This window comes from Cygnus olor, chromosome 5, assembly GCF_009769625.2.
Source record: "Cygnus olor isolate bCygOlo1 chromosome 5, bCygOlo1.pri.v2, whole genome shotgun sequence".
NCBI classification, from domain to species: domain Eukaryota; kingdom Metazoa; phylum Chordata; class Aves; order Anseriformes; family Anatidae; genus Cygnus; species Cygnus olor.
This window is the reverse complement of record NC_049173.1, coordinates 43485131-43557219: the sequence shown is the minus strand read 5'-3', so window position 1 is coordinate 43557219 and position 72089 is coordinate 43485131. Positions and strand designations below refer to the sequence as shown.

Sequence of the window (72089 nt, the reverse complement as noted above, 5' to 3'; positions counted from 1 at the left end):
GGGTACAAAAGCCAAAGGATGTGTATGCATGGGTAAAATAAGAACTAAAAAAATCTAGACAATTTAAATCATAGAAAATTCATCAGAAAATGCTCTGCTATAAAAGAATCATAACTCAAATTAAGCCTAATTCCCTACTGCTACTTTGTAAATCTTTTTTCATTTCACTTTACTTGGATGTAAAACTATTTAAGAAAGTAACTTACCACTTCACTGTTGTGCAATGTAACACTGTTTCTACAAAAATCACCATTTCAGTAACTTGTTCCGGCAGAAATCCAATGAACTAAACATCTTGAGTTACTCATTTTTACCCCTTCACCACTATGATGAGTATTTATTGAACCTTGCTTAAAAGTTCTTTCTCATTCCTGCAGGGCACTTGGAAGCTTATCAAATCCAGGCTATTTTGAGCTGTGAGTGGGTGGGAGGTAGTAAAATGAGGATTGGATTCTCATGTTTGATGGATTATTGTGATGGTAAGGAAGATCCAGCTAATCACAACATAATCACTGGCCTGAACAGATGTGAAAAGGCAAGTGCAGTTTGATCAGTTAAAATACTAGCAGTGGCAATATAGAAGTGGCAATATAGAAGCAGCATTGCCATTTATAGAAAGAGAGTTGTTTAAATACAAGAAAGAGACACCAGCAGGATTAAAGAGATGGAGCAAGTGCTGGGCAGTAAAGAATAAGAGAAAATGATAGATCATACTTATCAATAAGAAAACTGAGCAGTGAATTTTAGTGTTAATAATTTCACTGAGTGAAGGGAAATCTGAGAAAGCAATGGCAGAATCAGTGATTAGAAGCTCAAGTCAGAGAAATTCAATTCAGAAAGGAGAAGATATATTTAACAGTGAGGATGATTCATGCAAATTGTTGCAGGGAGTCGTCTAATTACAAAAGTAATTGCCTCAACGCAAATGTACCTTTATTGGGCTGTGAGGTACAAAAGAACAGATCAAGTGACCCGTTGGTCTTTTTTTGACCTTAAACACTACCAATATATTACAAAATATTATAGACAACTTTGCTGTTCATTTTGAGTCACTTATCTGATAAGTCATGGGAGGCTTTTAAAACAAGGAATAAATACTTGTTTTTGTTATGTTTCTAAAACTTTCTAGAAGGAATGAAAAAATTCTGCCTATATGTACAATGGTTCATCTTTAGGGCTCAGAACTGGTGCTCTGCCAAGACCAAAGGAACAGCCCCTACTGCATGCTGCTGCTCCAGATTCTGTAAATTCAGGACAACAGCTGTGGTTTTGCTTACCTTTATGTGAAGTATGAGGAAAAAAATACATATATAAAGTACAATAAAATAATACAGATGCTGATTTAATACTAATGATACTAGTACATGCAATTAAACTAATGGAGGCTATTACGAAAATCAGTTAGAAGTGTGTCTGATCAGTCAGAAGTGCAAGTGTGACATAGAAAGTATGTCCCCACAGGAGGCATACGAGATTTTTTAGATGAACCTGTGGATAAGATAGTAATTGCAAACAGGATACCTGTTTATTGCTTGAAAGATAACAGGATTATTTTTTCAAGATCTGAAATTAAGAGCTAAGTCTAGTATAAAAGTTCACATCGTAGAAAAGAAGAAGGCTGAAGTAGGCAGTGTTTTTTGGGGGAAGGGATGCTGTTGTAGAGGCAAGCCAAGAAAGAAGGAAACTGTCTTTCCTTAACAGTTGTAGGCAGAATTTGTATCAGAGCCATGATACTAAGGCTGAATCACTAGAGGATGTGTTTAAAACAGCTTGGTCTATTCAAGTTTTAGAAGAGCTGATGAACTGCAGTTTTAGTTGGGAGAGAAAAAGGAAAAAAAAAAAAAAGAAAAGTAGAACTATAGCAAGGCTAGGGCAAGAAGACCATATGCTGACTTTCTGAGTAGCCATTTATGTGATAGTAAAGGTAAGAAGCTTTTGCCACTTATTTTTTTGCTATACTTTCACTACATGTGGAGAGAAGGCAGGATGGTATTAAACTGACATCCTGCCCCCACTGCCAGAATGTCTTGTTATGGCTTCAAAACCTAGATTCACACAGCAGAAGGCACTGTCTGCTTTACTCACTTGCACACTAGTAAGGGCTCTCGTACAGCCTGTGGGAAACCTGGACTCAAATCCCTTTTTTGCTGTTGGAAGACTAGAAAATATAAGTCTTTTTCATTTCGTTGGTAAGAAGAAACTCAATTGCCAGACTGTAGGGTATTTTGAAATTGAGAAGTTCTCAGTCTCTTCTGTTCTTTTTCATTTCACATGTCATACTTAAATGTTCTTCGAGTTAGAGCAGAAATAGCTATCTAGTGTCTTGAACAACTGCCTGAAAGATGGAGAACCTCAGTTTTGGGCTGTTTGACTTAATGATAGATGCATGCAGAGTCCTGTGTCAACTTGCTCACACTCTTCAGTATGTAAGCCATGGTGCTGTTCTCACCAGGGCTGTTGCTCAAATCAGCACCACTAATGTTCCCAAAGGGAGACCTTGTTGAGGACACACAAGGGTGAAACCTCTTGACGGGACTGAAACTGCAGCTCTGGCAAAGGACAATTGCTGGCAAAGGTATTTTTTTGTTGGTCACACTTTGGACTTTGGTTTGCAGGAGCCAGCTGTGCTCACTAGCTTTCTAGCTCCTGCATGTCTCTCTTGTTGTCTATTCTTTCACTACCATGATCAAACTCTATACTTGACAGGATTTTCTGTGTGTGTATGTTTTAAATTCCAGCTTGTTTTGATCTTGCCTATGTTATCCTGTTTTCCTCAGAATAACCTAGCTTTGTTTCTGACTGTGTTTTCTATTTGCAGTACAAGTCTGCAGAAAACCAGCAGGCTCTAAAACTCCCATGACTATTTTTGATATACAGATTCCCCATGTTGATGGAAAGATCCAGGGGTAATTGCAAAGATGATACCTCCATATTATTGAGGTCTGTTTCACATGTTTTTCTTTGAAGTCACTATCAATTCCTAGGATGTAAAGAAGTTTATTACAAGAATTCTGGACAGTCTATGCCATTCTAATAAACTATTCCCATTTCATCTTTCTTTTTTTGTGCAGATATCAAACTGCAGATCTTTGTCAGAAATGAGTTATCTCAGCAGGGTGCAGAACAATAATTATTCTTGCCAGGACTGCGGTGATAGACATTACTCATAACGACTCAAATTAATCATAAGGCATATGATTGATGATGAGTACATCAAATTGTGTGGTGTGGACACATGAGGACTGTGGATATTGTTAAACATGTCTTTGATCCAAAATCAGAGGTGATTTTTTTGAGAGAGCTCAAATCATCTGGCTATTTTATTTAGTCATTAGTATGAAACCACATAGCAAATAAAGACAATCAAAGGCACTTCAGTTGCCACTGGCAACTTTAAAGTCTCTGAAAGAGAGGCTATAAACATTAACACTTCTCCATAGAATATTGTCACTGAAACATGCCAGGCATGCCAACATAATACTGTATGCTTAAGACCTACATATGCCTAAAGCCCATATGTGGGCCATAAGGTTTTCTGGGATTAAATTAGGTGGTGACTCAAGTCAAAGACAAATTAAACAAACAAACAAACAAACAAAAAACATAATGGAACACCCTTTAGTATTATTCTGATCAGGTAGAAGAAGGATATAACTTATCCACTTTTGGGGATTTTGTTTCCTTAGTCACATGCCATTAAATGATAATGATGGGTCAGATTGATGCCTAGATTTATCTGTCCTTACTGAAGTACTACGTGTACATATGGCCTCCACAGAATTTGAGTTCGCCACAGGATAGAGAATATAGTCTTTTCAGTTAGAACTCTTTTCCTTTTCATGTCCTCTGCACACATGAGCAGGGTGTGAATGTAATCTTGGCTTTCACCCCTCAACATGGCAGCTAGCTGAGCTGAGCTGGCAGGGGTGGTAAATAGTCTATACTATAGAGCATTTGCAGGTTACTTTCTGGAGCAAGTAGGCAGCTGAGACTGAGAAAGGGATTGGAAGTCTCTGAGTCACAATTTCTTCCCTGGGTTGCTCTGGAGGTGCTGTAACTACTTGCTGTCCCAGACATGGGCAATTGAACACAGGATCAATTTGGCCCTCAATAAAGAAGAAATCATGAGTCTGAGAAAAATTGTTCCATTTCATGAACCAATTTTCTCATAAGAAGACACAGCACATCCACAGAATTTCTGCAAACAGCATAGAAGACAGATGTATATTATCTGTGATGAGAGGAAATGGCTGAATTGCTTATTGGGAAAAAATTAGTTTCCTTGATGATTCATTATTTCAGAAAATGCCTGTTAAGTTAATAGGCAGTCTTTATGATTATTATCGTTTATTATTTCTATTACACTGGCACTCAGGGGCTGCCATCAAAAACAGGGGTCTCACTGTGCTAAGCACTATGTACAAATAAAATCTTCTGATGGTCTCTGCCCCAAGAAGCTTGCTGTATCAAATGCTGAGATTGGGCATATACTTTACTTCAAGTCTCTGGGTAAGTGTTTTAAAATCTCTTCAAGTGGTGCTAAACAATAAGGTGCTTACTACAATCAAACTGTTGATATATATATATTTTTTTCCCTGAAGGAATTTTTTATAGCAGAGAAAATATCTTGAAATGGTAGAACCACTCAAAAGAGCCCAAATTTATGTTTGTTTTTAGCAAAGTGTAACATAAGAAAAGGCATGATGAACTCTTATGAAGAAGCCTGGACGAGTAATAAAAGCACTGACTGTTGTGGATTTGATTAGTTCCAAATCTTCAAAAGAGGTTTAAATGGATAGATTCTAACATATTTGTTTTAGGCTGACAACACATATACAGTCAGTATACATACAAATAAGATACCATTTGTGAAGCAGTAAGTTCCTGTATGATAGATGTTTTAGCACTATCACATTGAAAACTCAGCATTAATTGAAGCTATCCATTACTGGAACCAGCAGGAAAAAATTTATGAACCATTAGATCTAGGAAAGAAAGAGAATATAAGTTCTTAAAAAGCTGGCATTTTAATAGATATTGAATAATAAGCAAATCATTAGGTACTGTGTCATGATGCCTTTACAGCTTTGCCTGTATTTTTAGCAGTATCTATATCTCTATAACTCCCACCTCCATATCTTGTCCATTATTTTTTCTTACTTAATTTGGCAACTCAAATTGATGATAATTTCGGAGTCACTATATCTTCTTAAAGTAATTCATATCACATTCACCTAGCAGTATGAGCTGCCTACACCTTGTATTTCAATGGAAGTTTTCAAAGAGAACATTTTGTTAGGAATGTGTTCACCACTTAATTTAGTGTGCTCAGAAATTATCTTGATAGTCTATAAAAATAACAGTACACTAGTTTCAAAACAGTCCATTGGCAGAAATGGAATGACACTTATTTGCCTCAGGCCTGAATTAGAAAATTTCTTTTGATATTAGTCTAATTCATATACATTTTATATTTCTCAAAAATGTAGACTTCAAAGTCACAGAGGCAGAAATTACTCAGTATTTTTGCCTGGAATGCAAAAGTGTGAGTTTTTAAAGCAAGGGTTAAGAGCTACTCTTACATCTTGTTTATATTCCTGTGTAGTACACTACCAAGCTTCTTCTGTGTCATTTCCTAAGTGCAAATGAGGAAGTGCTCCAAAGGTTAGTGATTTAGACTTTTCCTTTCTAGATTTCATTGAATTTTTCATTAACATTCCAGTTTTGGAGTATCATTTTCTCTTGACCTTGATGCCAGTGCTCCTTCCAGTCAATTGCATACCATAACATTTTTTAATTTACTTTTCTTACTAAAATGTAGTTTATTTACAAACTTAATTGCCCTGTGCTGTAAAATTCATTGCAATACAACGTAGCATGCATTACCAGTCTGTCTAAAGCAATGCAAGAGATTTCAGGTAAAGTTGAGAATAAAAATTCACAACATTTTAAGCATTTCATCCCAATGTCTTAAATGCCTGAACTTCATCTCCAGTGTATCTTTTTATAACCAGAGCAATTAAAATGCTCATGAACCTATTCAGAAACTAAGAATTATTTTTGGTCCATAGTGTTCCTGCAGTATGCACTAACTGCACATGTTAAAACATCAAGGTATAGTCAGTGCCTTTATTCTTTGATGTCTGAGGGGCAACCGTATTGTTCTGACATGCCTTTCAGAAAATTATTTTCCAGGATTTTTCCAGCAGAGGGATTCTCCATACCCCCAAGTATTACTGACTGTCTATCTATCTGTACTTCTCAATTAATTTTGAAGAATGTCATTGTGTACTCTGAGTCTGGGAAGTGAAGTAATCAGGTAATATTCAGAATCACTGGACCATGTAATCTGATTATGAATGTTTACCTTGTGATTCTGCTGTAGAGGAGAATCAAAGCAGTGGGAAGGACACACAGAGAACAATTCCAATATGAGCTCTCAGAAGTTTATCTTCCTGAAATGAATATTCCTAACTGCAAACCACATTCACAGTAACAGATTAAAATAGTAACCAATACCCTTTTGTACTTTACAATAAAGCTTTTCTCTTAACTTAATACAGCAGGTAATAATTCCTGTATCCTTACTTGATATTGTCTGCTCAAGCTTTCTCAAACTAATCCTATCACTAGATTTGAGGCTACCATGGGGAGGAATCAAAGGATTTTGGAAGCAATTTATTGGTTAAATCTTTTGGGCAGCTGTGTGCTGGTAATGCTATGAGTTCTTTGAATCACTAAAGTTGCCTGATGCTGTACAGCAGTAGCAAAAAAAAAAAAAAATAAAGTTAGGTTAATAGATGCCTTGTTTGTGCTCACAGTGGCTCTGTAGGAGAGAAAGACCAGGGACAGTTTGGAAAAGAAGAAAAAAAGTTTTAGAGTCAGTGAGAAACAGAAAACAACCTAAGGATCTCAGAAAAGCCATGGGAAAGGTAAAGATTGGGTTGAGATGAATAGTCTAAGAAAGGTATGGAAGTTTGGTGAAATGAAGCATCTTCAGAGATATGAGCTCCTAAAGTTCTTCTGAAGATTAATGTGAAGGCATGACTGTGGGGAGGTCATTACAGGTCCTAAAAATTTCTTGAAATAAGTAGATCTTTTAATGAAAGCTTGTGTGCATATGAATAATACCAAGAACACTAGACTGAGGAAAGAACTATTAGGGTTTATAGGCTACAAGTTCCCATATCTACTGATATCAGTAATGATTCAGCCCCCCTCTTACACATACACAATTTATGAGGTTCTATTTTTGTCCACAGAATCTGACAGTGTTCGTATAGGGTAGCTATGATTCAAGAGACTACGCATCTCCCCATCAGCAAGCGAAGGCAAAGTGGGTGGGAGAGAGGAAGGAAGGGAAAGGGGGAGAGCCATCATTCATTCCTGAATTAACTGAGTAGCACACAGGGCAAAAAAGCAAAGAAGGAACTGTGGTTCTGTGACGTGAGTGCAATCCCAGCAACTCCTGGGACTGTTCCTGGTGTGCTGCATGATGCACTAAGATTTGTCAAATTTGGCAGTATGACCCTACCTCACTCCTATCTGAAAACGTACAAAATCTATGCTAGGGATATGTACTACTACGCTAAGATCCTGATTGCAGTTTCTGGGTAGTTACATGGTCCAGCCAGGGAAGCTGGGTGTTACCTGAAATTACACATATAGTGGAAAGAGGTATTCATAATTGTGCAGCACCTGTTGTGACCTGTACATAACTGGTTCAAGTTACACTAAAAACCCTCCTGAGAAACACCCTGTAACCTAGACAATCTGGATCAAACCTACATGCCTGGCAGGTCTAATAAATTTCATCTTTCTCTCGTTATTGCAAAAAAGTCTTACAGCCATTTCTTTCCATTAAAGTCCTGATGACTGACAAACACTCTGTTTGCTCCAAGATTGTCTCTTCCTCCTCAGGAAGAGATAGTGCAGCTGAATACAGCTCAGCCTTCATTTGTTTGGAATCACTTCATGCTTTTCTTCTCTGCTGGCTGATTTCTTAATGCCTGCAAATATGATTCTCTCATGGAGTCCTCATTAATAATAATTTTTCATTTCTTTATTTTCTGCAGGCACATGCCAGCTCAGGAGGGATGGTTTCCATTGGGAAGTAACCTTTGCTCTTCAGTAGTCTTAAGGTGCTGACTTCTTTTCTTCATCAATTCTTACTTTCAGTTTCCATTTCTTCTATAAGCTGTATCTATTATTGTTCAGTATAATACAGTAGAATATGCTTAATCTGATATTTGATTAAGGGATGCTATTGTAAATTATTTCCTGTTATGAATTTTTGAAAGTGTGAATGCAGAACCACAAAGATTACCAAAAAATCAAGGGAATTCTCTTACAGAATAGGTGTTACAAAATGTTCTGGACAAGGCTGATTTTTGAGTTAATGATATTTGTAGTATTACGCAGCTGCATCAGTAAAAGGGATTCATCAGAGAGGCTGGATCACCCAGGGAAGATGGGGGTGTTTGGATATGTAACCAAAATTTTAAATAGAAATTCCAAAGGAAACAAACAAACAAAAAAGATATGTCTATCTAGCATTAGGGAAAAGAGAAATAGGTGACTGGAAAAGCAAAATTCCCAGCATTTTAAAGGTGTGACTAAATATGAGAATGTCTGATTCTCACTAATCATGCAGGAATAAAATAACATCAAAAAACCCACATGCTGTTACCAGAAATGTTAAGATGCTGTTAACGTTGTATAAACAGCTGACTGATCCATATTGATCCTCTCATAAAAAGCACAAATGTTATAATTTTATGTTACTATATCTCCTACTACTATCTCTGTAGTTAGTTACGTGCTTAGGTTTTGTCACCACATTTGCTCATTGGGAGATACTGGGTTTTTATTCATCTCTCTCTTTCTTAAAGATTGGGTGCTATTCAAAAGGGCTGACTGATTTTAAATTCACAATTGAATTTTTACTTTCTTTGATGGTATAAGGTTTTGTTAAATTCTGTGTGATTTTTCTGTATCACATTCTTGAGCTTTTTTATATTTAGTTAGGTATCCTTAACCTCCCAGAGATGCCATCTCTATGTTTTAGATTGGCAAAAGATAGTATCTTCTGCTTTACATCTCTGTACATTGATACTTTCTCATTCAGCTCCTTACATTCAAATAACACTGCTAACATTTCCTTTGGTGAATGTATTTTTAGAATTACCTTTTTATGACCCCAATGTTATTAATTTGGACTTGTACATAAAAGGTAACTTGCACAGAGAATTCTGATTTGAAAGTGAGGGCTGCAATTGTATTTTAAATCATATAATTATAATTCATGGTAATCATACAAGTTATGTAAGAGCATGAATACAAACTTCATTGCTTACTGTTATGGGTTACTAATTGGAGTTGTTTGGGGAAAGATTACTAGACATAGTGTACACAGCTATAGGGAGACTTATTTTCTCTTCCGAGAAAACCTGACAGCATGCCTACCACTGACCTTGGAAGCAGGTTATTTTCTTGTCATTGAGGTCCCTTGGCCTTCTGATGACTTTTTTACTTCTCAGATTTGGCCACTGGTTGTGTGGGACACCTTTTAAAAGTATGCTTCTTTGCATTTTCTGTCTCCTTAATCCTTACCTGGGCTTGGTGTTGTATTGAATATTTTTAATCTAACAAGATATCAGGCACCTTGTTCAATAGTTGAAGTCTATCAGGCCATAATAGCTTTAACCAGATACTTCTGATTTCCTCAAGTCCAGTCTATTCCCACCACTAAGTCAGTTACCTCAAAATTCAATTTACTTTGGTATTTAAAAGTGTCAAATTAACTGGTGCATATTTTATTTGCCTTAGAAGACAAAACCTAGCATCCCTTTGAGTGATTTATTTTAATTAATAATGTTTAGTTTTCTAATATTATTACAGAATTGGATGCAAAGAAGTTCAACAACTGTCCATCCCTTTTACCAAAATACTGTGATGAAACAAGTTGTTTCCACTGCCTCTGAGTAAAATGTCCAGTTCTACTGGTATGAACCCTGATATAATCCCTCTCTTCTGCTCATCTGCCTTTCTGGATTTTCCTTTCCTATAGATATCTTAAGAATCTACAGCAAGACCAACTGCAAATAGATTTTTTCCATCCAAGTGACTCAATCCTTGTCATACAGCTTGCCTTTTGGTGTATCATTTGCCATACAGAACAGTTATATCCTATACTTAGTAGGTTCAAACTCTGACACAGAGACCTCTTCATTTTAGCAGTAGCAAGCTGGGGGGTCAAATTGCATTTCTGTGCATGAGTAAGAGGCAATTTCCTTATCCTCTGCCTGTTACAGAATTTCTGATCACCTGGAAAGAACCTTGAGTTCCCGAACACTTGAACAAACAAGCCAAGATGAATGTTTGGTTTAGGAACATTTAAAGGGAGTCTCACTCATTCTGGTGACAATTTCATGTTTGTCACATTGTGATTCCAAACATCCAGTGCTGATGGTAGAACTTGCACACTTACCCTCTTCATCTTACTGACTATGCTAAGAAATTCTGCATGAAACAAAGCAATACCCCAAATGACCACTGAACTTGTAAATCACAGAATCACAGAATGGTTGAGGTTGGAAGGGACCTCTGGGGGTTATCTGGTCCCAACCCGCTTACTAAAGCAGGGGCATGTAGAACAGTTTGCCCAAGACCATGCTTTTGAAGATCTCCAAGGACAGAAACTCCAGAACCTCTCTGGGCAAACTATTTCAGTGCTTCATCACCTACACAGTAAAGAAGTGCTTCCCAGTGTTCAGGTGGAACCTCTTGTGTTCCAGTTTGTGCCCATTGCCTTTGCCCTGGCACTAGACACCACTGAAAAGAGCCTTGAAGGGGTGATACCAGTACTGACTGATAAACGTAACAAGAGTTTAGGGATGGAAAAGCCAATAAACTGTTTGAAATTGACTAAATGTAAAAAAAAACAAACAAAACCAAACAAAACAAAACCGGTTTAAATATGTTAACTTGGATAAAGATTACATTTGCTTAATACAACAGAATTTCAAATGATAACCCCCGTCATGGTGGAAGATGCAAGGCACAGAGTGACATTTGAAGAAAAAGCACTAGGTACAAGGAGTAACACAGCATTGACTCCAGATGCTTAAGGAACCAAAGCCTGGCTGTTCTCATTAATTTTACACATGCATCTGACAGATGCATATTTGCTCCACTTAACACCAGAACTCTGTAACAGCTGACAAAGTTTGTTTCTTCCATTTATTTTCAATGCTGAATTTCACCTCTTCCAGGCAAATGGTATCTCTTCCCTAGCTCTGCCATCTTTTGTCTACACATATTCTGCAATCTAATTTCCAGCTTTTCTTCTTTTCATATTTGCAGGGGACACATTTGAGAAACATTGACCCAAATAAGACCACCTGCACTCAAATTCTAAAATTTTGCACATTTGCTGTAGAAAGAAAAATAGCAAAAATGTACATTATTTCCAGTGAGACAAATTAACCAATTTCATAGAGAAAGGAAAAAGAACTGAGGAGAATTGCAAAGAGTGTAAAGTGAGAAGTCAATACTCTTTCATATATACTAGTTGTGGACAGAGACCTGCAAGCCTTTGAAAACAGTCCTTACTAAGCCATGTGAGTGACATCAACAAACAGGGAGCTGTTGCTTGTAGCAAAGATGGCATGTTTTTGTCTTAATTTTCTCAACTCTGCAGAGACAGACACACGAGCAGAGAAAGGAGAGAGATCTGGCAGATTTACTAGTAGTTTAGCAAATATTTAAATCGGAATTCTTTCCATTCATGAACACTAAAAAAAAAAAAAAGAAAAGAAAAAAGAAAAAAAAAAGTGGCACCTCCAAAAATAATTTGGACTTCTGGAATGAGCCCAAACCAGCTTTTTGGTAAACAGTTGATACTGACTTCAACATCTAGAACAACACACTTTGTACTTTTCAGACCATGGTCTAACATCTAATATCCTACTTTTTCTCTCAGTCTGGAATAAAGACACTGAATCAAGGGGACTCTGGGCTTACTGAAACTCTAGCTGAGCCTCTTGCCAAATCGAAATTTCATCTGACATTCTTAAACAAAGGGATAAACTGCAGGGCACCATTGGTCCTGTCAAATCTAAGAATAAAAGAGCATGTACTTAGCTTTTCCAGCATTTAACTTTATTTTTTTTTAAAGGATTTAATGGTTTTGAAAGCATACCTAGCCTTAGCCTTTAGAGTATGTTGCTTTCTTCTTATAGATTATTCCTGTTACTGTTGCTTTCAACTTTATTTGTCATATATCTAAACAACAATGATGACAAACAGAAGATGCATTTGTGCAAGAACTAGTTTTAAAATCAGATTGAAAAAAAAAAAGATAAAAAGTGTAGTGACAGAGAACTTTTAGTTAAAATTTGTTCAGATTTTGTGCATCACAACTTTCTTAATTTCTCTAACTTTTTATTTTCTCAAAGGCACACACCATCTTTTCATTACAGCTAAAAATTTGAGATATCTGATAAGTTGATATTACAGACTCATAATATAGGCCTTTAAAAGCAGTTTAGTTCTGGTCTTTTTGCTTAAGTCCTGGAAATGCATGCTTTTCTTGTGCTGATATTGATCTCATCCCTATCATTTTTGTGTTGACAATGTTTACAGCTGTATTACTGATGATTTACAACAGTGTTACAAAGAGGAGAATTAGGTCTCTCTAGTTTTAGAGAAATTTATCATCTCTCCATAGAACAAAACCCTCATGCACAGTGTAGCACATAATTTTAATTAACTTAATGAAATGGGCTAGATCCTCATTAGCTGTTGTAGCTCCTGTGGAGTCAATAAAAGTAGATTGCAACTTGATGTCAATTGGTCTGGCTCCATGTACAGCAATAGACCTATCCTTATTTATACCAGCTGAGAATTTAGTCCAGTGTTCTGGCACAAATAAATACTATCATTTGGTAACTAGTTTTATTTTTAGGTTGTTGTTCAATCTCTTGTAGGTTGCTCAGAACTTTCTACCTATTTAATCTATCTGCTTTGCTTGCTGTGAGTCTGTTCCTCAAAAAATGTCTAAGGCAGGGCAGCAGCCCACACATAAGCACAAGCGAGACAGAAGGAGAAGGAGTGAAAACAAGGAGTCGGTGGAGCAGTGCCAGGTTTCACTAGTTGAGGATCTGCTCAGAAACGTTTTCCGTGCTTCTTTCAGTCTTGCTAATGCTGGTGTGTAGCTTGAGTCTTCAGTTTGAGTCCTTTGGGAAATACACTAGCAATAAGAATAGAAAAGCAATTTAGGTGGCATCTTTGATCATCATTGCTGTCAATCAAGACAGGGCTTGGCATTAACATATGCTCTTCAGAGGAAAAACTAATCTTCTCCATTTGATAACATATTAAAGTCGTTAATATTACAAAAATGAGACTGAAAACCTGAACTTTTCCGTTGGAAGCCTGCGGAAGAGTGGATAAAAATTTTATTTAGTGTTCTTTTTTTTTGGTTGTTGTTGGAAAACTATGATTCACTAAAACAAGATACAACTGATAGGAAAACCTTTTTAAAATATACTTTTTTATTTTCATCTTCCAGGAATAAGTTTAATGTTAGTGAAATACTCTATTTTATTTTTATTTTTTTAAATTAAAATCTCATTTCCAATTTCAAGAACTGTTTTATTTATACATGTAAGCTAAATATAGTAAAAGGAGAAAACAAACTGAAATAGAAATAAACAAATACTGTGATAGACATGCTGAGTTTTTTTTTTCCAGTTTGTTGTTTTTTTAGATGTTTTCAGGGTTTTGAGTTTTATTTTATTTTATTTTTTTCATCTTGAGTCAGGTTGAAAATTTTTGAATAAATTTCATCTTTCTTCCAAAAATAAGGGAAATATTTGATATCCAGTTTCTAATCAGTTCCTTTATATATTTTTTTTACACTTTAAAAGACTCTAGTACCTATAATTCAATTGCTTAGCTTAACAGAGATTGCAGACATCAGAATGTAAAAATAACTTATTTTATAAATGTTTCAGCATTTTATTTTGTAATTCTGAGTGATCTATCTGCATTAAGCTCTAAGCATTCTTACAAAATGTGATTTCTTTCTGACCATACCTGTGCTGAACAGTGCCGTATGTTATGACATATATGACTCAGTCGAACCATATACAACATTTATATTTTATCGCTTCACTAATAAGAAAACTTAAGGGAAGCCAGTATTGGATTTAGCTGAGATTTTCTTTTAGATACGACTACAGAAACCTTGTTTCATGAAAAAAAATGTTGAAGGCAATCAGAATCTCTATTCAGTATGTATTTTGCAACACAGATGCTTAGTTTATCTGCAGAATAGGATTTCATTTTATTTTGAATTAAATATAGCACAGATGTAATGAAAAATGTGACTGTTTTGTTATTGCTTTCATTAGTTTCAGATATGGATGAAAATTATTGAAAAAGATTATATTTCAAGAGTACCATTTCTCCTGAAAACTTTTAAGAAAAGAAGAAAAAAACCCTATGACTACAGAATCAGTGAAAATGAAAGAATTTGAAATTCTGTACTGAAAAAGAGACATTTAGCACAAAACAAAATGTTATCATCATTTTGCCCAATTCCAGTGTAATTGGTAATTGTGAGTAGATTCCTTTTAGGTTAGCAAACAAAAGCATAAACGATCCAATCTCTAGAAGTTTTCTTAATAGCTTAAGATTAGAAAAAAAAACATTTTTAGTTATAGTCAATAATCATCAGAAAAAAATTATTGACAGTGTACCACAATCTGCAGTCTTGAAAGCAAGATGGTACATTTGTTTTGAAGGTATGCTTTAGGTAGAGATAAATGAAAGAAACATACTGGACTCTACTCTGGATGACATCCAATAGGGCAGCCAAAGCAATCTCTTCTGCGTTCAGATTCTGAGAAACTGCAAGTCACACTTGATTCCCCCCTGAACGATAATTCTTGTATATCACAGTTAGAGACTCTTGTGTTATATTATTTCCACGGCAGAATAAAACTGAAAGTGTTGCATGACACGTACTAAACAGAATGTGTTAAGATGTCTGTCTTAGTTACCCAGAAAAAAATCTGGAGTAACTCAAGATTTTGGCTCATTGATTTTAGACTTTACACTTAGCAAAATGTAAAGGCAAGTGTAACTGAAGAAGTATCAAAGTCACTTGGAGTTAATCTGTTTTAGGTAAACTGATACAATGTTGTTAAATCATGTTTATAAAAGAACACAAAGGGCTCAAGAGAATTGGTAGAGAGAGCCTAAAAACATGCTTTTTTTTTTTTTTTTTTTTTTTAATGAGTCAGAAGAAGAGCTGTCCTTTCTAAATATTCTGTTGCTTCCAACTGCCTAGCTTAGTGCCTACTGACGTGATGCAGAGATTTGGCAGAGCATAAATATTTTTTAAAGCTTACTCATTAACACCTTGGGCCTATCCATCAGCATGATTGACATCAAAAGACAAAGCAAATTTTTTTTTTTTTATAGGACACAACATGTACGAAAGGCTTTCTGTGGGCTAATGCAGCACACCTGACAGATGTGTGAGTCATTTGACACAATGGGTGATATTCATGAACACTCTATCACCTCACAATCAACTCAGTATAGCATTCCTCTATATTTTCTAAATTCCTCTTTCTTCAAAATAAGGAGAATTTAGGAATAACTACACAGGATTCATAGCAAAATCATTTACGTGCTCCATCTCTGAGATGCTACTAATAATGTTGTTCATGACATTATCTGAAATGTTATTAGGAAAATAATAAGGACTTCCTGAACTGTGTCTAAGATATATGCTTCATGTGTTACATGCCATGCACTTTATATTATTACACCAAATGAATCCATAAAGATTAATTGTCGTCAGTGAGTTACGTAGCAGTTCAATAAAGATAACTTGTCACCTTTTGCTAGTCTGCTCAATATTGTCTCTAATGGGTAATAGGCTTCATTACATCCTGCTGTATTTCATGGAGACTCAGCAGACAATATGCAAAAGTGAGAGAGCCAGAATGGGTTTTAAAGTAATATTACCTTTATGAGGGAAGAGAAACAAAGAAACACCCAAAAGAAAATATCCCCTGATTGGAAAAAAACACGCCCCCCAAAACAAACAAACAAACAAACAAACAAAAACAAAAAACACAACAACAACAAATAACAATCTATGAGAAATAGGCACTAAGAATGTGGAATCTTTTAAAAAAATCAGTTTTCTTTTAAGTGATCTGAAAGTCCTTTGATAAATATTTCAGAGGGCTCCTCAGCCTATGTAGAGTAGCAAATGTGTCTGTATTCTGTGGCTTGACCTGCGAGCTCAGACTACAAGCCAGCCTGATTCACACTCATATTCATTGTATTTACTAAGCCCTGCTTCCCATCTTCCATCATGTGCTTTCTGGATTTTTTCCACAGTGTTTGAATCTTGTATTGAATCTTATTTTGATCCAAACAGTGGCATGTTCTCTCTTACTCTGTAGCTCTGAGATAACTTTTTGCGTTGGTTACAAACCCATTTCTTTCTAATGACCTAAGCATTTGGAATGAGTAGCCAGTTTATTTTGAAAGACTAAGCTCTCTTCTGCTGTGGCTAATGAAATCCTGTCTGGACAATCAATATATGGCTGCCCAGAGCACTCATTTATACTTGCAGCAATTGAGGAATGAGAATGAAGAGCTTATCTGAAGGAGTGAAGACTAGAGGACACTACAAATTATTTAGCTATCAGTCTTGCAAAACACTGTACAGGTGACTGGTGCCTGCTGTATTCTCAGGCTCTTGAAGTGGAATTGGTATATTGATGAATGCTTTAATCAATTTGCAAAACCAGAAAGTATCCATGAAGGTGATATGACCCCCAAAGTCCAAGGAAGATATGGAAATTAGGAATGATTTCTGTTATCACATAATAGTAGTCACATTAAAAACATGTGAGTAGAATGCCATAACAATGGTGCTTTATTTAGCACAAACAGTTTCCAAGCAAAGTCAAAAGTTCAGAACAATACCAAAATAGAAAGAAATTTAAAATTGCTAAAACGGTGGAGAAGGTGGCAGACCACATCTATGGTTACAATATCTGAATCCTGATTTGTCCTCTTGTTCTCCTTTCCCCTTCTAAGTCTCTGAGCAGGTGCAGTTTAATCCAGGAAAGAATGAGGGGTGGCTGCCTAGATCTTTAAAACTTCTGAGCTGTTGAATTCCCAGTTCAATCACCTTTAATATCTGCAGGCTGTAATAGCTTTCCAGAAAAGCTTGAGAAAAAAATGATACGAAGTCTTAATACTTTATTTTGTAGCTGGGAAGCTTCAACACGATGAGAGGAAAGTGAACTTTGTCCATGGGGGACAGTCACTGCACAGCGGTTCCTGCTATCACCTCCAGTGGAATCAGCACGTGCTCATTGTTTCTGCAAAAAAAAAAAAAAAAAAAAAAAAGGCTTTGAATTTCAGTCTTTTGCTAGCATTTCAAAAATGTCATTACCCAGTTCCATGGCATCTCTTTCCCTTCTCCATTCCTTCCGTGTGAGGAGGTTTCTCTTCCCACAGACACAGTGCCAGTGGGAGTTCCACACTTGGGTGGAACAGTTGTAGCCTGATTTTTTTTTTTTTACCTTATTTGCTGGATGGCTGGTTTCCTGTCTAGATGTCAGGGGGAAATAACACAGTCCATATAATATTTTTGTTTCTTGGTGTTTCTTGGTGTTTCTTGGTGTTTCATAAACATATGGGCAGGAGTTTTTAGAAGCCTGAAAACAATCCAAGCAAATTAGAGGATTTTCTCATTTCTATAGATAGTATACCAAAATCTCAGCAGAACTAATCTGAACGCTTAGTGTCCCTACTACATGAAAACTCTGCAAAAGGATGTTAATGGGACCTTTGCAACTCCCACTGACATTTCAGTGCTTGGTGTAGTACTAGAGTGGATTCAGTTGCATAGGTCATGTTCTCATTGTGTCTGTTGCCAGGATCCAGTTTTTGACTGCTTGCATAAATGGTGTTCATCCTCTTCAAAAATGCTCAAAGACAGACTTTCCAGGGCATTTCAAAAAAGAACAGCCCTAAAAATCTGAATTAGTTCAGGTAACATTTTTATCTCATCCATATTTCCTTCCAACAAGATGCTACTCACCACAGGGCTTTGTCCTGTATGCTGGGAAAGACAATGGCAGTGGTATTAGGAACATGGTATTTCTCAGTTTCCTTCAAATACCGTCCACTATTCTTTAGTTAAAAGCCTTACAAAGATGTGGGATACCCTTTTTTTTTTTTTAGAGATTGATGTGTGGGAAAGAACAGAGTAAGAAGGATCAGCTGCAAGAGGGTTTGATTCAGTTAGAGGTGGAGAAGCTAGAGGTTGGACTTTTAGCAGTGAAACCAGGCCTTTAAAGCCTTGTGTTGTTTTTGGCAGACATCCTCCTCCTCCCCATCTTATTTACACTCTCTGTTCACGTCAGCTTCTCTTTGCAGCCTGTTATTTGCAGAGCAGAGCTTCTTTGCACTTCCTTCTGCCAGCCTCCAGCTGATCATGAGCTACAGAACAGTCACCCAGAAACCTGTCACCACTGGAAGGGTGCACCAGAATGGGGGATATGGAGTTGGATTGCAAACCCTGTGCGACAGGCTGTGGAAGAGGCTGAGTCAGCCCCTTGCTCAAAAGGCCATTATAGCATTCAGTTGCTGATCTACTTGCCATGTGTGATTGCACATTGCTGTTAAAATGGCATATTGGCCCTAATCCTGAAAAGCTTTCAGACATGTATGCATTCAGTGAGATAAAGGACTATAGGGAGATGTCTACATTTCTAACAAGGACATCATACTGTTTTTTTTTTTTTTTTTTTTTTTTTTTAAAGGTGGGTGCAGTGATCTGTAAGCATTTTGTGACACACGAGTGTGGGCTAAAACATAAATGTACATATATGTGATCTGCACATATATACAGTATATCTCTGTATCTGAGTGACATTACCACATGGATAATAAGGCCTACAAATAGCATAGTCAACAAATTTAGATTGCTATTTTTGTGTTTTTCATTCGTGAACTGCCAAGAAGTAGATTGCTATATCCTCAAATTTATCTTTGAAAATCGTCTACAAATAACATGTCTGTGAAACTTGTTTGACAGGGCGCCTTACGTGATCACCTCTCTATCGATCCACTGAGGCTGTGAGTTTGTTCTAGTCTTTAAACTAGCAAGACTGATTCTTTAGCTCAGACTGTAGCAGCTTATGCTCTCAACTCAAAAAAAAATAATAAAAAAATCCAGAGTTCACTCAGCATTGTGGCCACTGTGCAAAATTCTTACAAACCTAAGAATTTTTATTCTGCAACTGCCTGAGAGTTTGATATCAATTTTCAAAGAATATTACACTTTTCCCACTGCTTAATATATAGCAAAGTATAAGGAGAAAGATTGGGAACACAAGGTTCATCAGAGCTCGACGAGCATGCTAATCATACTGTGCTCCTCTTACAGACTTTGCTGTCAATATGAAGCAAGTATGTCAGTGATAGACTTGCTCAACCACAGTACCCAAACTACATAAATATAAATAAATTACATATACTTGCCTTTTTACTGTGCATGAATGTATACATTTATATTTATATACACATATATAGATTTACTGGCAACAACAACATTTTTATTTTACTAGATTATCAGTTCTTTACTTGAACTAATCCAAGGCACAAATACTAATGTTTTCTTGCCTGGTCTCTCCCTCTCTCCCTCAGTTCAAAATATTTCAGTGAAAAAGAGGGAATTCCAAGGTAAAGATTTCCAAGAAAAGTCATTTTTTTTTTTTTTTTTCAGTTGATGAGTCTCATAATTTGGGGCAAAACAGTGTTTCCTGAAAGAGAGGGACCAAAGGGGTTGTTACCTCATTAATTTTACCTTAACAGCAGCTGATGCAGTATGTGCATTACAGTCCACATTTTCTTTATTGCAACACAGCTGGTACACTCTGGACTGCTTGTCTTCCCACACTGAGTCGAGTTTGTCCATCTCATTAACAGTTGTGTACAGCTCAATGCTTGTCGTAGAGGAAATTCAACAAAACTTTCTGAGGTAGTAGGTACTCCTGGTGCTCAGGGCTTAGTCACTTCAAACATGCCAGGGTTCATTGCCTAGGGAATATGAAGGGAAGTTCTGAATCAAATCTCTCTCTCTTTTTTTTTTTTTTTTTTTCTCTCCCCCCTCCCATCCTTGAATGCTTTACCAAAGCCTCCAATTCCTTATATTTTATCGTTTCTTCAAAGACAGCCAACCTTTTTTCCTTCTGACTGATCTTGAATGAGTGTGGCTATTGGGCAGCAAAAGAACTGCTCTGGCAAGTCACTAAAGAGGGTTTTTGTGCAGGGCATTAGCAGGCTGGGTACCTCCTGAGGAGCTGAAAACCTACTGGCCTGCCAACTGCACTGTCAGTTCAGATCAGCAGGTATCATGATTTTTTTTCTATTTTTTGGTTAAGTGAAAGTTTAACAATGTTTCTTGAAGAAAATAATGCTATGAGAACACTAAAAGCAAGATGATTTGATATTTTCACCAGCAGTGTGGCTGGTGATACAGAGAATGAATTAGGGCTAGTGCCCCATCACACCTTATCTGTATCTTTGCAACCTCATGCTTTAATCAAATTGTTCTTGCACCCTCTTCTTCATCAAAACCTGTATTCTTTGAAGTGAGATTGAGTCTGAAGCACTCTACAGCAAAAGGGCTATATGTGTAGAAGTTGCATTGGACTCTACAAGCCTATGTTTTGTCCTGACTCAATCAGTCTATTCTGTTTGCACATGAGTGGGCAGTACTGGAAACCAGATTCACTGGAAATCACAAAACAAAAAGAAGCCTGAGATTACAAAATCAGTAGACTGTACCTTGAAGATCACGTGATGTGTCTAAAAATCCTCCAGTATGCATTGAAAGGGGCCCTACCGTGTTATCCCTGAAAGTGTGTAAGGGCAGGCTAGATGGGGCTTTGGGCAACCTGGTCTGGTAGGAGGTGTCCTGCCTATGGCAGGGGGGTTGGAACTGGGTGGTCTTTAACGTCTCTTCCAACCCAAACCATCCTATGAGCCCCTTTTCTTTAATACAGGAAAGATATACACAAAAACATTTTTAGGAAGATGTTGGATGTGAACAGGCAGTGTTGGATAATGAGAATATCTCATCGTCAAAAATAAAGGAAACTTTTCTGACATCTCAGACCAGTGTTTTTTAGCTCCCCATATATTGGTTTTACATACATAAAGCTAAAAATCTTGCATTTTCTTAGATCAGAAAAGCAATATATATTCATAAAATTACAACATACTTTAAAAAAAAATGGAAAATGGAAAGGAAAATATTCAGAGATGGAGAAAAAAATTATATATATATTATATATTATGGACATATATATAGTATATATACTATATATATATTCTATATCATGTAGTCTTGACGTTTCAAGTTTCACGAAGAGGTTTTGCAGGACAACTGAACGAACTGAACAGGGCCCCGAAGGCTCATGTTCAGATCTAAAATGCGTTCCTCCCCGGGGGCTGTGCTTCTTGCACCTCCGCTCCCCGCGGCAGTCGGGGGTAGCTGCCCACGGCCGCCCACCCGCGCGAGGCACCGCCTGCAGTCTGCCGGGAGGCCACGAGATGGCGGTGCGCCCCCTCTTACCGCACCGCGCTCCGGCCCCCCGACCAGGCCCCGGCGAGGCCTCGCTGCCCCCCAGCCCTCCCGCACTTCCAAAATTCAGGCGGAACTCAAGCGGAAACACGATTAAACAAAAATACAGTTTCCTTCTGTTGGAGTGTGATGTTTGTCACTGTGTAGCTGGAACAAAAGGCGGGCAGTGCCAACAGGTATTCGGTGCTCGCGAGGGCAGGGAGGGAGCAGGGCCGCGGACCCGCCGCGTTCGGCTGGGGGTCCCCGGCTGCAGCCCCCCGGGAGCCGGGGGCCGGGAGCGCGGCGGTGCCCGGCCGGGGGCGCTGCCTAGGCGGCGGGAGCTGCCAGCGGTAAGGCCCCGCGGGAGGGCTGCTGCTCCCGACGCCCTTCCCTCTAGGTCTCCGAGTACCAAAACGCTCTCCAGAAGTCAGACAGCATCGTTTCAGCCTTTTGGTCCCTTTCGGGACAAGCACAAACTGCAAGCCTTTCAGTCGTAAAGGTTTTACCCAACTTTAGTCGTGCTAAAATCTGAAAATGATTTTTTTTTTTTTTTTGTCAGAGGATGACTATTTGAGTGAGTCTGGCAGTGAGTGGACAAAGTTCTCACAAGCTGCCTCGTCAGGCCTGATGATTCAGCCTGGTGCAACAGCAAACTTGTGATTTGTCTCTGAGTGCTTTGCCATATTGTATTCTACGAACACATGGAAATTAATCCTTAGTGACAACAGCTTGGTAATCATCAACGGGGATGAATGTTCAGAGTTCAATTCCTAACAGCGTTCTTGTATCAAGAAATTTCACCTTCTAGCATCATTTCCTCACCCAGTGCCCTTGAATTGATCTTTTATACTCATCCGTTTCAGCATCGATATTGTTCAGGGTAAAGGCTGTCTGGTAATTAATACATACGCACAATATTTACACAGTGCCTGGCACGCTTACATGCTTTTACGTCATAAAACATTCAGTAACAGTTATAAGTATGACCAATGAGCAAAACCAAAGTAAAACCATTAGTTTTATGTGTTTGTCTTAACGGTGGCCTTTGACTAGTTGTGTTCTTTGAATGTGAAACTCAAGGAACGTGAATATAGTAAAGGATTTCAAATGGCCCTTTCAGTTCTGTTTTATATGGCCTGTGTCTACAAGCAAGCTGTTTACACAAACTCCGGAAATTGGGTAAGTGCTTATATAATGCTTCAGGATCTGGTTTCAAAAAGAGAAATGTCTCATTGGGTGCGTAATATACTGCTGTAAATGGAAGTCATACCAAGGGTGAATGTTGGGAAAAATAACTGTTATGAAAACCCCTTCCATGCCCCCATTTTCCCAGAAGTTCTTGGCTTTTTTAGAAAATGTGAATTTCCAAATGGGATTAAGGTAGTCCTCGTTGGAGGAGCTTGGAAAATAAAAGCACTGCCTGTTATTGCATGAGTGTTTCTAGTAGAATAAGTGAAATACGGCTGAGACATTTTGTTCTTTTCTACTTAAACAGGCCGTATGAATTTTGAGAAATAACACTTGGTATTTCACTCCCATGTATTATCTTTGATGTTCTTTTTCTCAGGGGGTCTAGAGATATTAGGAATTATCTACCCAGCCAATTCATTTCCTTTAGAGCCAAATCATTTATTCTGAATAAACACTCTTGTCCTGGATGTATATGTATACTCCTACATATCCACACACGTAATTTTTACAATCGAGCTAGTAAAAGAGGCTAAAGAATATATGCAAACAGCTGAGAGTGGGAGGCATTGATTATTAAATGAAGCAGTTGAGTCCAGAGTACAAGTAATTGTGTAGAAACATCCATTTTTATAAGAGTTGGATGACACACTGAGCTTGGCTTGTGAAAAACATTTTAAAGTCATTTATTTTCTCTCTTTAAAAGATAAACACTTTTGTTCAAGGTTCTGCTTATAATAGGAGGTCTGTTCTACCCTGGGTCCACCACTGATGAATGTTGGTTGTTGTTGAGCTGGCAGCAGAGTAGAGAAATCTTGATAGAAGTGGGTTTGCTTCGGAGATTTACAGAAGTCTTTTTTTTTTTTTTTCCTTTCTTTTAATGAGTGCATGTGCATGATGGCATTGAGAACAGGGAACAATTTTAGAGGGTAATAATCTCTGTAATTGCTGGAACAAGATTTCCTGAGTTCAGCCACTACAAATTCCAAAGACTGAGTCTAAGCCTCTTCCCTACGTGTATGCTCTGAGTTGTGGGATGGAGACAGAGTGATTCCTTGCATGTTCCCTGAGCTACAGAGCAGAGTAATGGGGACAGGCAGTAATTTGCAGTACTGGCAAGAGCCCTATTCTCTGCTGTCCCAGAGATGAGATAATCAACAACTGTCAGATCCCCATCAGGCTTCTGCTGAAGCTGTATATGTCTGCTTAAGTTATGATGTGTATAAGAAAAAGCAGCTTTTTGTTCAGGTCCCAATTATGTTTAGTCTCTATCATTGCTGATCAGATTCCCATTCCCTCTTTGTTCCCCTTGGGCTTCTTTTGGGTAACAAGGGGCACTGCCAGTGAACAGGGCACCTGGTCTGCAGTGTGTGCTCCAGCGCGTAGTCTCCCATCATGCCTTCAGACTTGCAGCAGGTGCATGAGCTGGAGGGCCTTTCCTCTTCTGATATTTCAATAGGATCAGCCCCGGTCTCCAGTTTCCTTCACAGCAAGCAGCCTTCAGTTTTCTTTGCAACAGCAGGTAATTAACTATCTTGCCACTCACCCTGTTGGAGCATGTTGCTGTGTTCCAGCACTGGAAGTCTTAACCAAAAGATAAAAAAACATAGTCATCTATGAGGAAGATTTAATCTGCTAATGATATTACTTTAGTTCTCAGTAGTGAAGATCAAGCCGTTTTGTATTACAACGGAAATTTTATTTATTTATAATCATTACTTTTCTGTGGTTTAATATGAAAATCATTGCCTCAGGAAAAAAACAAAAACAAAAACAACTTTTTTTTTGTTGACTACTAATTTTAAGCAGCACTTCAATGTCTGACAAGGGGAGTGCTTGATGTTAATTATTTTTTGATGTGAGCATAATCATGTACAAAATTTGCTTTCATGCACAGTCTTCCATGTAAGTTTATGTTTTTGAAATCTGAACCTTAGCAGGGAACAAAATAAACACTTACAGTCTTCAGAGTTATTATAATCTGATTGTCATAGAACAAAATACCTTGTCATCTTCCACTACATGGCTCTTCCATATAGCTGTTGATTTGCATCATTTATTCTGTTATACTTCATTGATTATGTTACTTCAAAATTGTTGGTTATTCAGCCTTACAGCCATTCCAACAAGAAAAGGTAAATATAGGATAAACTGTATTTTAGATTCTTACAAACAAAGCCCTCAAAGCTGGAATTCTAAATTCAAACGTGGTGACATTGATGACCTCTGGGATGAAATAGAACTGGATTCTGGATCAAGAAAGAGGAGTAAATTTGGACTAAAGGAAGAGTTTGTATCCATGCTAAGCTGCCACTTAAAACGTCTAGATCTGGGGGAATTTTAACAAATTGAATTTGCTCCCTCCACTGGAATAGTTTTGGCACACATATGTTATGAAAGACAGTGTCTAGATATTGATATACAGCTTTCTTACATACAAATGCTTTTAAACTCTATATAATTGTTCTATTTTTAGTAATAGCTTTCAGAAAGTTATCAGAAATGCTTTAGGAGAAAAGTTTTATGCCAGTGACCTTAAAATTGTTTTCCAGGTAGCTAGTTGTGTTTTCAAGTCATTTGTGCCATGAGTATCTCTTTAGAGATAAGATGTGTTATATAGGAAAAATAAACTTTGTAAGAAAAGAAAGTAACTGATTTACAAAAGCTGTAGACATCCCATTCTTTTGTAAATACAGTGCAGGTCATAATGCTTAGCTTTACTACATTGTTATTCTTTGTGTGTTTTCTCATTTCAAACGTATCAAGAGGATGAATAAGACAGGAGAAGCAAGAGAGGTATCCGCATGTGTGTCATTCAGCCAATATGTGTATACACACACACACCTATATGTATATATCAAGTAAATGCTTATAATTTCAAAATGATGAAATACTACAGAGAAATTATAACCCTATAAGTCATTTACAGCTATTGCAATTCTGGTTAATACGTTCCCAAATGTTTTTTTTTTTTTTTTTTTTTTTCCTGGCACAGATGGTAACATCATAACTTCAGATCTCATTCCCAGCCATTGCTGGCTGTTCTTGGGTGTGGGAAGAGGTGATGATTAGCTAAGACAAAACTAGCTGTTCACAACATCTTGTTGGAACTTTGTTGTTATTGGTGATAAAAATGGCTTTGGAATAAACTGAAGACTTTCATAGGAAAATGCCTGTTTCTGTCATTTTTTTTTTAAAGTCAGCTGTATGTGCAATTATATAATTGATGTTTCCAGTGCTATATATTTCTTTTGTTTACATGCTTTTACACATTAAGGATATGAGAATGTTTCAAATAGGGAAGACAGCAGGCATTACCATGAGAATTTGTAAACATAACAACGTTCTTTGAGAACATAAAGTGTCTACATTTGTGAAGTTCTTAGATACTATTGTGCCATTTCAGCCTTTCCGTACAGTTTTTTATTTTTTCTATGACACTTTCAATGGATTTTAGTCCACAGAAAGCACATTTGTATCATTTTCCATTCTGTTACTGAAAGGACTATAGTGTTTCAGGCCATTTACAATGTATTCCTGTGCTTAATCACTGAGCTTAATTTAAGAAAGAACACTTGAAAACTGGGTATTTCTCATGCTTCCATAATTAATTGCAGTTAGGCGTTTTGCTGCTTCTGCTTTTTAGTCTTATGTGGAATTGGGTAAGGATCTGTTATGCAGGAGAAGGTACAAACATGGGAAGACCAAAAGAGATCACAAGTGGAATAAATCAGAATAGTGGATTTGTCTTGCCAAATGTTGGAACTGATGTCAAACATACTGCTGCGATTACTTCTAATTCAGCAGGTCAATCTTGTCCATGAATTTTCCTCTACATTTCTCAAATTGTTTCAGCTCTTCAGTGACTTTACAGCATCCTTCCCTGACACCTTGACTGATAAATTTATTACTGGCTGTAAGTGTGTGTTGTGAGGTAAAGCTATCCTCTATGTTTACATTGATCTCATGTTGAAAGGAGAAAAGAATAGTTCTGAAAGCTTTGGATCTGGGAACATCAGGAATGTCAGCTAATACCTTTCCAAATTTTTTTTTTTTTTAGTAGTCCAAAAAAGGTTTTTAAGGTCTTATTTACAGCTAATGCATATAGAAGGACTTGAAAATTAAAAGCAGCTCTGGCATGCTCACTTTCAATTTTTATGTAATTTCAATAGCCTAAGCCTCTGGCTACTTGGCTCTGCATTTCACTGTCTCCTTACCATCTGGAAGAGCTACAGCACTCTGCATTCTGTGCATGTAATCCAGGATGCTTACGACCCCATTTTCCAAGGTTTTTGCAAGCTCTTTCTGTGTAAAAATATCAGCCTCCAAAATGCTTGCTGCAATTGATATTTCCATAAAGGCTGAAGTATAGGAATATAATGGATTTTCCACATCAGCTAACAATTAAAGTGCTTTATAGTGTTTTCTATAGATATTTTTCCCTTTCCCACTTTATCCATGTTTTTCTACTTTGATTCACTTAGTGGCCTCAGCTTACTGCCCTTGCCAGCCTCCTCACCTGAGGCCATCTTGAGTTCTTCCCTTTGGGGAGTTTCTGTGAAATTCCTTTCCCAGCCTGGTCTGGTCCTGGCAATGCAACCAGCTTCCGTTTGCTCTTACATTTGCTCTGTTAGTTCTTTAATGGGCATTCTGTGTGTTCCCGTGAGAGCCATTACAGGCTGGTTTAGGTGGGTGCAATGTGTGGGATGGAATCCCAAACAGTTCTGGAGGCAAAGACCCTTTCATCTGAGCAGCAGCTTCTGCTTCCAAAGGATAGCAAATCCACAGGATATGTATTAATAGGATTTTTCCATTGTGTCAGTAGGATTTTTCCATTCTTAGCCTGTGGAATTCTGATGATTTTTTGTAGGTGTTAGAGCTAGACTGGGTCCAGTTGCTGATGTATCAGCCTCTCAAATTTTCACTACTATGCAATCCACTTTTGCTGGTTCTGTGCTGGATTTCTCAGCTGGCTGGCTTTGATTTAGGCAGTTCAAGTTTCAGGGCATTTTCATGCATGCAGCTTAAAGTGCAGCAGGACTCCTTTACGAGCAGGATACCCCATCATCAAGCTCTGTATATCAAAGCAGCTCTTGGGCCTCTCACTGTAGACCTGAAAGAAATGTGGCTGCCCATGCAGCATGCTGCAGGTGGGAGTACTGCTGTGCATGTGTAGGTCCCGACAACCTGCAAGAAAGAATGCTGCAGACAAACTGTTTAATCATTTTCTAAAAGAAAAAAAAAAAGTGATATGAATGTGATGGAATGATTAGTCTTAAGAATGTTTTGTTCTGGAAACTAAATTTAGAGCTCTTTTAGGATATAGGACTCCCAGATCTGCAATATGTTTCCCAGGAACCCCAAATTCTCTGTAACCTTCTTCATTTTGTTATTTATTAGATATGCTCATATGTCAACTATAATTTGGAAGGACAACAAAATTTGCTTATGTGGCTAATACTGGTAATATTTTGACAAGCAGTTGCATTTTTTTACTTCAAATTATTATTTGTAGAAATAAGAGCTTAGTGTCCAGAATCAGTTTTGATGAATTTCCCAGGAGAAGAAATTGCTAGAAAAAAAGGTTTTAAATAGTCAAAGTACCTTTTGACATTTTTAATTGAGGAAATTGAATTCACTTTATTTTATTTTTTATTTTAGTGAATTTATTATTTATTAATATTTAGTGAATTGGCAGTCACTTTTTTTTTTTTTAATCACCAAAATATTCACAAAGATTCTGTCTCTACTATTTATCTCTACAAATAACATTTTACTGTAACATATTCAGACTGATTTGTCAACCCCGTTGCTCATAACAGACAAGGTTCACTGAAATACGTGTTTGAAATGGTGGTCCTGTTATGCTTCCCTCTACCATGATAGAATGGTAGTGTGAAAGTTCTGATAAAAACTATTTCATATACAAGATATGAGAGTAAGAGTTATTCAAATAATATACAGATTTAGCTCTTGGTCCTTTCAGTAAAACTGCTAGCAGAGTGTCAATTAATGGTGTTTGCTCTGGTGTATTGTGATAAGTGGATCTGTGCTAATGGACAGACTGGACCATGGCCAAATCTAGAACACCTTGGAGTTGGCAGAAGTAGCAGTACTTGGTCAATTACCAACATGAACTAGTCTCAAACTAGTTCTGAGCTCCTTATCAACCTGATGGGCTATCTTGCCTGCTTTGTGAAGGTTTTAGACTTATGAGCAGTTTGGCATGTACAGTGTCTTTTCATTACTTCTGTTTGATTTACATGCTGCCTTTGAAACTGTTAACCAAAGTGATGGCCTTGAGCACCTTGCAGGACTCTTGGGCTTGCTCAAGACCTGAGACCCAAATGTCTAATTTCTGTGAGCAGTGCCGGTGGTTCTTAACAGTCCTCCAACCTTGTTTAGCATGAGTTTTCTCTGAGTCCTCTGGAAAGTTTCTAGATTTTCAGATGCAGTTTGACTTTGCACTTTCAGTGAACTGATACTGATATAAAAAGGATATACAACTTTACCCTTTTCATCTTGCTTAAGACTGTGTGTGTTATATTCAAATGCTTGTCCTCTTCATTTCAGTATTTTCCTAAACAGATTTTGTTAATTTACTCTCCCATTTTTTGTTGTGAGGAGCTTTTGAGGAAAACCTCAGTGTTTTTTTAGTTTATGTGATTAAAATTCTCAAACGGCTTTCCAGTCAGCTGTTAGTTCTGCAATAAGCTTTAATAAGAAAACAAAAGGTGTTTGATGTCATCTCAGAATGTCACACAGGAGAAGGAGATGTGAACTTGTGATTAGCATCAGGCCTGGGCTTCCAGCGAGTGGTGTGGGAGCTGCTGCTGTTACACATATTGTGCTGCTGCATGAGTGGGAGGAGATGAAACTTCTGCCATTTCTATGGCATCACTCAGCAAGGTGTAAATGAAGTATGAAATAAAAACTCTCAACCCACTCAGTGCACAGACAGAAAAAAGATAGTGCTTTATACTTGCTGCTGTGATAGGCTATTTGCTGTAATATTAACCTTACACAGTGCCAAAATGCTCTCTAAGTTTTACAATCTCAGGTCAAAAGAGAAATGATTTCTTGTTAGTTCTCCTCCTTTTTCTCTCTTTTCACCAACATGCTACTGCACGTCAAAGCTGGTGATGCAGAGCAGGAGTGAGGTGAAAAGACTGACAAGGGGATTTTGTTCTCAGAGAAAGAAATTCTGTAAGTGAATCAGTAGGCGCAATTTGCAATGAACTTCAGGGTAAAATGATAAAACACCACACACTGGATGCAGCTACAGATTTAGAAACATTTGTTGTCTTCATTTTATTGAGCTCAACCGGGTGATTTGGAAGGAAGGAGCCATAGGTGGTAATGTATCTGTGCTATGTTTAAATTCATTAGCACCAGGGAGTCTGTTTGTGTTGCTAGGTAGCTTATTTGGTGTGGTAGCAGTCTTTGGAAGGAAATGCTTTTCAGGCCCAGATTTGCCCCTAGGTCTTGCCCTCACAGCTTAACAAATTGCTACCTAGATCCTTGTGGGATCCCACTCATTATTTTTAAGCCATAAACAAGTCTCCTGGCAGCCTTCTTTTTATTTGGCTGGAAATGTTCAGTTGTTGAAGCCTCTGAGCTAGATCCTAAGCTGGTGTAAATAATGCAGCTTCACTGATGTCAATAAAATCAGGCCAGTTTATACCAGCTGAAACTCTGTCCCTTCAGAAGCAAGGCAGCCCCTAATCTCCATGCCATTCACATAGAGGTGAATATTATATTTTCCTTTTTTTTTTTTTTTTTTTAAATCCTTGTATGTCCTTTGTAGAACTAAGTGATTTGTGCTGCAGACACTGCCGAGAAATAGAAAGAAGTGAGATGGGTGCTGATTTAAAATGCTGGACACCTGGACCCCTGTTGTGTTCTGCTAGAGACCTCTGCGTGGCACCATTGTTATTTCTCTTTGTGCTCCCATTCTTCCCCTTTTATTTTCCAGTCATAGAAAAGCATGGGGATAAAGCTGGTAAATATTGCAGTAGATACTGCAGTAACAGGAGCTGCAGTGTAGAGGGGCATCCAGTACCATCACTGCAGAACAAGCATAAACTGAGAAATGGAGCTTCTGAACAGTGACCAAGACTCTGCTCAGCTACTGGGCAGCTGCAAAAAGGAAGGGTCATACAGGAAGCATCATATATGGACTTGTGTGCAGAGTGGGGTCCCTGCTGATTACACTGAGTAATAAAGTGACATGGATTCATACCAGGGATGAGCTTTCTGTAAGACTGCACAGAAGGTAAGGGGATGCGAGACACCTGGCGCTGCATTCAGGGTGATTCAGCCTATAGAATCAGCTTTGGGAAGGGAGGATAAATTCTGGTGGGAGGGGTTTATGTAAATGCCATTCTGATTAAAGCAGGGAGCATGAAGGTAAGAAGTTACAGCCTGCTCTGTCTTGCAGTGCTTGCTAGTGATACCGTGTCCATAGGGAAAGCTTTGTGATAAGAAATGAAAACAGCAAGAGTCAAAGAAAGCCAGGCACCTTTGTAAAGATGTGAAGGAAACTGGGTCATTAAAACACTCTTCAGGCTTTCAAGAGGTATGGGGAAGACCAGAATAGTGCATGTGCAATGTCTGCATTAAGTCTTAAGAAGGCCAATAATCCTTTTGGTGCACAGAAGTGAATATCACCCACCTGGAGAAAAGTCTGCAGTACAGTCAGGTGAGGACAAAATTGGAAGGCCATTTGAAAGTAGGACAGTAAGGGTCTTGGGCTGGCTGGTAGAGCTGTATTCCCCATTATGTTCCTTAATGCAATTACTTAATTTGTTGTGCAATTGCTAGAGAGTGAATTTTATCTATTTCTGCCCTTCAATAAATTCTAAACAAAATAAAGCTTCCTCATGGTTATATATTGTGAGGGTAGTAGAAATAAGGCTTACGCTGCTGCAAAGTCAGACACAGGAGCAGTGCATTAGGTGGGTTAATAAAAATCTCAGCCTAATCAGGTAATAGGTGCCACAATAAAAATTATTTTCCTGTAGAATAAAAATGTCTGTGAAAGAATGTTTTAGATACCCCATATAGGATCAATATAGGGCAGGACTCAGATTTATCATGTCTGTATCTGTTTGGTCACAAAAGTATTGCACTGTAATATGTAAGTTCTGGTCAGATGCACATTTATAAAATAATGCTACATTGTTCTGGTAAGCAAGTTCAAAAACTAAACATATCATTTGCATAAGGATGAGTCCTTGATGATCCTATTCTTTATTTATAGTTTGCAAATGAATGCTTACAAAACCAAGAGATATACATTCACTCACTACTAATTTATAGCCATGTTACTTCAGAATTGTCTCTGAAATTATTACATACAAGTTAAATTCAAACTATTCATTTACACCACTGCTGACAAACAGCATTCTGATTTTTTTCTAGGGAAAAGAATGGATAATAAAGAGAATCAGTAGAAAAGCTTTTTAAAAACTTAATTTTATAATATTTATTGTTGCTTTTACTATATTTATTTATTTATTTACTTTGAAAGAAATAAAACAGGTGATAGAAACCAAACAAAACCACAGAGGATCCTGGGTCATTTAAGTAAGTGAACTACCAGCTAGCAAATGCAGTTTAACGTAGAAAAATGTTAAACAATTCATCTGGGAGGAAAGAATCAGTCTAAGAAATATGTACTAAATATGTAGTCATCCAGCATACTGATTAGGAAAGAGGTAGAATAGTGATGGAGAAATGACTGAAAACATGAGTTCCAGTGCACTGTAGCATTAAGAATTTTGAACAATATATTAAAGAAGAGAAGGCTGCATAGCCATAATAGAGGATGAATTGAAATTTCATTTAAAACAGGATTACAGTTCCTCAGATTTTTTTCCTCAGTGGTTGAAGAATAAGGAAAATAGTTACTCATAGCACTTTTCATATTAATGAAACATTCCCTGCAACTTTTGCAAAGAAACGACTGCTTCTAGAGAGTCTGCTCTCATCAAAGACACTGTTCCAGTTAGAAAACAAATACCAAACCAGAAATTTCAAGCTGTGCAGATGCACGTGTGTGCAAACATGCACTAATGGGTATTGATATTTTAGGCTTATTCTCCTATGAAACTGCAATGTAATGCAAGGAGTGCTGCACTGAGTGGTTAACTGCCATGTATCCAAATTAATGACCAGAATGGTAAAGAAATAATTTCTGCTTTTCAGTTCTCAGAGTCTGTCCTGCAGCTTCTTCACAGAAACCAGAGGTAAGTGGGAAGGCAGGCTGGATGGCAGGGGCTGTGCATTCAGCTTGCAGGCACCTTAGGGTAATGAGTTTTTCCTGAGTATCAGGTGTTTTCAGATGTGTGTAATTATTGGCAGTACTGCAGAAAATGCTCTACTGATGCTGTGTGGGTATAGCTATTCACATGCCATGCTCCCTTGCTCAGGCTCTTATCAAGCAAAATATTTTTTTCCATGATTCCAGCATGGCCATCTGTATCAACATGACTCCTATATTCCTGTTTAAATCCTTCTATGCTGTCTCAAGCCTTTTTTTTTTCTATTGGGCTATACAATCAACAGCTAGAAAAGCATGATGCATCAGTGCTGAGTGGCCTGTGTGTTTGTATGTGCCTGTGCAGGGCTGCGTGGTTCTGCAGGGAGGGAAGTAGGGCCATGGCACTGCTGCACAGCTCACACCCAGGGCTCTGAAAAATATCCTGTGGCCAACAGACGCATGGCAATTTCAGTGGTGCTGTACTCACTGTCTGCCTGGCAGGACGTCAGGGGCTCTGCCCAGAGCTGGCAGGATAGAGTATGTGCCTGTGTCAGCTGCTTCTGTTTGCAGTGCAGTGTTTTAGCACTATCCTCATTTACACGGACAATTTAACCTCTTAGACAGGGAACAGGCATCCTTGCCTTTCTGTCAGCATGACTAGGAAGACACTATGCCCAAATGAAGGGTGAGCCGAGCAGTCATGAGTAGGAATATCTCACACTGGAGCCTGATGTAATAGGTGTTTTATGCATCACTGCGTGAGAATGGGAGGTTACCCGGCAGCTGCAGTGGTGGGGCCGAACACTCTGTGGCATTCAGTCCACCAGTTGTCAAAAGCTGCACTGCTGCAGCAAGAATGCCAAAGAGATGCAGAAACATGCAAGGCGTTCATGCTCTGCCATGCAGACATAGGACATCCTCAGGCTGTCTGCGCAGTCCTGCTTCCCAGCCAGTTCTCTGACAAAAAGCCCACTATCTTGCCGTTCAGAAGAATCGCATTTTGGTGGAGTTGTATGATGTGGTCCATACGTGTGTCAGAATCTCTATAATATTATTCCATTGTCATTTATCCTTATCCCTGAAATGGCAGAACTTTGCATTATGCAGATGCCACTTAACATCTATCACAGCAACTCCCTGCACAGCTAGACTGCAACAGGTGACCAAATAGTTTGGCTTCGTTTTCAAATAAATGCTTATTTATGCAAATGTATGCTTTGAATATGCTTATGAAGAGCGGGCTGAAGAAAAATATCCTTTGCTTTAAGGAAAGAGCAACTGCAGGGGTCCTCACTGAAATCCCCTTTGCCTGACTTTAGGTAGAGGCCAGAGACCAGTAGATGGCAATCTCCGTCTGTCACAGAAGAGCAGGGTTTTAATGCAGGGGCTCTTGTGTGCATCTTCCCTTTGCTTATTACAGTTTACTTGAAGGTCAAAACGACCTGAAAATCGTAGGCAGCCTTTGTTAGGCTCAGAATGTCAGAATCTGGAAAAGCACAGCTGAAGTTCTGCTTTATGCAAATCCCAGTTAGCTGGATCTGTAAAAAGGAACCTAACCTAATGGTATGAATTTGTGCTAATCTTTTTCATTTTTAAGTAGAAGACAGAGAGTTATTTTACAGCATTGTTGTGCTTTTCCTCCTGTGTGCTGCTAATCTTTTAATGCACTCTTTAGAAAAAAGAAAATGGCTGTTTTCTCTGCACCCCACATTTTTTTCCCCCAGTGTTTAAAATCAGAAGAAATAACGTGATCTTCAGCTGACTTAAAAAGGAGTCAAGACACAAAAGAAAAGCATTTACCTGCTATAGTGACGAATCTGCCATGCTAGAGTAATGTGTCCAAGCAGCAATGTGAGAGTCTAGTTTAGCATTTGAAATGGAAAATGGATGGTATTAAAGCTATCACTGTGTAATTTTTATGTTTTTTTTTTTTTTTTATTATTGCAGAACAGAAGATTAATGCTGCTAATTTCAGTTATGTGAAAACTGTGAACTGATAAAGGACCTGGATATTTTTCTAAAGCAAATATTAATAGCAGAAAAAGGAATATTCCTATCCTGTGGTGGAAATAATTGTGTCAGTAATCTCACCATGCTGCTTTAAATGAGTTTGCATCATTTCATGCAGTATCATACTGCAGACATTTGATCATCTATAACATGATGATGGAATGATGAAAAAGAAGGCTAAATTAATATCCTAGATATAGTGACACTGGTAACAATATAGGAAGGTTTTACTGTGAATGCAGGATTTTCTGTACTATCCTTAAATGCAATTCTTGCACTGCTTTCCCTCTGCTGGCCTCTGATAGTGGATTGCATTCCTGATGCACCCTTTATGTTACATGCTAGTAGTTAGCTGAGTAGCACAGAACATACCTTTACGAGTAACATTCATTAGGGAGAGGAATTAACTGCAAACCAGATCTGTCCGGTGTCCTGTAGGATAAAAGATGAGTAGAGAACTACTATGCTAGCTATGCAAAACCTGAATGTTTGGGAGATAACCAGTGCTCTCAGTGTGGAGCAGGAGACCTGGAGGTCCATGTGAACATGTAGCTCAAAATAGCTAAGTTAAGGAGAGGTGCCCTAATATGAGTATTGGGGGCAAGACAGATTCTTGCACTTTGTTTCACCCTAATGAAAGGATTTTTATCTGATGATGCAGTTGTGGTATGATCTATGAGAGGTAGGACACAAAAGCTTTGTGAGAAACCTCGACTATAACCAGACACTAAGGCATGCGTAGCCTATTCCAACTTACAGGTACTCCATTTTATAGGTCAATTTTTCTTCTAAAAGAGAAGAAAAGGGAGAAGAATCCAAGCAGTGCTCATAAGCAACACTGTTCTGAGTGAATGATAAATGATGGACATGCCATAGTAGAAGAAAAACCTCTTATATTAGGAGAGGTGAAAAGAAAATAAATAAGCATGTTTATTGTAGAAGGCACTGTATGTATGTATGTATGTATGTAGAAGGCACTGATTTATGAGAAAAGATTATAAAAACGAATTTTTGACATGATAACTTCTACAAGTGGTTGAGTACATGCAAATATGTTTTGGGAAATGTGGGCTCAATTACAAGCACAACAGAAATTGCTGGAATTGTTTTTCGTGATAGAAAAGACTATCTTTTGCAATTACACTAAATAAGGAAAACTCAGATAAAAATCCTTGCTGCAAGAACATTTATGTTGTAAAGCAACTTCCCGAAGAAATAATACGCATCCACTGCTTGAAACAGCTAAAAGTTCATTAAATAATATCAAATGGGAATATATAAACATTTTCCTTCTCTAGCATACATGATTAAAGGACAAAAAAAGTAGAAATGCTACATGCAATTTCTTCTTCTCAGTGGGCTAAGTGCATGTTTACACTATAGTGGCAGAGGGAGAGAAGCGTTTTCAGTGCCTACAGCAGAAGCCTGTTCAGGTGCCTACACTCAGCACCTCAGTTGCACTTCTCCTTGGTGAAGGACAGGGTACATCTAAGTGGTTAATCAAAGGTGCCCATGAAAGGCAGCAGCTAGGTTTTACTTAAATGTTCCCAATCACTCTTTAGAAGCACTTGTTTTTTGTTTGTTTGTTTGTTTCACTGGTTATATGGGGAACCTGCACACCTTTAAGGCCTGGGTTAAAGGCTAAAAGTTATAGGTAGCACCTCAATGTCTTTCTGAATGCACGCGTTTTTTGAAATATTTGACCTCATCTCCATAGACAGTTACCTACTTTTATTTTATTCAAAGTCAGCAAACAAGAATATAATTCAAAATTCTTTTTCCTCAGCTGTTGGGGTGATTTTACACCACATTATGTTCATGCAAATAACTACAGAAGGTGCAAAGATTAAAAAAAGAAAAAGTTTGTCTTATTTTCTTCTGCAATTGTGAATCTTTTAAAAACAGTAGTCTGTGTTCTTTTTTCCCCTTCTGGTAATCAGGGACAGAGAATGCCAGGGCTCCCATACTGGTCTCAAGGCTGACACTGGACCTAGCAGCTGCAAAGGTTTCCATCAGCTGTCCTTGTTTCCAAATTTTTGAAATGCTACCAAAAACAAAGCTTCTCTTTTCTGACAAAGAACTAGGGATGGCACTGCATGTCTTTCTGGTATGCTAATCATTTTTGGATTTCAGCACACAGCGATAAAAATTTGCCCAGCAGGATAAAACTAGTCCATGGATTGTTTCATTCCATCAACCCTGCCATGCATGCTGCGACATAAATGTTACCAGAGTAGTTTTGGTGGGATTTTCTTTGCTAGAACATTAGGTCTGGAACAAAGTATTTCCAACTATGTTATCATTGACATTTGTAGAAGAATTCTCAGACCTGCAGTTCCTCTTGGTTCTGTATCAAAAACATGTTTTATGGGATTACCATTCAGTTAGGGATATTTTGGTGCAGCAAAATAAGCTAAATTGGTTAGGTAGCATTGCTTTACTGCAGATTTTTTTTAAGCTTAAATATCTGCTGAAAGGAGGATGAAAAGATTTTAATGAAGTATAGCAGGTAATAGCTACCATGCAAATTCAGTAGTGTTAGGAAGCTGTTCCTGAATTTTAGTTATCATCCATACTTTGTACCCAGAAGGAAATTATTCTGAATTTGTTTTTTCCTTGTTTTTACTCATATTCCTTTTAAGTCCTTTACCAGCAGAGACCTAGTGTAATCAGCAGCACTGCTTCCAGTGAGAACCGAACTCTCAGAAACCATCACATTATTCTCAAAATCTTCTTTCATAGGCAACGAGAAAGTTCACCTAAGGTATACATATGCTTACATGTATATATCCAAATATTTTTTGTTAGATAACTGAAATTTATGAGTCTAATAGTTATTAAGAACTAATTATTACAGAAAAGGAAGGAATAATAAGAAAGTACAAATTGCTGTTATACATGTAGTCAGTTTCTAGCCCTTATCCTGATATTATACTCACCTTTTCTCTGCTCCTCTGGGTCCTAATGTCAGCATTTTCATTCTGGTTGGGTGTGTTGTAATAAGTTGTCAGCACCATAGCCCTTCATTGAAAGAAATATGATACTTGCGTTGATTTCTTTGCTCTAGGATCCACATGGGGTTCTTTCTATATGCTTGCTAACACGCTTTTACCTCTTGCTCTTTTTTTTTTTTTTTGGTCCAAAGGTCAGTGTTGCATCAAAATTTGCTACATATGGTGCATTTTACATACTTCAGATAGTATTTCTTTGTTCTTTGTGTTACCACTAAGCTCAGTTTTGGCCATCTCCAGGTCTGCATTTCTTAATGGACTGTTGAGGTGTTGTTTACAGTTGTGGGGCCTCCAGTGCCAGTCTGTGCCCCATCTTTTATCATCCTGTGCCTGTATTCCTCTGTATCTAAACCTACCTCTTCAGCACTTAGGACCCCTATTTACATATTAGGCTTGTATTTTCTACACTACATTATTATGCTAGGCTTGTAAAAACTATGGTGATACTAGGCAAATATAAACAAAAGTAAAAAATTACCCACAGACATCTCAACAACTAAAAAAAATTGCTGTTACAGCTAAACCAAGTAAAATGAAGTTGCTGGCAAGTCAAGGAAGTTCAGACAAAGCAGGCCTTGCAAACTTCAGCCCTAAGGCCTTGAAAATTCAGTACAAATCTTATAGCTTGCTACCAGCCATGAGAATAATGCATTACAAAACTGCATGATGATAGAACAGGTGGCACTGGGCAGATTCCTTGCTCTGATATCCCCTAATGTTGGGGCTGCAGTCTTTTTATTTGATTTGTTTAAAGCAACTTTCTGACAGAAGACTGTACAACTTATGACCTGTTGCACTCAGAACTTAAAAAATACAGGAAATAGTGTTGTGGCAGGATGACAATGATAAAAAATGTCTTCACACAGCGCGTTCACACTCCACAGGACAACTGGATGGTGTTTTCCTGTTCAGTGATGGGGAAGAGACATTCACAGCATGTATGGGAGATGAAGTCTATGACTACCCAATCACAAGGGAAAATATTAGAAATAAAGCTGGAATCTTCCACTTGGGGAAATAAAGATCATCTGCAATGACCAGTAATTCTGTGCAGTTTAATTTGCAGTGGATATTCACAGGTATCTGTGTGAATGAAGTGATTCTTGTTTTGATCTGGCAGTATTCTGATTTTTAATTTGTCCTCATAAAGTCTGGTCCTCATGATCAGTTTACTTGCTCTCAGATCAGGACCTGTAGGGAAGGATAATGAGGTCATATGTTATCTTTGCACTATGAGAAAAGAAAGTTGGAGTGGAAAGCAAGGAAGGGAGACTCATGGCTCTATAAGCTTGCCTATGCTGGACCAGGGAGACCTTAATTCTGATTCTTGCTCCCAGCACAGCTGTTTTATTTTGCACTGAAAATGTACCTATATTACACTGCAGAAACATGCATTCTGTCTTCCTCTTTTTTTTTTTTTCTACCACCATCATACATTTTTATCTGCTTCTGGCACAGCTTCAGTAATGAGGAGTAGGGGACTATCTGTGTTTTCTCAAAGGTGAACTCCATAATCTACAAGTTGAGTGTTTCTGTGGAAGGTGAGAAATACGGTCATAAGACTTTTCCCCAGGGCTCATAGAAGCAATGGACCCATCCTTCCCCTCTGAACAAGCTCTCTGTCTACAACATTGCAGGTTACCCAAAGGGAAGCACATACAAGTTCCTCAGGCAAAAATTCATCCATTAAGCTCTTTTGAGGGGAAAGGGTAGCAGCAGTTGGTGAGGGCAGTACAGGAAAGGGCAAATGCAGACTGTACTAAGAAGAAACTATAAAGGGTAGAGAACATATTTTTAAAATTTTATTATTATTTTTTATGAAACTTGAAAACAAGCCTTTAAAAAGTGTCTTTATAAATATAAGATCACTCTGCTGAAAGTGAGCAGGTATGGATCTGTCTCTAAATATTGCTCTGCTTCATATATGAAATGCTCAAACAAAGCTAAAAAGATGACTCCAGGTAGGCCTCTAAGTCAGAGACAATAAAATGGCGAAGGTCCACAATACTTAAAAATGTGTAGGTGCATTCTGTACTACACCAGTATATCTCAGGATGAAGGAAACATACTCATATGTTACATTGTATGGCTGCATTGTGTTTTGGAATTCCTTTTCATGCCTCTCAAACCCACCTCTCTCTTCTCTTTCAACTAACTGCTAAGTGTTGTGTTAGACTGTGTTGTGGGTATTGTGAAGTGTGTTATCTGCATGAGAGTAAATTTTTGTTTCCTTGCTTAACTGTCACTGCTATATCCATGAGTTGAAATAATAATTCAAGCACAGCTATTATTTATGTAATCTCACTATATTGCCATTTCCTCAAAACAAAAGTATTTATATATATATGCATGCACACATAAATTTGATTTTCACTATTTTACCTGAAAACCATCCAGAGTGGCTCAGGTCTTCACACAATGAAATATACATCTTTTGGGTTCTGGATTTATAAGGCTATTTGTAGACATTAAAATGAAGATTCTTGATAGTATTCAATTAGATACTTTTTTGGGTAAATGTCACACACATTTGCCTTTTTTGGCTGGTAAACTTTTGTAAATCTGCCCTTTGGTTTATTATCTGAAACGTATCGTCCCTTTGGGTTACATGTAAGAAGGCAAAGAAGTAAGAATCACTGAAGTGTCTTTGAAAGAACAGCAGGACAGTGAATCAGAGGGATTAGAAACAGAGAAAAAAGTCCTTTGGGTCATCTGGTCTGACCTTTGCATTCTGCAGAATTTACTCATATATCATACTTGCTAACCTCTTAATCTAACCTTTTGTTTGACTTCTTAGTTCTAAGTTGGTGAAGTTGTGACATGCAGCTACTTTCAGCTCAAATTTAAGTAGGAAGAAATAGGTATGGAAAAGAGTACAGAAGTTTGCAACTTAAATGCTTAGCAGTTCACACTTAAAATGCTGTTGTAGACATTTGTTTTTGATTAGTGATACCAAAGTTATAAAATAATTTAAAAAAACAAGGATAGTACTGTGGATGAAGTATGCCCAGATATATTCCTTGTTGTTACAGACCTCCCATAGGATCTCAGAACTGATCGAGATTCTTGAAAAATGATAGTAGTATAGCATAGAGATGACAAGGTGCATGTGGCATAACAAATCTCTCTCTGGCATAAGAGGGAGTTGCTGTAATTTTTTCTAGGTCTTGGGACATCATCAGATTCTATGTTATTCCTATTGTTGACTGACAGTAGTACTTCTGGATATTTCTATTTTCTCCATGAACAAAAGTAAGAAGGGGGGCTAGGGATCATTAAAAACAAGGATATCTGGACTTTTATTGTTAAGAATATTTTTTTAATATCTCAGTTAAACATTTTTTTCCTTAGGTACAGATGTCTTTTTTGTCATCTTTGGATAACGTGATTTACAGGTTTAAGGCAAGAAGGGTATTGTGATGATCTCTTAGTCTGACCTCATGAGTAGACCGCAGAATTCCATCCAGAGATGGAATTCCTTTCCTTCATTCATTCTGAAAAGCTTGAAAATATTTGCAGATTGTGATCTTGCCTTTCTTGACCTTTCTTGACCTTTACTTTTCAACAATATATAAAATTATACTTTCTTGTTGGGTCTTTCATTTTTTATTTTTTATTTTTTCTCCTGTCTTTACATTAAATGTAAGAGGTCTTCAGGAAGTGCAGGATTCATCAAAAAAAATTAGGCTGCTTTTTTCTTACTTCAAAAAACGTATTAATTTTCCTCTGTTTAAAATATAAGAGGATGATAATGCAGTATAATTCTGATTTTTGTAATTTAAAGAAAACAGGCACAGACAAAGACAAATTACAGAATTCAAAATGGGTGAAGAGATGATTAGATTCTTCAGAAGTAATGTGTCAATGATGTGAAATTTTAAATAATACTAATTTATTCATATCCTGGAAATCTCAAAGGAGCAGTAAAAAGCCATGTACAATAATTACATGACCTCCTCTTTGGAGAAAAACAATAATCCAGCAAGAGTCAAGAAAAAAATAGGATTCCAATTTTAATAAGTCTCTGATCTAATCAAGACCTTGCATAACTTTCAATTTGAATTCAACTTACAGGCTATAATACTAGGAGCTATTTTCATGTTGAATCGTGTGAGTTTCCTTTCCAAATACATCTTCCAAATTTATAATAAATATTATTCTAAATTCATATTGTTAACTATATAGATACTATTGTATAAACCTCAGTTTTCTTTATTCTGTATTCCTTCTGATCACTCAGTTCATCAAGTCTTCAAGTGAGAGCAGAAACTCTCTGGGACATGAACCAAATCTTTATAGCCATAGATAGGCTATAATGTGTCTAGCACACTGTATATAGAGTTAAATGAAGTTTCTTGAAACGAGAATGTTATGGCTTGTATAGCTGTTGCCAAGCCCTACTCATTTTCAGTGAGTTTAAGTTTTTTAAAACAGAGACATGGATACAAACAAAACTACATTCGTCTAAGCCTTTTTTCTACTGAGTGATAATTGATAAATTTAAGCAAAAGAGTCTTTGTTTAGGAATTTGAATCGTCTTTTTCATTTTTATAATATTCATAATGAATTATAATAGTTATAATCTAAATTAGAAATTACAGTTGTTACCATAAATTTTTATAGTACTTTATAATTGTCTCTGCAAGAGACTCTAGAAGCATGGCACTTCTGTAAGAATGTGTTTGTTTTTATTTTGAGTGCAGACATGCCCATGAGTCCTTGGAGATAATTGTAATGTATGACTTACGAAATCAGTAAAATCAGCTGTTTCCCCCTCCCCAAAAGTTAATGCATATGTTTGTTAAGAAATAGTTTCAGAAGTTTAAATTTCAACTACCGGGAGAACAGTAGTACTTGCTATTTTCTAATTGCGTCAAGCACAAGAACATTGTGTCAAAATGCTACCACAGAAGTGAACTCTATTTAGCAACCTACCTTGATCCCTGCATTGGAAAGCCATCTGAAATTAAAGACCCACAAAGCATTTTGTTGATATGTGTAGTTTGAGTAGCCTACACGTACATCATGCCTGGCACAGGCCCATAAAACAAGATCAAGTTATTTTTATACTTAAAACTTTCCTATTTATATTTTTTTTTCTTGCAACAATATGTTTTATTTCTGTTACAAGTGTCCTGTCCTACAAACAGCATTCCTTCATCTGGCTTTCTTATTTTTACTTCCCTGCATACACTATTTTCTATACTACTAGCAATTGGTAAAGTCTGGGCTGGAGGAGGAAACCATAGCCCGAACAGGTCATGTTCAGCAGGTGATCAAATGTGCAATTCAAAACTGGAACTTTTGGGAGGAGAGAGTGAAGGTTGTGGTGTTCAGTTTATGGTTATACTCATTTAATTCAGCTTTGTTTTGAAAATAAGAGAACTTGTCCTCACTGGAGATAGATATTATTAGATACAATATAGAATTAGATATTGATTGTTCTGGAAGGTGATGTTGCTGGTGCATGCCTGCAGCAGAAGTACCATGAGTAAGAAAGACCACCAACTGCATATCAACCCTGTTTCTCAACCGATTCAGTGTTGAGAGGCCTGGAGGATCCAGGAAGTCTAAGAGCAGTGTTACGAAGTTCTGCCAGCAGATGGTGATAAAACATGAGGTAGAAGAAGAAAAAAAAGCCGACATATTGGATCTGATGAGAAGACGTCAGCTATTCTTTTATCCTCTGAAAGCATTCTTTCATTCTTTGGGACATGTAGTGCATTTTGAGGATGGCAGTCTGAGAACCCCATGGAGTATAACTTTGCAACAGCTGCCACTATGAGTCTCTGAAAAGTCATTGCAGACTCTGCTAAAGACCTATAGTAGGAATATTAGAAAAGATGAAAGGAGTGCTGGAGCTAAAAGGGGAACAGTGCAATAAAGAGAATTTGAGATTGAATAAAACCAACAACAGTGAATTCAAGCTGTAGGGATTAGCAAAGCCTTAAATAGTTTAGGCTAAGGGAATTAGGGAAAACAGAGAGAAGGAAGTTGATTAAGGACTTGGTTGGTTTGCATGTGGAAGGCTGGAAAAGCTTTTGAAGTTTGTCTCTTGTTATTTGCAACATGCGTCACATGCCTAGCAAATGATTTAGAACACTATAAAGTGTTTGCAGTGTACTCATATTACAGTCACATACTCTTTTCTTACCCTTTTGCAGTCATGTGCATTTCTCATAAAAGTTTGTTAGAGCAAAAATACCTTTGTACCTTTTGGTAAGTGCCTTTCATGCCTGATATTCATTCAATGCCTGATAAGTATTTACTACTTCTTTTGCTCATTTTGTGAATGTCCTCAGATTTGCTAACCTGACATTTTATGCACTTATAAATTGCTTTGGAATGTATGCTTAGCAGTACATTTCTGAGACATCTGAGTCATATTTAGGATGTTACTTATAACCTGCAATGTGCATGCAGTTTGTGTAAGCAAATACATTTTTTTTTTTTTATCAACAGAGCTAATAAAGACCTAGAGCTTCAGCTAACAGTCTTCTGAAAAGCCCATAGGATAAAATAAAATAGTAAAATAAAATAAATTGCCTTTGTGAATTTTACATTTTGGCTGGCACCCAGGCTAGCAGCTTCAACGAAACAAAGAGAGTTTTAATATATTTGAGATTTATATTGTCGTAGATACAATTGCATAATTTGCTAGACGTTTCTGCATAATGGTGCTATAATTCCTGTTGTTAAAATTTGCTGTTGAGTTTAGCCATCATTATAACTAAATTCTCCTGCAGACTATAACAGCAGGAAACACTGGAACAATGTATTAATCACAACAAATTAAATTAGCAAATAGTTTCCAAGATTCTGAGACAGTAAAGATAGAAAAGACACAGCACAATGAGCCACTTTAGGTTTCTGCTCATCCAAGGTTATTCCCTGCAGTGTTTGAGATCTAAGGTCTGAAGATGTGTTTGAGTAACAAATGGCTAGCTAACCCTTTCACTACTGCTCACTTGTCTTCTAGTTCCCAGATGGGTAGAAGACAAATATATGGGAATTCTCAATCAGAAAGCAGTATTCTGCTACTGAAAAGTCAAAGTCATTATTATACTGACTAATCTTCAGTCTGAGTTAAAGCAAGCACCTACAAATGAGGGTGCTTGTCCCCACTGTGAACCTCATTCTTACCAAAAGTGATTCATAGAAAAAGTACCAAGAACAACTCTAGTCTAAGAAAAAATGAGATAATGAGCCTTCTGATCAAATTCAAGAAATGTACATCTTTAAATGAACATCTTTAAAATCTTATCTTCAACATCGGACAACGAGAGTCAGTAGCAATTTTGGCCAGAGTGTTTCATGGGATAAAGATTAATTTCTGTTGGTAGGGTATGCCACATTAAAAAAAAAAAAAAAAAAAAAAAAAAAAGGAAAAAAATCTCATATTCAGAATGTTGTTCCTTAAAGTGGGAACTTAACTTTTCCCATTTTAATTCCAGCATTATGGATCCATTCTAAATAATCTGTCTTCTTCCTTCTTTCATATAACTGAAGTTAGACAATAATGCCTGCTTCCTTTCACTGCTGCTGAGGGATCCCACTGATGCAAAAAATACCAGTGTATTATTAGTCCAATTTTATTTCATCATCAGAGAAAAGAGGTTTTTTTTTTTTTTTTTTTTTTTTTTTCAGTATAAACTGGATGTCAGTTTAATATTAGTTGCATTTCTTCTTTTATATCTTATGTATGGATCTTCTGATCTTTGGCATGATTTGGACAGGAAGAGTGAACAAATTTATATTGAAAAAAATACATACAGATGGATAATATAGGGACAAAACTTCAGATCAATTTATGAAACCCAAAAGAATCTTCTTTCTTTTATATGTGAACAAATTATGCTATCATTGTGAAGGAACAGTTTGAAATTTCTAAAGTTTTCAGAAAATTAAAGATGTGAATTAGATGGGAATGCTTTGTCTCGCTCAAATAATGGTCTGTGATAGTGAATATGCACTGGATTTTCTGTTATAATTTTAAGTGATGTCTTAAAATGTTAATAGGAGATACTTTTCATGGAAGATTAAATCCTTGTCTAGAACCTGATTTCTTTATTTGATTTGCAAAGTAATAATGGGATGTTGGAAATCAGGGCCCTTTTGAAAATATTATTGCGTATTAAAATTGTTTCCACCTAGTCAAAAAAATCAGGGATGAAATATATTTTTTAGTTTATTGTATGTAAATGTGTATAATTGCGTATGTACATATATATATAAATGACTTATTCTATGTACTAAAAAAGTAAAGTCAAGTGTATGCTAAGGTTTCTTTTCTCAAGTACCTTCTCATTATAATTATTGTAGAGGTTGACTCATATCACATGACATACTGACAGACATCCAGGACAAATCTAGAATATGTGAATACTCTTCTAACTCTCTCCAGTCATAATTATTAATATGCATTTTTCTGTCTTTCTAAGTGAAAAATGTTTGTGGGGGAAATGAGATTGTGACTTTGGGAAAGAATCCTTCTGTCAGATTTCCTTTTCACTTGTAATAGAGCATTCTTTATATACAGATTTTAAACTTAGAAGGAAAAGTGCTTGATTCGTAGTTTTTTTTAGTGATTTTAGTTTTTTTTTTTTTTGTTGTCAGTTCCTTCCTCAGAATGTTGTTTTTGTGAAATTTAGTTTTTAAAAAGCCTTGCTTTTTAAAGGGTGTATTTTCTTCATGCAATACATAAGGAATTATACAATGTTTTGTCAGTTTCCTTATATTATGTGTATATAAATGCATGAAATTTTAATTTTGAGGTTTAAATCAGCCAAAATTAAAACAGAGAAGGAAAGGGCTATTTGAATATAGGATGGTGATCCTTGCACTGGCACATGAAACCATCTGAATGTGAAGTCAAACACACCTTTGCAGCCACCTGGAGCCAACTGATCAAGCCAGACAACTTTCTAGGGTTTCTTGTGCTAATAGAGTGGCCTGGCCATGATTAGGTGGATGTCCATTTGCCTCTATTTTTCATTAAAAAAATACAATTTTGAAATATCGGTCTTTAAAGTAGATAGCGTAATGGATGAACTCCAGTAGCAGATGAAAGTCCAGGTGGCCTGAAGATAATTCTATAGATGATTTTAAGCTATTTTTCTGACTAGTTATGGGAAGGAATCATTAGACAACTTCTGCAGATCTACAGGAAATGAACTTGTTCAAGCCCTTCCAAATAGGTTTCAGATTTGGAGGGCTGAAATATTCTGAATACCAAAACTTGTTGAGGAAACTCAATCATTTTGGAAAAAACAAAACAAAACACAAAGCAAAGATTCTCAAATCTATTAAAAAAGAGATGAGACTCATCAACCTCACATTTTTTTCTTCTCAAACCCCCAGATTTCTGCTTACCTTAAAAAAAAAAAAAAGTAAAAGGTAAGTAAAAAAGAAAGTTTACCTGGAATTCTTCTTCATATATTTTCTCAGAATTTGAGAGTGCACTCAGAATTGCTCTACTATACCATAAATAACATCCTTCCTTTCTGGATATTGACTTTGAGAGGAGTTAGTTTTTGGTCCATGAATAATAATTGTTCAAAAAGTGTTATTTTTCTTCTGTAGGTAATAATGAAGAAGTTCTAAAACTTCTTCAGAAAATTCTAAAACTTTTTTTTTTGTATGTGTGTGTGTGGAATGTTTTCTAGATGGTTCACTTTCTGAACTAGATTAGGAAGACCTTGAGAATTTTGTACCAAATGTAATTCATATGTCACTGAAGAATGTAAAAACTTCACATTTGAATGAATGTGCTTTTAAAGCGAGGCTATTGTGCGTCCACGAGTATGGTTTGAATTTCAATGAATCTGAACATGCAAAAGTTCAGTAGTTCAGAATTGTAAGTAAAATTGGACCTAAGCTTCATAAGAAGGCTCTGATACTGTTCAAAACTCGTTTATTTTCTAACACTGATTTTTAGAAAGGGAATAATTATTTAAATCTAGGGATATATGAGATTTATATGCATAGATTCTGACATGTTTCAAAGATAAAAATGTTAACTCAGTTAGAGAACTTCATCACTGACAAACTGATTGAAAATGGCTCTTGCCAATAGGACTTCAAGATCTCTTTGTTAACTCTGAATTTTTCTAGCACCTTTCTAATATGCATCTATCTCAATAAGGTATCTGACTCCCTATAAGATATGTGGCTTGATGAGTTGCCTAGCAGAAAGGCCAGCTTGCTGAGAACAGTAATTAGGAAATGGCTGCAGAGTGAGCAGCCTCTTTCTAGACATAATCTAGAGAGCTCTTTCTAGACATAGTGAGATTTCAAGCTTACTCCTTTGATCTGAAATCCACCATTCTGAGCTGTGGCTCTCAAAGGTAGGTAAGCGACTATTTTTTTTTCATAAAGGAGAGTGATACCAGCCTCTTCAGTGCATTGGTAATTCTGCCTGCCTGCCTCCTAGGCAATACAACACTTGAAAGATGAGAAATATAGCATGAAGTCTCTCTTACTGTGGCAGGAATCAAACTCATACTTTTGGTGCACTCATCACAAGATTACCTTTGAAGGCTTTTCTGTTGGAGCAGTTTCTTCTTTCATGAATAATTAGAAAGAGCAAAAGCAACTATTAACATGAATTTGTAACATCAAGTTGAGACCACTCAACTTATGGAGAAAAGGTTATGTCTGTTTCATGTTATTCAATCAGACAATGTTTATATATCCACTGAAGCACAGGTCAGTACCTGAATGTGGTTCTTTCCAGGCAGAAGTCATTGCAGCTGGAATAGAGACATATTCATACTTGTTACTTTCCTTCATTGCAAAATGTTTATCTGTTATAGATAACATTGTGTTTATATAAATGTTCTATGGAACTATAATTATATAGTAATATAATAGTAGTGTTATAGGGTATTTTACGCCAGATGCAATCTACTAGACTTGTTTTAGATAAGTCTCTCTTAAGTGAGAGAAATAGAGAAATGTTTAGTTTGCAGAGTCGAATAGAATTTAAATAGCAGACACCCAACCTTTTGAAAATGAAGGCAGTCTTTGGCAAATACCGAATTTTATTGCTGAAGTCTTAAGTGCCCTGAGATTTTAACTGCCTCCAGAGCAGAACAACAACAAAAGTGATATTTCTTAGGTTTTCATTTCTTTATTTGTGCACATAAAATGACAGGTTGGTATAGCACAAACCTAAATTCTTATTTAATTCTATCTAGATTTAATTCCATCTGATCTCCAAAGTAATAATTGACCTGTATGAGCTGTCTTGGTGAATCAGACTCATGCTCATGCTTCAAAACTTCAAATAGCAAATAAAAGCCCAAGTTAAAAAAAAAAAAAAAAGCCCAAATAAAAATATAAAAGAATAAAAAGCCCAAATAAAGCCCACAGATGTGAGTTTTCACAGACTTTTCACGCTGTTCTCAGAGGGTATTTTAAAATGGGAAAACGTATGAAATTACCAAATGATTGCTATAATGTTAAGTCCTCCCTAATTATTATAAAGAACAACAACAATGCAGATCTTTCTCTGAAAGTATTCCTAGAAAAAAGTCTGTTTTCGTTGGAGACCACGATAGGTACACTCCGACCTTTCATACTCTCTAGACTCTTGTCCATCCTTTGCTTCTTTATGAAGACATGTTTATTTACATACCATATACTTCTATGATTTCAGAAAATATTAGAATATATAGGATAAATGATTTTTTATTAGGCCTCCCTCCCTCCCTCCCTTTTTCTTCCCTCCTTCTCTCCTTCTTTTTTATTTTCTTGGTGTCACAGTGTTCAAACATACTAGCTATTCTGTTTACAATAAGAACTTCCTCATATGTTGAATGATTTTTCTGTTTGTTGGCAGGTGGTTATTTTTCAGGTATCATTGCAATCTGTATTTACTAGTTTCTCAAAATAAGGAAGATGATGACCTCAGTTGCTATAACAAAACTAAAGGTCAGAAAACATGAAGTTCTCTTAAAATATTCTAAGCATGTATATTTGTACAACTACTGAATAATGTACAAATGTCTTTTTTTTATTTAACTAAACCATAATTTCAAGTTAATATTAGATCTGAACAGATGTGCACAGTATTTGGAATAAATTGTGCAAGTATTTCAAAGCACAGTCACCATAAGTCGAGTTTGTCAGAGCGGAACAGATGTGTCCACCTGTTAAGAGACTAGGGTATCATCTCTGGGAATGTGAGAAGTGATTGAAGTCCATAATGAGAACTGTTTAGGAATGCATCCAGGTTAGCAGGAGGTAGTAGAGATTCTGATTACTGTATCATTCCACTTTTTCCCAAAGCGATCAATGAGTTGAATTAGGCAAACAGAATGGCACACCCAGGACTATTGAAGGAGGGGATGAATGTCCCACACTGTGTAAAAACAGTGCAGAAATTATCCCTGTTTTTCAATAACGATGAGAGAAGGAGAGAACAAGAGGTTCCACAGGGACTGCAGAATACAGTGGACTCCAACAATCTTTATTTATTCTGTTTAAATTTGACATCCTGAAGAGCAAGCAAAATCATTGATTCAACTACCATAGCCCTGTTAGTAACTGATTAATTTCTCTTTGAGCCAATTCAATAAGCTGTGAGAATAATCATCCAAAAGCGCACCCAATGTAGAATATATCACATTCATTTTAATGTGAATTTTGTTCTGCCAGGATTGGAAATTACTTCTACTTCCATGTATTTCTTAATAAAGAACAGAATTATAGCATAGAAGAGATAAAGATCAAAATCAGATTTTAGGTAGTGTAAAATGCAAAGAGAATGAGACAAGGTTTGTGCTGGGTTTGTGTTTTCTTGATTGTGCAGAAATACAAACCATCACATTTCTAAAATGGTTTAGATTTTTTTCTTCATAATATGTATATGTATTTAAAAGCTCAGTAATGTAATTTCTTAACACTTGTTTGCCAGCTTATATCTCCTAGGTTTACTGACAACTTCATACCATTAGTACTGTACTCACTGTAGACCAATATATCTGTGGAAGAATAAACTGTAGATTTGTTTTACTTTTGCATTTTCTTATTAAGTGCAAATTTTATATTGTTGATTATGAGGTGTGAAACAGAAAAGACATGGCTTTGTCTTCAAATGCTGGCTTAAGGATATAAAAGGTTAACTTCAATGATAAGTCCAATTTTGATTTTCTAAGTTGAAATAAATTTTATGTAGAAACCTGTGAGGAAGAATTAATGTGCCAATGTATTATTTCTAATTCTATTGTTGTTGCTATTAATATTCTTATTAAGATTGATATTATGCTATTCACCTGCAAAAGTCCAAACTAACATGCATGAAATTTGAATGCTTACAGGTATCAAGCAAATTAATTTCATATCTAGTAAAAGTCAAATAAAGTTAACCATGAATCTTGCCTAACAATAGAAGTCTTCAAAATTTAGACAATACTTTCCTGACATTTATAACTTATGAGAAAAAATACTTTAAAATTCTGTGCAGCTGAGGCTATGCATATAAATAATAGATTTGTGGCAGACCTCGCATTGAAGGATGAGGAATATAAATAATATTCTGGGTTCCCAGTTATTGTTGGGTTACAGATAGTGTTCCATGAGACTACCAAAGTCATTTTCATGTTAACCAGAATGAAACTAAAACCAAATACCAAAGTAAAATCCATGGACTAACATCGACAATTTTTAGTTTCAGAGCATAGTGTGAGTGGATAATATAACGAGCTACAAAAGGGGGAAAAATATTCTCTGCCCTTAGGTTTTGGCTATGGTAATTTCAATCAGAACAGTTGACAGGCTTTTGAGTCAGAACAACAAACATACTGCAGGACCATGGCCCCAAAATGATGCATTTCTGCTGTTGACAAGTGGGTAAACAAGCTGCTTTTAGTAATGTTTTGTCTATTGTTAGAATGAATAAAGCTGTGGTTGTAAACACAGCCAAAAGACAGGATGGGTTTTAAATGATACTTTTGTTCCTGCTGAGCCATTACCAACACCTGCAGTTAAAATAATTATTTCAAATGTTTTTCTTTTGAAAAGAAGGAGTAGTTAGCAGTAGACCTGTCTTGTTATGGTAAATTAACATCTGCAGTTAATATGATTCCCCTTGGTTGTAAACCATCCTGAATTAAAGCTTGTTATCTCCTTTAGAAGGTATGTTTTATGATTTCGCCTGTTTTGTAGAGAGATAATTACACAGTTCACTGAAGTACAGGTTGGATGACTATGATCTTATTTTAGCCACCACAGAAATTATGGAAGTTTTTACAGCAAATATTGTGAGTATTTAATTAAAACCTGCCCTGAAGTAAAGCAAGCATAACCAATGATAATAGTGAAAAATGGTTTAGGGGTTTCTGAGATTGAAAAGAAGACAAGAGCTGAATAGAGCTTTTGCTATCTTGTGATTTTTGTTTTTAAAGAAAATCTTATATTAATTTTAAAAATATTGTGAATACACATTAAATTCTAGGTGAAATAAGAAAAAAGAGAAAAAGATATGGATTAAACAGGTCATCTTTGAGCCTTATTTTGACATAGGTTTTAAACTGTAGTTAGTAATGGAGCTATTCTTGGTTTATACATCCATGGGTCCTGAGGGAAGGGGTGGATGTAGTTTCTAAGCTGCTATCCATCATATTGAGAAGTCTGGGCAGTCCAGTGAAATTCCTACTGACTCCAAGAGGGAACATAACCCATATTTTTAAAAAGGGAAAAGGAAGACACAGGGAACGACATGCTAGTCAGTTTTCACTTCTGTGCCTGGCAAGATCATGGATTAGATCCTCCTGGAAACTGTGCTAAGGCACATGGAAAATAAGGAGGTGACTGGTGACAGCCAACATGGCTTCACTAAGGGCAAATCGGGCCTGTCAAATCTGTGGCCTTCTATGATGGGGTTACAGGCATTGGTGAATAGGGGAAGAGCAACTGGCATCATTTACCTGGATTTGTGCAAAGCATTGACACTGTCCCGCATGATATCCTTATCTCTAAATTGGAAGACATGGATTTGCCAGATGGAGGACTCAGTGGGTAAGGAACTGGATGGATGGTTGCACTCAAAGTTTTGTGGTTAATGGCTTGATGCCCAAGTGGAGATCAGTAATGAGTCATGTTCCTCAGGGGTCAGTACTGGGACTGGTGCTGTTTAACATCTTTGTCAGTGACACGGAATGGCGGTTTTACCTTGTTAGGCAGCTACACTCCATCCCAATTGCTCTCTCAGTCCCCCTCCTCAGAAGTAGAGGGGGAGAAGAAAGTAGGATGGGAAGAAAAAAAAAACCACAAAAGGTTCACAGGTTGAGATAAGGATAATTTAATTAGAGGGAAAAGGAAGAGGGAAAAAACAGGACAAAACAAAAAACAACAAGCAAAGAGCACGCAAAAGCACAGAGAGAGAAAAAAAATATGTCTACTTCCCATCAACAAGCAATGTTCAGCCAGGTCCTGGGACACAAGGTCTTGATATGTGTAGCAGTTTAGGAGGACAGATATCTTCATAACAAAAACCCTCCTCCTCCTTCCCCTTTCCCACCTGTTATTGCTGAGTATGACATAATATGGTATGGAATATCCCTTTTTTTGGTTTATGTCAGCTGCCCTGGTGAGGTTACCCTCCCTACTTCTTCCCTACCCCTAGCCTACTGGCTCTGGGGGTTTGGGAGGGCGTCTTGATGTTGTGCTAATATTGCTCACCAATAGACCAACCCTTGGTTTGATATCAGGGCTGTTCTAGCTACAAGTGCAGGAGCGCAGCACTATATGGGCCTCTACAAGGGAAAGTTAACTCCATTCCAGCCAGACCCAGTACACATGGGAGAGTGGCATTGAGTGCACCCACAGCAAGTTTGCCGATGACACCAAGCTGTGTGACACTGTTGACACACTGGAGGGAAGGGATGCCATCCAGAGGGACCTGGACAGGCTTGAAAGACAGGTGAACCTCAAGAAGTTCAACAAAGCCAAATACAAGGTCCTGCCTCTGGGCTGGGGTGATCCCAGGCACAAACACAGGCTGAGTGGACAATGGATTGAGAACAGCCCTGAGGAGAAGGACCTGGGGGTGTTGGTGGATCAGAAGATCAATGTGAGACTGCATTGTATGCTTGCAGCCCAGAAAGCCAACTGTATCCTGGGTTGCATTCAAAAGAAGTATGGCCAGCAGGTCGAGGGATGTGATTCTTCACCTCTACTCTGCTCTTGTGAGACCTCACCTGGAGTACTTTGCACTCTTGGGCCTCCAGTCCAAGAAGGACATGAGCTATTAGAATGAATCCAGAGAAGGGCCATGAAGATGATCAGAGGGCTGGAGCACCTCTCCTCTGAAAACAGGCTGAGGAGTTGAGGTTGTTCAGCCTGGAGAGAGAAGCGTCTGGGGAGATCTTATAGTGGCTTTCCAGTATGTAGAGAGGGCCTACAGGAAAGCTGGGAAGGGACACTTTGTCAGGAAGCATAGTGATAGGACAAGGTGTAATGGTTTTAAACTAAAAGGGGAAGATTTAGATATTTGGAAGAAATTCTTTACTCAGAAGGTGGTGGGGCACTGGAACATGTTGCCTAGAGAAGTTGTGGATTCCCCATCCCCGGAAGTGTTTATGGCCAGGTTGGATGGGGCTTTGAGCAACCTGGTCTAGTGGGAGGTGACCCTGCCTATGGCAGGTGGGTTGGAATTAGATGATCTTAAGGTCCCTTCCAAACCAAACCATTCTATGTTTCTATACTGTCATCAAAATGGCAAAGAAGGACTTCTGGGTTTAAATGCAAATTATAAAAAAAAAAAAAAAAAGAAATAGGAGAATTGTTTTTAGAGTGTTATAACTTCTAGATGTTTCTATATGTTCAATCTTTGACCATGCACTGTAAGTTGACTGAATCAGTCTTCTGTCTAAACATCAGGAAGCACTTTATTGTGTGGGTAAGGGAGCACTGGAACGGGTTGCTGAGAGAGGTTGTCGAGTCTACCTACTTGGAGATTTTTTCAAAAGTCATCTGGACATGGCCCTGGGCAAACTTGCTTTAGATGTTTCTGCTTGAGCAGGGTGGTTGGACCAGATAAACTCCAGAGGCCCGTTCCAAACTCAACAATTCTGTGATGAGAAATAGTTGAGATCTCACCTCAGTCCAGTGGTTGTTTTCTCAACCTCTGTCAGAATTCAGCTCTATCAGAATAAGCTCAGTATAGCTCTTTCAGTTTGTATATTGGAATAAGCTCTATCAGCTTAAAATCTGGGGCAAAATAATTTGAAATCCTTGGGGTAGTCTCAGGCTACAGTGATTTAATCAGTGAAGGAACTGTTCTGTATTTTAAATTGTTTCCTAGGCTTCATGACTTTTTTTTTTTTTTTTTTGGTAGATTTTGTAATACAAAACCTACAGCACTCATATTTGCTTAAGGTCATGTTCTGCCACATCCTGCAACTCATTCCTGTACCCATACTGTGGAATATCACTTCTGCATATCTGTGACTGCACAGATATTTATGGGTCAGGGTGTGAACAAAAGTACCAATCTGTTGTAAAAACAACAAAAAATGTGGGTAAGAATATCTTAAGGGACACTTCCAAAGTGCTGTGTCATGCAATCATGACATTATTACCTGTTTTGTCCAATTTTTTTGAAAAATACAAATCCACAAGTACTTTGTGGAATAAATAAAATTACTAGAATCAGTTTCCCCTTTAAAATTTTTGAATTTATGTCTGGATAACTATTTCATAAAATTTTACTAAGTCTGTGAATATTCTCACCATTAGATTTTGTATTTATTTTCTGCAGATACCCCAATGGCTAACAGCTCACCACAATGTGAAAAGTAGTCACCTAAAAAATTGAACATTCAGGCTATTGGTCCAGCACAAAAAGATCTTTTCCTCTAATGGTTTGCTTAAAACTTCTCTGTTTTGGAAGAAAAAATGTGTGAGAACTGCTGGAGCCAAATTAATATCCATGTTTTTCTCCTCTGTGAACTTGATTTAGAAAAAGCCTCCAGCAGAGCACAGACAGCATTATAAGAAATGAAACAGAGAACAGAATGCACATTTGCAAGTATTGCTGTTTCCTTATTTTTTTTTCCCGACAGTGATGTAGTAATTTGGGGGTGGTGGTGGTGGAATTTGGAAGAGATATCTGGACAAGTTTCTAATCAAAACATTGAGCATTTAATGGATTTCCCCAGCATCAGTCAGCTCTGAAGAAGGGCAGACCATTTCCTGAACCCTGCATTGAACTGGCACCCTCCCATATTTAATCCTGCTTCCTATTCTTACATTCATTTAACTGGATTGTTCAAGCTCATCTTACCTTTGCAGGAGTTTTTAGTTTTCTTTAGGACCAGAGTAGTACCGCACAACTTGCTCCTGAAGAGTGCTTGTGAGTGATGCCACAGAAATCCATTCCTCAGAGATTGAGGGCATCACCCCTATTATAAACCAGCTACTGTTGGGGACCAAGGTTAGCTTCCATCACCTGTTGCTGGGTCTCCCACACCACAGTTTGAATACAGCATTGCCGAGACTTGGGGCAGATATATGCTTTTCATGGTTAATTTTGCACTTTTTTTTTTCCCCTCAGGAATTCTAACTTGTGCTTCTTTGAATGGTGGATGACTGCAAAGCTGCCACTGTGGGCAGCCAAGCTCTTTCGGTGTCAGCTACAGGAAGGGTCACTATTTCCTTTTAAAGGAAAAAGCACAGTGATGACAATAATTAGGTAGGCTGTATTCAGGGTTGAAGGAAAACATTTCTTAAACCACAGCTTTAATTTAAGTGCTGAGGCTGGCATTTTTTTTTTCTCGGCTCATTCAAAAAATGACTGGAGAATAGTGGTGAAGGTTATTAAAAGGAAGTAGTTAAAAGTTCAAGCTGTTAGAATTCATGTCCCCTCTACTGTGAAATAAAGCATTTCTTTCTGATTTTAAGTACTGTTTCAGCCAATTGTCAGTCTGAGAATATACTGATTTTTGAAGGACTTCTGTGATGTCTTATATCAAGGTGACAGACATTGAATGCTTTCTTCAGCTTGTGTAATAGAACTGTGCTCTCTTTAGTTCACCTGTGATTTATGAGATGTATGAAGGAACTTTAACTCCTATTGCCCCCTGTAAGCACTTACCAAATAAAAGAAAAGGAAAAAAGAAGGAAAGAAGAGCCTGTTATATTAAAACTTGTGTCCTCTGTAATTCCCTTGTGACTCAGTTGGAAAAGACTGGCTTTTTTTGGGAATTTCAGTTTAGAATAAAAATACATACCAAGCTTAAACTATTTTAAAATAGTCAATTTTCTCATGAATAACCAATATTTTACATCAATTGGATCTTATCTGAGGCTCACTTGAGCTGTATCCAAACTGGTACAGTTCTGTTAGATTTGTAATAAGTTAGGACATATTTATACCAACATAGCTGAATACTGTAGATCAGAAGTGGGCCCCAGAAATTCAGAATAAAGATAGAATGTGAGAGGAACAAAGTGAAACCCCTATGGAAATGCATGTGCTTTGCTTTACTGACATTTTTTGCAAAGGAAATAGTTTTGCTTCATCTTAGTTTAAATTTAATTACTTTCCAGAATTCCTCAGTTAAAGAAATTCAGAGAATTGATTGCTTCCAAGACAGCTAAGCATAAATGAAGAATTCTGATAATATTGAATGTTTTGAAAATACTGCCTAAACTTCTTAGATAGACTTTTTTTTTTTTTTATCAACCTTATCAAGTGTTCACAGTGAAAGATTTACCTTGAACTTCTTGTGCTGTTACAAAACAATGACATCTGTTTAATGTCAAGTACAGAAACTTGTTTTCCTGCTTCATGAATGCTACAAAATCTTTTATAAAGCCTTGTCAAACAGACAGAAAAAATGTGATTAGACATAATCCAACTGCATCTTAATCCCCAGCAGACTCAACTTTTAGAGCATCGTTTTAATGAGATATTATTAGCAGCTTGAGAATTGTTTAATTAGAATATTGCGTGATGCTTAGATCAAATAAAGGTTTTGATCGTGTCAGTGATGTTTATTTTCTACATTTTTGTTAATAAACAACCTGATGGTTTTGAATAGAGAAAAAAAGAAAAGGGATTTTTTAGAGAAAAGGGATAAGTTCCTGTCCTTACTAACTCTAATTCATTCTTCATTTGGCACTGTATTAAAAAGGCTACAGCTAAGTGTTTTTGTGCTATCAAGAAATCAATTATCCTTTCATGATTTGTACCTTATCTGTCTAGCATCACATACATCACCCTGACTGATAGCCCCAGCCTTCTCCACAAACCTTGCTACATTTTTTTTTTTCTAAAGACCTAGATTCATTCCAACATTTGGCCTTAATGAACTCTCTGCATGTAGAGATTTCTGCAAAAAGGCTCAATATGGTAATGCATGGCTGCCATATTTAAGGTAGCATCTGCCTCAAACTTACCGATCTGCAGTCTTTTGGCTCATCCTGCACAGTTTCATGTAAACTTTGTAGATGTCAAGAACAGTCTGTAGGAAAAGTTTTGTACCCTGTTTTGTAATGCTTTTTTTTTCTGGTTGCAAATATTGAAGTAAAGATAGGAAACACTATGAATTTTAATTTCCTTCTGGTTCTAGTTCTTTTCTGCTCAGACATATGGAGGAGGTTATTGAATTTCTGATTTTGCAAGTTTCTCTTGTCATCACTTGAAAATGTTGTTAGTAATGGAAAAGCCCTGTTAGTTGCAGGACATTCTGCCCAGATCTTTACCTAAGCAAGACTGAATTAATTGCATGCACTTTCCAAAATACTCTTACAAGTTCACTTCATAAATATTTAAAGCAGCGCCTTTCTGCTAGTTCCCAGGAGACAGTGCTCCACAGCAGAGTATTTGGAGAACCATTTTTTCTGGCCTATTCTGTGGAATGCTCACAATATATAGTGTGTCTGCACCAGAATGCAGGAAAAAGAGGACTGAGGTTTGTTGATCTAGATATCAAATTCAGACATTCAGGTATAGAGGATGCACAAAAAAATGCCCTTGAATTCTTGTAACAAATCCACTTTCTGCAGGAAAAGTAATAAAAAGAGTATCCTTGTAGTCCAGAAATGCAGAGAATATGTTGCTGCTATCAGACCACTGGCTCTGTGTTAAGTGAACAGCAGGCCTGTGGCTGTCATGCTTGCTTTTCCTGGACTATTTTGGCTTGATTGGAATTTGTTTTAACTTTTTTAGTTGTAACAAAAATGGCTGAATAATAAAGTGGATGTCATCTAGTTTGTTTTAGTTCTACTTACCTTTCTTTAAATATGTGGAGTAAATCCAATCATTAATATTTTTGATGCTAGTAGTCATAACAACTAATTATGCTCTGTAAGAGTGAATTATTTCTCCAGTATAACTATGATGCTGCATAAATGGCTGCAGGCTTGGGTTGAGAGCAGGGGCTTTGTAGCTGTAGGCATAGGGTGATAACAGAGGCTCCATGAATATGCATCAGAGGTCAGTTACTGACCAACTAAGTAATACCAACTTAGTAGCTGGACAAAACCATTTTGAGTAACAAAAAAGTAGAATAATAATTATCTAACATTTACAATGCACCATATGCAAAAGTTGGCTGTAACATGATGTTAAAAAAAAGAGCAAGGTCTAAAATGCATTAAAAAACTCCAGAAGTATGTGCTCAAGTGGACATAAGAGTGAGGAGGAAGGGAAAGCTGTTGGTAGCAACATCTCATGTCTCTGTCATTAATATCACCCTCCTGCGGGAGACCCCATGGTTCTGCCAACTTTCCAAGCCTCTTCCCTTGACATAATCTGTTGACCTTACGATAAGAAGAGCAGTGGATGGATGAGAATAACACACACAAAAAGAGAGGAAATAATGTGAGATTTTGATGTCTAACAACTTTTAACTGTAGTACCATTAATCACATTGTTTTGTGTTGAGACTGTATTATTATCTCTATAATTGGAGTAGTAGTAATATTTGTTGCATTTTGGTACACCTTTACAGTTTTTTTTAGATTTTAATAATTTAGGTTCTTCATTTGACATATAAATTGTGCTACACTTTTTGTCCATGAAAGCATATTGAGTTTAATGAATGACATGAGAAGTTAAATTCATTAGGATCTGCATTAAAGAAATGCAAATGCTAATGCAAAACACTTTTGGGCTGTAATCCCACAAAAATAGATTATTTTATCCTTTTGCTGAGGAGGTGTGATGACTGTGTATCAGCATTGCCATCTTTAAGTTTCTTTCTGTCTAGTTCTCCCAAACATGCACTTATAAACTTAATTTCCAAATTTAATTAATGCTAGTGCACTCTTTAATAGTTATATTTAAATTCTTTGGCTTCTTTTGGAGTTAGTGGTGGTCTGAGCAAATATAGAGACGTGTAGAAGTCTGGGTAAATTAAGTTTTCTCTATTATCCTTCTAACTTCTGTGAATTGCAAGTGATTATCTTTTGCTGTTAAAACAGCAATCACTCTTTTATTTAAATCCCTGCCTCTTCCAAACAGCAATTAATAAAGCTTAGATTAAACCTGCATAAGCCAATCCTAAGGTCACTGGGATGGTAACCAAACTGTAAAAAGGCATCTGTATTTCCACATACATCTGAGTGAATATATGCAGAAACACAAAACAGTGGGGTTATCAAGCTGACAAGGTCTTAAATTTGTTACGTTTTATTAATGTGGAGGGAAGAAAGTTGTTGTTTACAATACCACAAGATGTGGCATACCCATGTTTCATGAGCATTTGAGAGTATTATAAGAAGCCCTTTGTATTCTGGCAAAGAACACCTGCTTTCCATATTTAAAGAAATCCATGGCCTGTTGTTTCAATCAAATGTTCTGTGTCATGGTCAGAGTCAACACACATATGCACACAGATTCACAGATTTTAAAGCAGTAGGGATAAACAGAGTGCTTTATTTGACAGAAGCAATTATTTATCTGTAGTAGTCCAAATCAGAGAATCCATGCAGTTACTCCACTACTAAATTTAGATAGAATAATTCATTTCTATAAAATTATGCAAGTAAGAGCTAGATAGAGGAAATAGAAGATTATCTAGGAAAGCAAAAATATATGTTTAAATATTTTAATAATGAAAAAAAACAGTTTTGTTTTGATAATGGTTTCATATTGAAATTGACACAAGTTTTTAGAAAACTTTGAAAAGAGTAGTAAAGAACATTTTATTTTGAAAAAGCTAAACAAATTTTTTAAACAAAGAATAATAAATTTATTTTAGGAAATTTAGGAAAAATAATTGTTTTCAAAGTTTTGACAAGTGGAAAATCTACTGCTGTTTGTGATTTTAGTGGTGAATCTTGTTTACCCTTGATATAGAAGGGCTCACTTATCTGATCTGAATTTATCTGATCTGATCTATCTGACATGAGATATTTGTGCGTCTTTCTACTCTTTTTTTTTTTTTTTTAAGTCAAGAAAGACTCACAAGCATCTGTTTGATAAGAGAACTGTTTTTTTTTTTTTTTTTCTGTTAAGTTTTCTCTCAGCCCTCACATATACTTTTCAGGCTCTTCAGAATTCTCTCCCAGCTTTTCAATATTTTTAAAATCATGAAAGTCAAGACTGGATATGACGTTCCAATATTGATCTTATCAGCACCAAACATGGAATTAAAGTCTCATCTATTTGCTTACTAGCTAGTTTCTTATTTATTTACCAGTCACTTGTGTTAACTCTTTAGTTACAACTTCACAATACGAGGTCATAGTTACATAATCACCACAAACTCCAAATCCTGGAACTTCTCTACCAGGATACCTCTGTTCTCTGTTCTGCCGGTATGGGTACGACTAGACATATGATTATGTCTACCAAGTATCTGAAGAATTTTCTATCTTAGTTTCCAGTTTTCACATGTAACTCATCTATGAAGTCACATTTTTGGTGTTTTAAAGTATATTAATTAATATAGTACTTCAGGATTGTATCAGTATAAGATCAAACAATTAGGAAATGTCAGGCAGAGGAAATGTCTTTGTGACCTTGACTAGTTCATTAGTCATTATTCTTCAGTCCTTTATAAGTTTTGGTGCCCTAGTTTTGGAGTTCAGCATATTCCAAAATTTTATTTTACTGCACAACTTGCACAACTTACTGGAGCTGTACAACTTTTTTTTTTTTTTTTTTTTTTTTACCAGTTCATGTTTTAGAACTATCCTGTATTTGTTCAATTTCTCTGACTCTTTGTGTTCTGATCTTCCAAAAACATACAGTTAGGCTACATTTTTGAACATTGTGAGTAGTTCCCTTAATAGGCTTACACTCTGCGGACTTTACATGGTGGCAGATTTGGCTAAACAAATATATAACTGTAGATGCATAGAGAGAGAATTTTCTTAAGCATTCCAGTGTCTTCATTTCGTTTACTTTTTCTGCTAAATGTGGTTTTATAAAAGGATGTTGATACTTCATGCACTTAACATCCTTCATTACTTTTATTTTTCTTCTTGCACGGGTGATTTTGAAAGAAACAGTGCAAAATCTCAGAAAGCAGAGGGTCTGAAACATAGATTGCAGTTCTAAATCCATTGCCTTTGAAATTAAGGTTCATGATTTACTTAGTTTTCAGTTCTGATAAAATTTAAGAGGATATGACAAACTTTCTGAAGCATGATGATTGGCCTCTTACTTCAATTTACGAAGAAACCCTTTAGATGTAAGTTTGGAGAAAAAAAATATTTTCATCACAATGCAATATTACTGCATCAATACTTTCAAGTGAGATACCAGCTATTCAAAGTATCTACAACAGAAATGAAGAAAGTTCTATACAAATAACACAATGGAGGATCTGCAAACTGTATAAGGTAATGTTTTGCAGCTATTCTCTCAATGTATCAGTTTGTGTAATAGAGGCTCCACCAATGAACATCTTTTTCCTAGTGATCTGTTTTCCTACTGATGAAGAAACATAACCAGCAAGAGTTCAAAACCTACCTAGGTCCACCCCCCTATATATCTTGGAGAAATGATCAACACTCATCTGATTTATTTTCTCTAAATTAGAGAAGTAAGAGATTATAATACAACTTTAACTTAATATTTATGTTTTGCAGAGCATTCTGAAGTATGAAAACTGAGAAAAAGAAAACCTGATTTTCATCTAAGGTTCTATGAATCTGAGTTCTTTATTTACATTTAACAATGATAAAAAATAAACTTTTTCATTGGAAAAAGAAAAACAAGTGTCTAAGCTACCCAAACGATGAATTATTGATTTTTACCTGTCTGACTAATTAAAAAATCAGTTTTCTGCACAGTATGATTCCAAAATATGCCCAGTATGTTCATGCACAGTTTACGTCATCATGGCTTCTTGTGTAAGTAGGATGTGCAAGGAGTAAAAGGTAATCTCATCTTTCAGAAGGCTGAGGAAGTCATCATAACAGTCTACAAGTGTTGATTTGAACACTGGTTGGTGCAAAAAGCCCAAAGCAGAAACATCTTTCACTTGCAGCATGTCTCACTGATAATGTTATTGTATTGTAAATACAATACTATTGTATTTCAAATAAATTTAAATAAATAAAATAATATTGTATTTACGATAGTAAGTATCGGATCTATAGTAAATTACTGCCTTTCAGAATAATTCACTGATTAGGATTTGATGTGGGATTATGAATGGGATTTATATCTTTCACAGCTTCTGAGAAAATTGCTAACCGAATTAGTTCATTGTACTTCTGTCCTTTAGCAATGATGATAAAGCTACTCTGCTTAGTGTCACAATACTTTTGTAAAAAAAAAATTATATGGTTTTCATAATGAATGGATATTCAGATATTAAATATCAAATTTTAAATATTGGTATTCTGTTTAGTACAAGTTACCATCTGCATTGCCTTGCTTGTTTGGAACAGACAGGAAGCAATCAGCTGTTGCAGGAAAAAAACTGCTCAGCTCATGCAGTTTAAAACTAATATTGATCAAAATGGTCCATTGATTTATCAATGACATATAATTAACAAGCAGGTAATGAACTACATACTCGGGTTCAATATCAGCAGTACAACAAACAAATCAAAATGCAACGTACTTACAAGGCATTTATAAACATTACGAATTTCTAAGCAATCTTATAAACCTTCTAAACAACCATCTAATGCCATCATATCACCTTCCCTGTCACCTCTCTCCATCATTGGTGGTGTGGGCTATCAGCAGGCCCACTCTCCAGGCTGGGCATCTTACCCTCCTTTCAACACCCCTGCTCTCAGAGATGAGTGTGCTCCTGTTCTCTGTTCCCAGCCAATATCCCGTATGTTGTGCAGGCACACCTGGTTGCGGATCCTCACATGTCATGCCAGCTGCTGCCAGTGTCCCATGGGGACAGTGCTCATCTTGGCACTGAAGGGTGGCTGTAAACAGTGCTGTTGTTTCTCCTCAAGTTCTCTTTCTACTGTTAAAAATTTTCATACTGTTTTATGCTTCTTTGAAACCAACTCAGCCTTTGCTTCAAAAGTGTCCTTGAGGTTCTCCAGTTATGTTTAAATCCAGATGATGGTTCTTCAACTTGATCAGTATTGAACAAAAGAGTTTCGGGTGCTGTATTTGTGTACTCTGCTCATGCTCATATTTCTGTCCTAAAAACTGTTCTTGCACAGTCTGTTTTGCTGAGTTTATACCATAAACACTCCCATGATCAACTAATGTATAAAATTGAGACAAAATGTGTGAAATGTGTGTGTAGCACAAGGATAGGCTGACACTGTGGGCCAATGTGGCAAATTTGATTTATCTGTTTTAGTGAACATTAACTGAGAGTTCATCAAGTACAAAAGCTGTGATGTATGAATTTGAAAAGACTATTAACTGCAAAAGAATGGTCAGGATCAAAAAATCTTCTAAAATACTACCTGATCAAAACAAATGTGATTCAACAGAGTCTCTTCACTTAGTTGAAGTGAATATGGTCCTTATTGATTGTAATGAAATCAAAATGGAGGATTTATTATATTATTTGTATGAGAAATTATCTTGAACTTGCAAAGTGGAAACAGACTTCATGATTATATAAATAATGAGTAACCACCCTGTTCTGTCATCTTTGGTTCTTTTGTTCCCAGTCTTTAATATTTTCAAGCAATTGTTCTTATACAAAAAGAGAAATAGCTGGAAAGAATTTAAAGTTAGCAGAAACTTCAAGTTCGTTACTGTACTATTGCTTCTTATTCCAAGAAAATTAACAAAATTCAACAGTGTCCTTTATCTCTTAAATGCAGGCTTCATTAATTATCCCTTTTATTGGTGATGCTGACAAGTAAATCTCAGGCTGAACTTTAGTACATACTTGAAACAAGTCCTGATTATGCTTCTAGCTGTGCATTCTCTCCTCTTTCCCTTTTATTAATTCAGGGTATATTCCTTTACATTTGTGGTAATGAAATTTACAGGTTGACTGTGTTTAATACTTTTAACCATTTTACTAAGCTGCCAGGTTAGAAGATGACATAGAAGATATAGAGCATATACATGTTGAGTCACATTTTCAAAACAGTGAAAATGTAACAAAATCCTACTCCATCTCCTCAGTTCTGAAGGGAGATTCTTCAAAAGTACAAATAGACTTTCAGACAGGATATCAATTTCCAGTTCTCAACGTATCTCAGAAATGTTCCTTCTAAAAGATTGCTTGAGCTAGCTAAAAATCTGAAAACAAACAGCAGGAAGAAAACTATGTATGTATCTTTATACCTTACTCATAAAAGTGATATAAAGACTAGACTGTGCTCAACCAGTGGGATCAACTATATTTCAAGGAGTTAATGGCAGACTCAGAAAAGAGGAGGGAGAGAAGCAAGGCCTGGGCATAGCTCTCCACTCACATTAGTTTATTGCTTTGCTACTCTCTCCAGCCTGTCTTCTTCCTTCTTATGAGCCTTAGTCCCTGTCTGCCAGGGCTCAGACAGTCTCGCTTAAAACCCATCCTGTCTCAGACTGTGACCTGTGCTGTGTCATCAGCTGCACAGGGTTGGAATTGGTAGAGATGTGACAAGGTAACTGGCCATTGTCATCTCACCAGGAATTCACAGTGAAGGTCACACATCTGCAATCTTCTTTGTGATATAGCTGATGTCAACACTTCTTCTCACCGCTGTTTTATCTCATTTAAAACTGCAGTGTTTGGCCTCCCCGAGGACTCACAGCAAAGTAGCTAATGTATGTATTATAGTATAATCTCACTTTTTGACAGCAGAGACAAAGCTTGGAAAGTATCAATTTAAGAGACTAGAAGACACTTGAACTGCTGTCCTTTCTGGGAGTTTTAACTAAAGTAGAGGATCATTCATTTTTTAGCCAGTGTTAAGAATGCTATGGTAAAGGCTGCCAGGAAGTTACTTGTCAACTATTGGGAAAACGCTTTCTTGCAAAAGCTGGCAGTGAATTTGGCTCTGTAATTAGAAACTATTCTAGTTGCATATCTTGCTGTTTCTGTAACATTTTTTTTCCTCAGACAAGAATCTTTTTTGTCTTCAAAACTAATCTGTTCTGGCTGCTTTATGCTCAACTGAAGTCATAAAACACTGAGATGCACCACAATTGTCAGCTGAGGAGACAGTTATGTTGTCATTCTTTCAAGCTCAGACAAGGGCCAAAAATTCTTAAGTTTTGAATTTGAACAGAATTGTTTCCAAACTTTTATTTTTTTTTTTTCCCAGTGCTCCATGGGACATCAACTGCTCTTTTGTGTTGCTCATGAAGGGACATGCCAATAGCTGTGTGTTCAGAAGGAACAGATAACAGAAAAAGATTCAAGTTGCATGAATATTTACTCATTCCCACTGCTTTAGTAAAATTGACAGACATATCACATTTTATTGTGTCACATCAGGTTGTGTCCCAAAACTAAATAAAACATCATGAACCCAGGTCAAAGTACATTTTCATGTACAGAAACAAATGTAAAGAGATATTGCTTGCCTTTGAATGATGGGGGGGTGGGGGTGGGGGGGGAAGGGAGTTGGGTGGCAAAGGCACCAGTATCTCTCTTCAAATTTGCTCCTGTAAGAAACACCTTACAACATTTGAATTATTTTGAAAGTTGTATGAATTTTTACTATATTTTGCCTGTTTACTTTTTCTCTTTGTTTTTCCATGGTGACTTGTATTAACTTTATGTTGTGATACAGTTCAGCCCAAACTTATGAGTCTACTCAGAACAGTAATTAACACTGTTCACATTAGTATAACTCATTATTATAAAAATCTTAGTAAGAGGGATGTTTTCAAAGGAATAGGTGGGTGTTATGTAACTAATTTACTTTGATACTTTGATTCGCAGGGGGAATTATAGGCTTCTTTTTACATTTATACTTGGAATACATATATATATAAAAGATTAGTTATATCCCCAAATCAGAAAATTAAATCATTTAAGCCCTTAATTTCTGTTCAGAAAAGAACATAAGCATGTACTTTAAAGAACGGGCTTTTATATACATATATATATATATATTATTTTTTTTTTTACTGTTTGTTGAGACAATGCTTAATCTGTCTGCTGAGCAGATGATGTCTTTATAATTTTTTTTTTTTTTTCCCCAGAAATCATGCAATCAGAATGGTTGAGATTGAAGGCCTCTGAAGGTCATCTGGTCCACACCCCCGCTCAAGTATGGACACTTAGAGCAGATTATCCAGGACTATGTCCAGACCTCCAAGACCTCCAAGAAGGGAGACACCACAACCTCTCTGGGCAACTTGTGCCAGTGTTCTATCACCTGAACAGTAAGGAAGACTATGCTGATGTTTAGATGGAACTTGTGTTCCAGTTGGTGCCCATTACCTCTTGTCCTGGCACTAGGTCCTAGGTCCTAGGTCCTAGGTCCTAGGTACTAGGCACTGAAAAGAATCTGACTCCATCTTCATTGTTTCCTCCCTTCAGGTATTTATGATGACATCCTCCCTGAATCTTCTCTTTGAAAAGTTCCATCTCTCTCAGACTTTCCTAATGGGAGAAGTGCTCCAGTTCCTTAATCATCTTTGTGGCCCAACATTGGATTCTCTCCAACATGTCTGTGCCTCTCTTGTACTGAGGGGCCCAGAACAGGACACAGCACTCCAGGTGTGGCCTCAACAATGCTGAGTACAGTGGAAGGATCACCTCTCTTGACCTGTTTGCAATACTTTGCCTAATGCAGCCAAGAAAGGCAAAAACGAAGAACTGTAATGCACTAGGGCTATAAACATGCTGGTGACTGTTACGTTAGATACGTGGCACAGTCTGGTGTCTTAAAGATAGATTCCTATCACTAATTGTAAGGTGAGGCCATACAAATCCTTTAATTAACAACAAAATACATGGTTTGTCGGAATCACAGCCTGAGGTTATGAGGAGTGTTTTCTTACAAATGATATACATTTCACCCTTTCAAGAACCACAGGTGTGTCCTATGAAAGTGGGTACCTTATTTTACAGGATACCTTTGGACTATATTCAATCCCATAATGCTAGGCTTAAGGATTTTTTCTTTTATTTATTGAAAATATAATAATATTTGAGAGTCTTGCTAATTTTTACTTTTTAATAATTTTCAAGTACTTTTTTTTCAGCATAAATATTCCAGATGGTTCTATTTCTATTAATTGAAATGGAAGGTGAGATTTGGCAAATTATAGCAGATTTAATGTTTAAATATTTGTTTAAAATGTAGACTTGCTGTTTGATTCTGTGATGATCTGTCTATATTTCCTGGGAATGTTCCTCTCATTGTTTCACAATGCGATGTGAAAAAACATTCCTCCATAATTACAAAAATGATATGAGAACTGCATTCCTCTGTTGTAGTGATATATCTTTTCTCCAAAATGGCTGCCTACTCTTGTGAGAATTTGAAAATATTTTGGTTCAAGGTTATTATTCAGTATTTCTAGGTCATACTTTCCTGTAATGAAAACGGAGTGGAGGAGGCCTTGAGACTATTTCCAGAAAAAATTGCCTTCAAGCAACATCTACCAAATGTTGAGCATTTGTTCTATATGTAATTAGTAGGAGGGGGGGGGAGAAGAAAAGTGGCATTTTTCTTTGAGTGTGGATTATTTACAGACATTCTGTTTCCTAATTCCAGGGTCCTGTGGTAGCTCTTTTTTCCCATTACCCCACAGCTATTCATTAGCTGATGTGCCAATGTCTGTCACAATTTATCCTGTGGGACAAAGGCGTCTTAATATTTTAGCAAAAATACAGCGATGTAATTATCTGTAATAATTTAGTATGTATTTCATCCATGTGGAAGCTATCCAATCAGTCAAAGAAAAGAAAAAAAAAAACCCAAACCTAAATATTTCACATCAAACTTTGAGCCTTCTGCAATCTGCTTTTTGTCATCTGTGGCTTCTCAGAAATTACTCTTTAGGTATTTTCTTCCACTAATATTTGGAACATCAAAACCATCTTATATTGTTGGGGATATGAACGAGTGACTCCTTGGAAATTTGTGAAATTCATCTGTATAGGTCCTATATGAATGTTGTGGGCCTTGTTAATATTTTCTTCCTATATTCAGAAAGAACATATGCAACTATTAATTAAAAGTCTTAAAGATAAGATGATTAATTATGCTGGTTGTATTTTTCCTTGTCTCTGATAAAGCAATCATTCAAGAATTGATTTTCATGTACTTTAATTTCTTGTTATTTTCCACTTTTAGCACTTTACTGTGAGACTTTCTTGAAATGGGAGTGAGGAAAAGAATTAAAATATTCTTCACCACATGGAAAGCCAAAAGTACAATGGTTTGTTTCAGCTGAAGCTGACTTCCATGGGTTTTGAAAGATCTGGATCAGGTCTGCGCTGAACATTAGTGATAGCTTATTCACACATTTATGTCTGCCATCTGCTTGTGGTTTACCTAGACTCTAAAACTGTTGTGGTTTAACCCAGCGGCAGCTAAACAGCACACAGCCGTTCACTTACCCTCCCCCCTCCCTCTCTGGGATGGGAGAGAGAAATGGGAAAGTGAAGCCTGTGAGTTGAGATAAAGACAGTTTATAAGACAGGAAATAATAATAACAATAATAATAATAATAATAGTGATAATAGTATTACTAATAATAATGTGTAAAAAACAAATGATGCACAATGCAATTACTCACCACCCGCTGACTGATGCCCAGCCTATCCCCGAGCAACCCGTGCCCCACCCTGGCTAGCCACCCCTATATATTGTTTAGCATGACGTCAGATGGTATGGAATACCCCTTTGGCCCAGTTTGGGTCAGCTGTCCTGGGTCTGTCCCCTCCCCGCTCCTGCTGCACCCCTAGTCTGCTCGTGGCAGGACAGAGCGAGAAGCTGAAAAGTCCTTGGCTTGGTGTAAGCACTGCTCTGCAACAATTAAAACATCAGCGTGTTATCAGCACTCTTCTCATCCTAATCCAAACATAACACCCTGCCAGCTACTAGGAGGAAAATTAACTCTGTCCTAACTGAAACCAGGACATATATATTCTGCCTAAAAATAATTCAGTGCATGTCAGTAATCCCAAGTAATATAAAAGCATTATTCCTCTTTAGGAAGACTGGCATCTATGTAGTTCTTTCAAGGACAAGGGTTAGAATAACACTCTGAATGGAAGCTTTGTCTTGTATACAAACAGTATGTCCATTCTCTGGATAATAAATATATGTATAAATTACACTTTTGGTTCATATTTGACAAAGTTTGACATAAGAATTTCCAACAGATATTATTTTTCCTTAGAAGTGGAGCTGGCTTCAGCTGTCTTTACAGTCTTTGAATGGGACCACAACTTTAATTTAAACGTGTGAAAGACTGCATCTTTACCTGAATATGTTATGGACAAGTTATGCATAGTCTCCTCTTTACACTGCATCCTCAAAAGTCTACCTGTGGTTTTGAAGTCAGAATGATACAAAGAATATCCTCTGCAGTCCTCAGAGTGAAAATCTGTCCATGTACACATTGCTATAACAAGGTCACTCATTACCTAGAGCTGACATAAGCCATGAAAATATATGCTTAGGAGGGATATACTTGACACATTGCAAGTCTTAGCTACCTTTGCCTAGGGATAAGTGATTAAGGAGATATCAACATGTTTAAATGTATGAGTTCCATTCACATCAAATGAGGTGGGAATAATAAACACAAAAATATTTGTCTGCAATCTGCATTTTGCATTTTTGCTCTGTCAAAAGTGTAAAGTATTTGAAATCAAGTTTTCTTGTTAGTGATATGTGAGCACTATTACTAATCATTTAATGAATTTGATCTGCTTTGGTATTGTTGCTATGGAAAAAAATAAAATTCTTCAATAACCAAATGACAGATAATTGAACTGTCTGAAATGTATTAAGCATAAAATAATTTTTCCTGAATATAACACATTGAAAGACAAAGGACAATTTTTTTTTTCCCCACAGATTTTAATCTTACGATGGAATCCCACTAATTAGAAGCTATCAAGAGTCATTTCCTAAAAAGCTGCTGGAACAGAAACAGTATGGAGTCACAGAGATATGAATATGGTTCTGCAGACCACACTGCAGACTTGAAGTCATAGATTTTGTGCAGGGGCTTTTTTTGGACATATTTGAATAATATTTGTGAATAATATATGAAATCATTTTTTTTTCCAGTGAATCACTAAATACATTATTAATGAACACATATTACTCAATCCACTTTTTAGAAGTTCATGTAATACTGTGCAATACATTTATCTAGATTTTTTCTTTTGTCCATGGTCTTTCCCTTAAAGAAAACACCTACTGAATTTTGTTTTACCAAAGGAAGGATTAAGTTCAATTTGTTCTTATTGTATCATTATTATGTATTCCTAATATCAACATGGTAAATCATTGTGGAGTAGTTGTGTGCTGTAAATTCACACGAGCTTAAATTACAGTAATGTGGCTGAAAATAAGACAAGTAAGTACATGTTTGTTTCAAAGAAGATTTAAATTTAAACTATGGATACTT

The 72089-nt window shown here is 36.8% G+C and overlaps 1 long non-coding RNA gene across 1 annotated transcript; it reads left to right on the top strand.

The window, feature by feature from the left end:
• The first annotated feature begins 30842 nt into the window (after positions 1-30842).
• LOC121071500 lies at positions 30843-70192 on the top strand. The gene is made up of 4 exons (XR_005820636.1): positions 30843-31139; positions 33081-33114; positions 67788-67874; positions 68032-70192. It is a non-coding gene; the product is annotated as an uncharacterized LOC121071500 (long non-coding RNA).
• The last annotated feature ends 1897 nt before the right edge of the window (positions 70193-72089 follow it).